A 72,089-nucleotide genomic window follows, 5' to 3' on the forward strand; every position below is an offset into this window, starting at 1 on the left:
ACTCATCAAAGACCCTGAGCCAGAATTTTGCAGTTGAGTCACTTTTGAATCCTGACTCACAGAAACAGAAGGGTCTAATAAGTGATTTTTGTTTTAAGCCATATGTTTTGGGTGGAAATTTTATGCAGAAATAAATGAGTTGAATAATAGATGATGACAATTTTTTACCCTATAACTTCTTAACATTGTCCTTCGTCTGTCATGAATGAAATAATTTGGGGCAAAATGGTAAATATTCATTAATAGCTTCAAATCAGTACAAGAAAAAGTTGCTACCATGTTCCCTTTAGGTATGCTTTTCACATACTGTCAACACAATTGGCCACATTGGTGGAAATAAATCAGACCATGGAATTAGTTTGTCACATAGAACAATAAAACAAAATAACACTAAGGCAAACTCATCAAATAATCCTACTTAGTAGCTCAATTTTCAAATCATGTAACTGAAATCTTATGGAAGCAGCTATGTGTTTAACTATGGTAACTCTTGCTGCTACGATTTCCTCCTTTAAATATATTTGGAAGCATTCATGTTCTTTATAAGGAAAAAAAATCATATGGAGACTTCAATTAGACTAAAGTACACTGCACTTCTGTAATTTTCAGTTACACTAAGAATGCTGAAATATATTGAAAAAAAATCCTACAAAATTCTTTGCAGTACTTCTCATCAAAAGATGATATATTGCTCTACTCTTTGAATTTGGACTTGGAGATATGACTTGCTTTGGTAAATATGATTCAAGGAAAAGTCAGAAAATTCTCAATTCCAATGCATTGGAACTTTCCTCTTTTTTTTTTTGAGCTTGCATTTTTGATGTTGGGAATCTTGTAGCCATCATGTGAACAAGTTCCAGTTAACCTACTGAATTATGAGAAACCACATGAAAAGAGGCCCTGTCTGTCTTAGCTACCCTGGAAGTCCTAGTGGAAGCCCCATATATTTAAACTGAGCCACTCTTAATTATCTAGCCCCAGAAGAGCTGAGCCAGGCCAGAGGAACTGCTCAGTCAATTCACAGAATTTTGAACAAATAATAAATGTCTATTGTGTTAATCCATTAAATTTAGGGTGGTTTATTATGTAACAAAAGCTGACTGGTACAAATAGAAAGTGTCTATTATATGGCTCACATGAAAATATATACTCCCTAGTTACCTTTTCAGCTATCTTGTAGTCGAGCTTAATGTTGCCAGGGAAGGTCTGTTTCCTTTTCAATGTTCATTCCTGGGAATCACTTTTAAGCAGTAATTACGGGCATGATGGCAATGCTTGATTCTCAAGTGAGCCAAGCGGCTGAACCTAAATTCACTTGACCAGCTGGGTCAGTGAAAATAAATGGCTTTCTTTGACCAGACTTGGCTTGGCTCCCTTAATAGTATCATTTTATATCCCTGGTTCAAGGACACAATTTTGCTGGGCAGGGGCACATTACTGATAAACATGCCACAAAAGAAATAGTTGGATTGTACAGCAGATGAAATTTTTTTCCACACAAGAGATTCCAAAAATTTGTTCTACTTCTGAGTTGCCCTGAAGGTCAAATCTCATTAAAGGTTAAAATAATGATTTTGCTAAGTTTGAGAAGGAAATTGCTTAAAATCTACTTTTCAGAAGTAGCACATTTGGAGCTGAATACCATATTCTTAGTCACTGTAGTCACTTGTATTGGGGGAATGAAATTGCTTAGCTGCTATTCTCCTATTCTTAAACTGGTACAAAGCAAGCTAGACCTATGTCTAATTCTCTTTGGAATACTAGGGGAAACACTTTATTTTTTCTTTGTATTTTCAATTTCAGTCAGTAGGTCTACAGAATAATCATCATCAAAGGTTTCAGGTGTCACATTTTATAAACCACCCCTTAATAGATAATCTATAAGCACTGCCTTCACAGTAACTATAATTGAGCTCACAGGTATGACACAGTTAACATCACACCTTGGTTTGAATTATCTGAGAACTTTTCATTTAAAAATTATAAAGGGCTCACAAGGTGTGTTTTCCCACACATATTTTATTCCATAGCACTTCCATACCTCCAGTTAGTAGTATTCTCTCTGACATTTTGCATGTCATATGGTGAATTTCCTCAGGGAGAGTAAATCAGATTTTTGCCTGGAGTGCAAACTGACTAATAATAACCATCACCATAAAGGAGTCTTGTGTTTGGGACCAAAAGTGCTATCTGGTTGTTATGGTAACCAGGGTTTGAAAAGGGATGTCTGGTTGTGAAGGGCAGGCACCAGCATCCCAAAATCAATTCTTTATCCAAGCTTCTCCCAACAGAATAATTTCCAGTCATTTCTAAAATGGATGCAGACTGAAGGATTGTCAGCTGGTATGAACTAATCTCACTCAGTAAAGGGGCAACATTTTCATCATAAAATATATGATTTCCCCTTTGCACCGGACTGATGTTGGCAAAGGGAGAGAAGCTAAGAGCATGGCTATCATTGAGGCCAGCAGTTCTAACCTATATCACAGAGGATGGATGTATTTAAGCGGACATCACTTCCTCTTTAAAATGTGCTCTTATCTCTCTCCATCCCTCAAATGGAAATCATGACTCATCTGGGCAACATCTGTTTATCATAAATACTCATATCATGCCTTATGGTATGACATCACTTCATTTATACTCATCAAGCTATTTCAAACACTTATTTACATATCAATCATGTCACTAGACCAGAGTCTTCAAGCACAGAGTCTTGTTCTGATTTTACTCAATTCATTTGCCATCTCTTTAGGAATTTCATCCTTTATTTCCTACATTCCCTTCCTTTGTTCCCTAACCACCCATTCCTACATGGAGATTCTTCTTCCCCTTCTCTAGGCTCACCTGTGCCTACTTATATTACAAAGTTACTAAATATTATATTGTAAGATTGTACTATGTCTATATCCCTTATTATACAATAAACTCCTTCAGGGCAGAAATACCTGAGTTAGGCGAGTTCTTCACACTATGTGAAAAATGCTCAATATATTTAAATAAAATTGTATTCAATTATCTTTATCATAGTGACATTTTAGATTACACAAAATTTGGAAAAGACATAGTATAAATTTCACCTATAAAAGACTTCATCATCATACAAATATTTTACCTAAAAGATTTTGCCTTCAGGCATTGTGTGCTTATGTTCACAATTTTACATAACTGGAAATATTAGATGCATGAAATTTTATTTATGGCTCTCTTATTTAATATTACAGCCAAACATTTCCCATGTTTTGTAATTCTTCACAATTTTTTTTCAATGCTACCTATCCTACTTGATAAAAGTATCATAATTTAATTAATACTATTCTTATTTGAGGATGTCAATTCAGCAAATACCTCTTTGCACAAGCTTATTATCTTCTTTGGATGATTTCCTTAGGAAAAAAAAGTTCCAAGAAGTATTTTTACTAGCTTAGGGGATCTGCATATTTTCACGTGTTTTAATGCATACTGCCAATTTTTACGACAAAACGATTTAAACAGACAACGAAAAACAAACCTGGACTGCTTTCTCTCCCATCCTTTGGCTTCCAGACTTTTTATATCCTAATATAATAGCTATATCAGTCCTATTTAATTTCTTTAAGTATCAAAATGTTTCATTCCACCCAAATCGACAAGCATGCACTGAGTGATGAAAATAAAGCAAGTCAATCTGCAAATCATTGAGATTGCAGACATGAATGAGACATTAGTTCTGCCCTCTAGAAGCTTTAATTCCAGTGAAAAGACAGAACTCTAAGCAAAATTCTAATCTGCTACAAAGATGCTCTGAGGGATGTGTACAGTGCTAGAGTAGTAGTGAGAAAAGTTCCACAAAGATACTCCTGGGGCTGTTGGAAAAGATTGCTCTTTATTGTAACCTGTTTATAGCCTTCATGTATGAAATATTTATACTTTAGAGATCAGTACTAGCTCATCCCTCTTCTTTCCTGGTGCATCAAATTTGTGCTCTGGTTGTAAGCAGATCATGCCAACTTGCCCTGACCACCTTGCTTAAGGCCCAAGAATTTACCTGGCAGCTCCCTAATCTCTCCCAGTCAAGGATCTCAGTGTGGATTCCTCAGCAGTCCCAATCCCTTCCACCTCCTTCTCATGCAGTAGGGAAAGAAAAGGATTGTTTCTTCATTCAGTACTTTTTTCTATTTTGTGAACTGATAGAAATAATTCCCTGAAATTTTTGATATGCTATATCATATTATTATTATTAGCTGCCATTTATTGACTAGTGAATGTATTGTCCATCCCACTGCATGCAGCACAGTCAGCCATTATACCATATATATACACATAGGCTATTTAAGGGACACAGATATTTTCTCTTAGGTCATTAATTGTTACTCTGAGCAAGCTACTTATTCCCTTCAAATCAATAGACAAGCTGGACCCACATAATAGGACAATCAGAAATCTTAATGTCATCAGCTTTAAATATAAATCCTAGTATAAAGTAGTACTGGATACAATTCACCATCTTGATTTTTTTTACTTAAACCAAATGTCTGCCTCCCTTTTAAATATACTCAAAGGATTCTAGCAAACTCAAGTTGTTTCAGGATGCCTGGAGTCCATTTGCCCAAAAGGGAAACAATCAGCAGGATCCTTATGCTTAGTTATATTTTCCCCATCAGTTTAAATACTTAGCAACAAAATTTTAGCAATATGGGCAGTGCAAAGTATCATTCTTAGTAAACCAGGGTGCAAAGGAAAAGAAATCAGCATGTTCTAACAAGACCTGCCGAAGCACGCCTTTTCTAGTATAGCCCTCATGCTGTTTTTTGTTGTTGTTTGCTTATTTGTTTTGTTTTTTGGCTCAGGCAAGTTCTAATAATACCTTCCCATTTCTTTACACTTGCTGAGGGGCCACTTCATGTGGCTCGAGATATGACAACCGCATCCTGTCCCATTTGAAAACATATTGTCAACTTCCCATACATGCAAAGGCTTGCAGGAGGGGGAATTATTCACTCACAGCTGCATGCTGAAATTAAAGTCCGTTTCATTTACTTGACCCTGGAGCCTTGTCCAAACAAGCTCACTTGAGCTTTACCCAGATGGTGGCCATTTACTTCTACCTCATTCATTACTATTCCCTTAAATCATGGCCCTGAGCCAGCTGGCGCAACAACATAGTTTTTGATGGGAAGATTGTACATCTTCATCCCTAATTTGGTAAATTTAAAAAGTAGCCATAAAAATTGCAACAATATCCATGTTGTATTTTTCCTTACAAAGAAGCAGCATCATATACTCTGATGTTTATTCAACTAGTCAGTTGTGTTAATAGCAAAAAATGTTGTCTATATGGGCAATGGCAAAAATACATGAGTTTGGTTATAGTATTTATCAGCTATTTATCAGCTCTTGGCTCCTCTATGATGAATTTATCTGGGCAGCACTGCTTCAGACAGCACATTGGAATTAGGTATGCTTCATATGTATTTATTCTTTGCTCAGGTTGAAGGTCAGCGTTTACCCAGGATATGCAGCTGGTATCAAGCCAAACTATGTAAGTTCTTTTTAAGGCCTGTCCTCCAGCAGTGTCCACTGATCAGAGTGCATAATGGGGCAGGGCGTTTTCATTTCCTAGCCACTAAGCAAATGCTATACAGTGGTTTGGTTTAAACAATGGAAATTTATTGACTCACGGTTTTGAGGCTAGCAGAAGTCCAAAATCAAGGCGTTAGCAAGGTGATATTTTCCCCAGAAGACTGTGGCATTCTGCGACTGGCTGCTGCTGATCCCTGATCCTTGATCCTTGATCCTTGGCTTTTCTGTCACATGGCAATGCACATGGCAGGATCTCCTTTTTCTTCCAGGGTCTTTTGACTTCCAGCTCTGGCCACTCCCTCCTTCTGGATTCTCTCTCCTTCTGATTTTTTTTTTTTACTAACTGGAGGAACCAAAGCTAGTGCTGAAATATGGGTTCAAATTACAATAAGTTAAGAACAGAAGTTCGTTGTGATAAAGTACTATGAAGTACCAGACAATCAACATGATATACCAGGCTGTTAATTTGAGAAAAATCACTTTGGACACAACTAAACATGATATAAGATAAAAGACTATTAATACAAAAGTCTACAGTTATTATAAAAATTATTTTTTGAATCAGCCAAGCTTCAAATTATGTTTAGAGCATCAGGAATGCATCCTGTGAAAAATATGCAGTTATCTTTTCAATTACAATTTTTATGTGTTTGTATTCTACAATAGGTTGTGATATTTGTTGACAATAATTACTTATGCCTAGCTCCTCATTGGACCTAGGTGCCTGTAATGGTATATATGGTACACAGAAGGCACTCATCAATATCTCTGGATCCAAGACTTCCTATTTGACTCTCAAAGGGCTATTGTCAAGTCTTTAATTTATACGACCATGTTATTTACAGAAAATCCATGTGAAGCTGACCACGATATATATTTAGACTTGCTTGATAAATTCAGAATTCAACAACTCTGAAATCAATCTAAACAATAAGTTAACTTTTAAAGGTACCTTTATAAGTAGAAATGCATGCTAAACTTCAGGTAGCAAAATCTTGAGGACAATGAATCAAGTTATATCTCTAAATTTACATCTCTAATTTTGAACAAATATATAATTTATTACTTGGGTGTACATTAAGAGAATTCAAGGTACTTTGGAATAAAATTTATTTCAAAAATATTGCAGGGCATTTTATTTCAAATTGCTATTATAAATGGAAAATAAAATAAACCCTGCTTTGGTTAACAAACATAAGCCATTCTCTTTATTATTTCCTAACAGCCATTCAACTGTACATAATAGAAATTATGATTTTACCAAACTGCCTGTCAAAGGCTGTAATTGTTGCAATAATTTAGATGGTAAGTATATGTTGTACTGAAAATGCAGATATCAATTCATATCAACATCTGGAACCTTAGACTCATTTACATATAATCATCATTCTGAAAGAAAACTCAGAAGATCTGGGTGGTCTATGCTTCTCATATAGATATTGTAAAAATTAGTAGCAGGAAGAGAGTGGGCAGAAAAACAATTTGTTGAACACCTATTTTTTTTTTGCCAAGCAATACCTTTATTGCTTTCTATGATTTATTTTTCTGCAAACATTAGAGGTGAGAATTAGTATTGTCAATGTTCAAATGCAATAATGCACAGGCCTGTAGGCAGATCCCTGTTGGAGTTCAAAACACCAATTTTTGTGATAAACACTGCGAACACATTATAGTACCCCAAATATCCTCAGTTACTCATGTAAATGGAAGGAAATAGTAAATAGAAGTAAAGTCTTACATTTAGCTGTGTTGCAGACCTCTCACTTAAGATTGTAATAAGTGAAACCAGCTTCTCTAAAGTGTACTGTGTTATGTCCTGCACATTTAACATACCTAAGTCCACATTTGAAAATTGCCATTACCTGAAATGCTCCACCTTTGACAATACTAATTTAAACCTTATGCTTTCAATCAAAACTTCCTCCTTCCAGTTTATGTTTTCCACTGCCTTGCTTTTCAAAGTGTGGTCCTGGTATCTTAGGAAAAAATGCAGAATTTTCGGTCCTACCCCAGCCTTCATGAATCAGAACCTGCATATCAACAGTATCCTTGGGTAATCCAAAAACATTTTAAGTTTCAGAAGCATTATTTAGTGTTTCTACTTTGATCATCTTTAATCTCATTAAGGAATTCATGAGACCTTTGAGGAGTCTTGCTTTTGGCCAAAATCCCATGTAAGATCATCTAGGCCAGACGACGTGCAATTATAAAGGCTCTATATGGAAGGCCTCATTGGGGAACTGCCCTCCACACACCGGACTTGGTGCACAGCCAGTGCATTGCAGTCTCAGAAGGAAATCTCAGTCAAGGACTCAGGAACAGACTGGCTAGCATTGTTCTTATGTACATCCATATGCCTAGGCTGGGCACCTCCATTCAGAGGCCTCTTTTTCAGCCTTCAGTCAAGACCTCCCCCAGGTTCCTCTGTTGAGTCCTCTTCATCAGGGAGCCAAGGGGACTTGAAAACATTTTTCTCCTTTCTGACAATACTCAATACTTTTCCACTCATAGCCCTTCACTTCCACCTTCTGCCAGCCCTGAATCCACATGGCTGCATCCTTTTGTTCCAGGCTGCCTCATCTGCACTGATCTGTCAGACCCTGGACTAGTGTGCCATTCCATTGAGAAAAGTAGAATAGTCTGGGACCTGGCACTTTCTCTGGGTTAGCATCTTGCTTACACTATGGCAGTGATTAAAGGCTTTCATTTTGGCGTCTTGTCTTGACTACTTTAAATACTTGGCAGCTCAGCTCATTCGGCTCAGCTCAACTTCTGACTATCTTCATTACATGGATGGGTCTATATTCTCCCTTTGCATCAGGTTTCTCCTTTTTCTCATCCGGCTTTGCATCTAGGGTCATTGTTATTATTAACAAAACAAAACAAGATGAAGAAAAGCCTCATCCTAGGTCAATTAAATCAAAATGCTAGGGATTGGACTTAGGTGTCATCAGTTAAAAAAAAAAAAATCTCTCCAGATATTTTGAATGTGCACACAAGTTTTCTTCTCTCTTTTGACTGCATATTTGCATCTGTCAGGCAAATTCCTAATCCTGCATCAATCCAATTATCCTTTCTCTTCACTTAATAGTGACATGTTAACCAAACTTAACTGATGGACACTATATTGCTATCTTTTTTCTTTATGTCCAGAATTCTCTACAATTAACATATATGAGTTTATAATGTAAAAATTAAATAATAAATATATAAGCTATTAAGACTGGCTATTTTAGGCGATACATGTTTAAATGATTTTTTTTTTGTCTTTAATATGATCCATGTCTTCCACAATGAATGGATGTTATTTTATCATAAGAAAAATAAACTTTTAAAAATCATAACATAGAAGATTTTGAAGTATTATGCATAGATGCTTATGTTAATTTTTAAAGGATACATATTTGATGACTTCAAATATTTTAAAAAGTGAAATTAAGAACTGAAAGGAAATACCTAAAAATACTAAATAACTATATTAAGGAAACATAAGTACAATTATATCATTTCATAACCATATTAGTTTTCTACTGTTGTGTAACAAATCACTCCAAACCTACCAACTTGAAACAACACTCATTTATGACCTCGCAGTTTCCTAATGGTCTAAAATACAGACACAACTTAACTTTTTCCTCTGTTCAGGGTCTCACAAGACTCCAGTCAAGTTGTTATCTAGGTTGCCTTTCTTTCAAGAGTGCAAGCCCTCTCCCCAGGTCATGTGGTTACTGGCAGAATTCATTTAAATTATAGAACTAAAGTCCCTATTTTCTTGTGATTATTATTGAGTGGCCACTCTCATCTCCTAGAGGCCACTCTTATTATCAAATCACAGCCTTTTCCATGAGCTTTTCTCAAGTTGACACCTTACTCCTTGAAAGGCAGGAGAAGAATATCTTCAAGAAAGAACCAATTTTTCTTTAAAGGGCTTTTCACCTGATTAAGTCAGGCCCACCAACTTAGGACACCCTCCACTTTTATTAACTTTGATTAATCAAATTGATATCTGCAAAGTACCTTCATCTTTGACATGTAAGTAACCTAATCATAGGAATGATAACCCATCATATTAACAGGTTCTGTACAAATTCAAAAGAATGGGATTATGCAAGACATGTATACTGGCAGGGTCTGGAATCTTGGAGGCCATCTCAGAATTCTACCAACCACAGTGTTTACCACATTTTCCACCATCTAAAACTCTTCAAAAATTAAGATAAGCAAATTTAATTTTAATAGTGCATTTCCAAATATAAAATATTTAATGCTAAATAGACTTTCCCTCTCTATCTCTCTATATATATGTGTTTATGACTGTGTATGTGTATTTTTATACCTTATTATCTCTTTTAAAGACATTAAGTGGGTGTGCCCAGAAAGAAAAGGACTGTTATATGAGCATAACTTATTTCATTTTCCATTTCCATTTTAAACTATAGGTCCAACTAAAAATAGGCTATATATTTAATCAATATCTTTTAAAATGTGGTCAAATCCACAGCTACTTTTTCTTTTTAGCTTTTTTAGGTATGCATGTATTTTGCATGGCTTTACTTAAAGTATTAGTGCAAGTTGTGCTGCATTGTCCATTGAGGTACCACAAATACTTCCACTACCATGGCAACAACCCCAGAAGAGCTGTTACCATCTCTTTGCAAGTCCAGGAGCTATTACAATGGCAATGAAGTGTCTCATGTAGTTCCACAGACATAGGAACAGCCCCACGGGGATCATAACTTTGTCAGTGTGGGTGCCTGAGTCCTTATGGTGTCAGTGGAAATGCTATTTTAATGTCAATGGAATGGCCCCACACATGTTCTACTGCCATCATAAAAATAAAGGGAATGAAACACAAAAAGCATGTTGTTATCAGAAAAGAAATCTAAATTAAACCCTCAAAGTTGAACAAGGCACACCAGTGACTGACAGTTCATCCTCAACCATTCATCACTTGCCGTCTCTTAGAATGTAATAAGCGCTGTAGAGTTTCCTGGCAGAAAGTCCAAAGCATGGCTGCTTTAAAACAATTCCAGGGCTTAAAAGGCAGTCCCAGAAGTTTACAAAAAACAAAAAAGCTCACTTTGACAAACACAACCAGCTCCTCTGACATTGCCATATTCCCCACCACCAAGAAAATGTATGATTTCTCTCTCATACTGACCGACTCTTCTGTTACCCTGTGATTTCTTGATTTTTCCCAGTGATATGCTTTTTTTCTTTTCTATTGATTCTCATTCACTTGCATGCTAAATCTTTGGAGGATCAAAAGAGATCCTTTATAACAGACGTAGGGACTTAGTATTTCTCCTCTATACTAGAGGCTCAGCCTACATATGGAATATTGTGCCAATTATGAGAAATGTTTTGGTTTGTTTGAGAAGGAAATATTTTTCTAAGGATGCACCATGCTTCTATATGCATATATCACAGAGTTCTGCTCTCTCTCCCCTTTGTACCTGTCCATCTTTACTCCTGGCAGTAAGGAGATATTTGAGCCCAACAAGACAAAAAAATTATGCTGTGAGAGGCTATCATTATACAGGAAAGAGGGGTTCCTTCTTGTGCTGCAGTATACAGAATACAGAGGGCAACAGATTTAAATAAAATGTGTGTCCTTTCTCACTTGGTGGTGGCATGGCAAAGCAAGAATCCTGCATGAAAGTGGGCAGAAAATTAAAAGTTAAGGAGCCCAGGGAAGGGATATCTTTTGGCAATCATGTAAGACCAACTTAGTATGATCTGGAAGGCAACCAGAAGGGAAGAGAATTTTTCCCTAGATTTAACATACATTCATAAACATTCTTTTTTAGAAATGTAGATAGTAATGTTTGTATATGTCACCCAAAGAGCATTATAAATTCAGGGTTGTTGAATTGGGGGGGGGGGCATGGAGAGGGGTAAGGAGCTGGAAAACTCCCTAAATTATATATATATATATATATATATATATTTTAAAGATTGATTTATTTATTTACTTATTTATTTCTCTCCCCTTCCCCCCACCCCCACCCCCACCCTAGTTGTCTGTTCTCTGTGTCTATTTGCTGTGTCTTCTTTGTCTGCTTCTGTTGTTGTCAGTGGCAAGGGAATCTGTGTTTCTTTTAGTTGCATCATCTTGTTGTGTCGGCTCTCCGTGTGGGCAGCGCCATTCCTGGGCAGGCTTCATTTTCTTTCACACTGGGCAGCTCTCCTTACGGGATGCACTCCTTGCACCTGGGGATCCCCTACGCAGGGGACACCTCTGTGTGGCACGGCACTCCTTGCGCACATCAGTACTGCTCATGGGCCAGCTCCACACGGGTCAGGGAGGCCCGGGGTTTGAACCACAGACCTCCCATGTGGTAGACAGATGCCCTAACCACTGGGCCAAGTCCGCCGCCCCTAAATTATATTTGATGAATGATTTTGAGGATCAAATGCAATGTTAATTCAGGTGATTCAAAATTTCAAGTTATTTCAAGGTTTCATGCTAATATTAAATCAGAAAGTATATGTTTTTATAATATACACATCTGTTCAATGTATATTGATAAAGTTAGCAAAATAAATCACTTTTCAATGCCCCCTATATTAATTTAGAAATTATATCTCTATGGCTTTATTTTAAATATTCTTTAGTGATATACATAATTTGAATGTTGAAATATAATGATATTTCTTGTATCACTTAATTTGGGGCCCTAATTAATTGTGGAGTCAGGTCTCTAATTGCTAAAACACTTAGTGTGCTATGCATCAAACATTAACAAATTGTTGACTAACCAGCTGGGTTGCACCTGCAATTATGTGTTTGCAGATATAACTAATTGCCAAAATTTCACCCCTAAAGAAGCCAACATTTGGTTCTCTGCCCAAACTAATAAAGAATTCTGATGGCTAATAGGGCACAATGTCACATAAGCTTCACTTCCATTTATAGGATATTAACCCTTCTAATATTCAAATTTCTATTTAACGGCTTGATAAATATTAATACATTGTGGTTGTGTTGTAAACATCATCTGTTGATGTTAATATGGACTATTCTTTTCTGGGCACAAGTATTCTAAGTGTGTTGCCAGATTTCGATGGTCAAAGCACATCTCGCCTGCCTCATACTTTTAGAAATCCTGAAGATAAAATAAAACAGCAGGACAGAGAAGTTTAAATCTTCAAACTTGCTGAAAAGTGCCTAGCAGCAGTATCCCAACTCTCAAACCGCTGAAACCATATAAAGAGGAAATTGACAAGTGGGGCAAAAATGTCACATAGAGGCCATTTTTAGAACATTTAAGATCTACCAACAACTTAACTTTGGGGACTTATTTAGGTTTATGCAGCCTTTATTATAAATTACTTTTTTTCCAACTTAAGAAAGAAAAATGAGAAAAGTACATTTAATAGAGCATTGTCTGCATTTCAACACGCTCAGCACTTTTTCTGGCCTTTTGGAAGTAATTTTTTCTCAAAGCTGACCATTTTTCTCTTTTAGATTGAAAGAAAAGAAAAAAATGGAATGCTCATAGATACATGTTTGTGTGTATGTATATATATATATATATATGCAGACAAAGATATATAAGATATATAAACTGAATTATATAGATCTTAATTTAGAGGAAAAATTAGATACTTTCCAGCAGCATAAAGTGTCCATAAACCATAACCTCTGAGGCTTTTATTCAAATTTGTGATAGACCACTGGCTATTTGAATACCAACTGGTGTTTTCATTATTTGTTATTATTATCTGAGTATTGTTTCAGTAGAAATAAATAGACTTTATTTTCATGTATTAAAATTTACCTAACACATGCTTATTGCCTGGAAGTTTAATCAATGGGGAAAATGTGCAAATCATTAACAACTGATCAAAATAGGTATCAGAAGAAATTTGTCTACCAGTAGCACAAATATGTAACCATAACTTAAAGGAAAGCTAGGAGTAAATTAGACAAAGATCATATGGATTTAAGAGGCCAGGTATAATAAGGTTTGAATTAAGGGCAATGATATCAAGTAAGAACAACTGAGTAACATGGGAAGAATAGAAAGGAATAAATATCATTAAGTATTCATCGTATTTCAGGCACTGTGCTAAGAAATTTACCTACATTTTCCAATTTGATTTAAGTAACAATAACCTAGTAAAGGAAATTTCATGATACCTATTTAACAGAAATAGAACTGAGGCTCAGAGGCATTATATATAGTTAGTTCAAGTCTACACATTTAATAATATGTCAGAGCCAGGGATTTGAATCCAGACACCAAAAGTCAAGCTTACACTCAATAAGCTGCTATATAGATTCCATAATTTTATTGCAAGTGAGTCCATTAATTTTTATGTGCATTATTTTATTTTGTCTTTTTATGTTTATTGTTATAACTGGTTACATATATATATATATATGTAAATGGACATATAAATCTTAACCTGCCTATGTTTTAATGTTGTTATAAAGACTAAGTGAAACCATGTATATTAGTGTATGTGTATAGTTATGCCCTTATCTATATATTTATATCTGTATGTATGTAATTGTATCTTTATCAACTTGTATATCTCTACTTTGTTAGTTCAAAAATAATAACTCTCTTAGTCACAGAGACAGTAACTGTCCTACATGGGAGCAAACCCAGATATTTCCCTTTGGGATATACATGAGAATATGCTAGACAAAGAGAAGGTCTTGATAATCAAACAAAAAGTGTGAAAATCCAAACTCCACGACCAACTTGGTCTATAAGGTATCCACCTTCTGAACCTGAGTATCTAACCTTCTGAACCTCAGTTTCTTGATTTTGTGAAGTAGTAATAATTTGTTTATTCAATAAATATTTATTAAGCACTTATTATACTGTATGTTGGTGTTCTAGGTGCATAGGATATTTACTGAAGAAAACTCAGAATACCTTTCCTTGTGCAGTTCCCATACAAATAGGAGAAACAGACAATAAATAATAAGTCTAATAGATAGTTAACTATTTCCTCTTTTAGAAGGTGATAAGTAACGTAGAAAAAAAAGTTGTGCTCATTCAATGCATGTGATGAATCAACACACAGCAGCCATCCATTCACCTGCTAGATCCTTTCCTTCCTTCTCAGTAAGCCTTGAGACTCCTTCCATTTCCCTAGTGGCAAGATAGGGGTAAATACTTCGCAGAAATGTTCAGCTCTTTCAAAGCTTCAAATCCCTAAATCCTCAAAACTACTATTTTTACTTTTTTAAACTCGAGTTGTCCCAAGAAATAATCAAATCAAGTCCCTCAATTTTAGTTCTACAGATGTGAATAGTAAAGGAAGAAGTAAAAGAACAGAAATCTAACAAGAAATCCCTGCTGAAATCTCCTTTGTGCCAGAATAGCAAAACTTTGAGAGACAAAGATCAACACAAGAATATTCATAATTATTCCAAAGTGGTATAATATACCATATGCCCTTCTATAACCAGGCACAACAGGACACTGCCTAAAGAACTTTTTGTAGTGCATCCTATTGGGTGTAGGTATTGAACTGGAAGGCATATGGTGCAATTCAACCCTCCCCGTGAACTTCAGGGTTTTATTGTTTCCTGTAGCATTATTTCATTATCATTTTTGATTTGAATATGCAAAATGCTTTTCAGTAACAGTCCAAACTTCACTGAGAAGCCCACAAAGAGGAGTAACTTCTGTTTGCCTTGACAAAAGGCTGTGCAGGCTCCTTTCAGCCAGGTAACTGGCTTGGAGTCAGAAGGTCCACAGCACCTGGAGGGTGATGTGGTACTGCTGTGTAGCCAATGGGCCTTGGAGGCACTGTACTTCATTACCTGTCCTGGCTCAGGGGTTCATGTGCTCCTCTGGGGCATGGAGGCTCTCTCAAACCCCATTGTGATTCAGATTAGCTTGATAACATACTCACCTTTCTATTCACTCATTTAACAAATATTAGCTGAATATCAGCTCTGGGCCAAACACAGAACTAGACTCAGGGAATAAACAAAGTGTAATATACCTTCTCAGAGGTTCAGAGATTAAAATTGGATAGGAAGGAGAGTCATGATAGATAATTTAATGTGGTGGAATACAGAAAGAATTGTGCAAAAAAAAAAAAAACGCTGGAGAAACACAAATAAATGACTAACAGGGTATGAATGCAAGGTATGAATGGAATAGAAGCATTTGAAATTAGGGCTACTGAGAGAACATGGACTACAAATAAAAAGTTTACTGGGTAGAAAATAGAAACGTATTCAAGGCACATGAAATATAGCTGTGAAGACAAATAGTGTGAGAGTGCCTACTGTGCTAAGTCCTTGGATATTTAATTTGTAGGTAAAAGTTATTTAGTAGCTAAATGATAAAGTATAGCTGGAGATGGTAGTGAGGTAGGACAGTAGTAGGCTGGGCAAGATTGTGAATGTCCTTGTTATGATGAAGAGCTTAGACCTTAGTAGCATTGGAGGGACTACGTATTCATACATTTACAAACACGTACACATTTACATAGTTTTTAAGTTTAATTTTACACACATATATGCTAAATTTATGAAAGCAATTGTAAGACTCGATCAAGACCAAGGTTCTCTATTAAAGTATAGATAAATAATTGAAGAAACTTCAACTGTTTATTGGAAATGAGTACCTCAGCAAGCCATCATCTTATTCCCTCTTGAAAATGGTGTCCTTGATTCTTCATTGAAACACAAACAAATATTTATAGTCATCTTATTGCAATTTAACATGACTTATCTCTATGTAGGCAGAATGTTTAGCACCACTAACTGATAAGCAGAGTGAAATGAAAGGAATAGATGGGGCAAAGACTGGCTCATTTGTCTGAAGAGTTATAATGAATGGGATAGAGAATGACATCAGTTCCCACTTTGTTCCCAAGAAGCTGGGTGATGGTGTCAGATTTAGAGCAAAACTAAAAATTTGGCTTGGGGTGTAGAGATCTGGGTAAAAATTTTGAGGAGATGGTGCAGAAACAAACTATATAGCATATCAGATTGTTTTTCCAACACCAATGAGATTTTCCCAGGCACTGCAGATGTAGTCTATTGGAGGGAAAATCACTCATCAACATTTCTCAGACACATCATGCTGTTGCTGATATTCTGCCCTCACTGGGAATGATACCCTCTTTTAATTTTTGAAATATATATATACCTTAGAATGTTGAGATTGAGGTCTTCCTTGAGAAATTTGAACTCCCATTTTATTTTCTTTTCTGAAGTTTCATTAATTTCCTCATCTTTCCCATTCCATATCTTAGAAGACAAAAGCTTGTGTTTAGAAATAAAGGGTCTTCAGTATATGTCTAGACTTAAGATAAGCCCACATTTTAAAACGTCCTCACAGTGGTCACGATCTGCCGCACACCTCTGGTAACTCCTGCTAGGACTAACTGACCCAAGTAGGATAAGAATAAGAATCGGGAGGAAGGAAAGTAAGGAATCACTGAATGTGGGCCTGCGGATAACATGTAGAGTAATTAGAGGAGAGTTCATAGTTACTGAAATCACAGTATAAGGCAGAAAATGGTCTTTGCAATATCCTATGCAGAATATGAAAGGGAAAGAAAAGTAGTTTAACTTTCTTGAAAAGTGAAGACTGATGCCAATGCCAAGGATAATTTTCTAGACTGATTCATAATGTTAGGACATAATTTTTTTCGGAAGGTACTGGGGATTGAACCCAGGACCTCATATATGGAAAGCAAGTGCTCAAACCACTGAGCTACACCCACTCCCTGGATTATAATATTTTAATCTGAGATCTTCCTCCCCAAATAAGCTGGAGATACTTTGCTCAGGTGGCCAGAGTGTACATGATCAGATAAGGGTACTCCCTGGTGACTTTTTAGTTTTTCTTCACCTCTCCACAGTTATCTTTACCCTGGTTCTTAAAAAGAGAACAGAGTACAAAACAAGAAAAAAGGAGGAAAAAAAAAAAAATAGAGCAATGTGATTTCTGAATAACTGCCCCATCCTTTGACTTTCCCTGACTTAGACAAAACCTGAACATTTCCAGGGCCCCTTTCTGTCTGAGAGGAAGACATGCCTTGGACGAAATGCTGTTCTATCTAATGTGAGACTGATAATAGGATGGCTACTATCCCTGCCAGTATGCAACAGACCAGATGGCTCCCAAAATCATTCTCGTATATTCATACTCAGTCGCTTCATGTTGCACCAATTTTAAATGCTTTCTTTGTCTTGCTCCTATGGTATTAACTATTGAATACTGATCTTGATAGTAATTTAGTAGCCACTTGTGCTAAGCATAAGGTGAGTCATTATACATTCCTGTGAATATACTTTATCACTCTTTCTCTCAACAGCCTTGCAAGGTAAGGATTATCATCTCCTTTTTAGGGAAGAAGAAATTTAGATTTTCAAAGATGAAACATTTTGCTGAGGAATGACCACTTGCAAGAATTTGATTAAGAATTTGAATCAAGGATCAGAGTAAATTTATTTTCTATAGTGCTCTTCAGTATACTAAGCTAAAGCAAAAATTTTCTAAATCCTATTCAAGATCTCTTTGCTAATGTTTCAACGTCAGGACCTGATCCTCAGATAGCTACAAAGGAGATGTGGCAGGTATACTAGGGCAGACTTCTTGCACAGCTGCTCCACTGGCATTGATGTAGGTTTTATTGGAGTAATTTTACCTTTGAAATTCCATCTTTCTTTTCTGAATGCCCAAGCACTTTCCCTGAAGCACTGAAGGATTTGAATTATGCAAGGGAATATAAGAAGTTCAAAGAAGGAGTCAGTTATTATCATCCAGGTAAGGTTTCTAAAAAGTTAATTTGATTTAAAATACACATTTTTCTAGAGACCCTTATTTCAAGTTCACATTAAGGTACATTCTACTCTTGTCACTGTTGTCATCATCATGATTATCCTATTGTCATCATGATTATCCTACAGTTTCCATAATTGAATAAAGTTCAGTATGACCTTTGTATTTTTACTGGGAACCCAGAAGTCAATGATTCTAGATTACACTGACATAGAGAAATACATACTACACATGCCCACTGAACACACACAGATATATATAAATGATATATATTATCATCGTTATCAGTATCCTCCATTCATGCATGGCATATTGAGGGAGTGATTCTCAAGTTGCTCAATTTATTCATCTAGTGATTTCCTAAACTGCAGATTCCCCACCTCCATTACAATAACTCAGAATTTCTAAAAGTAAGACCCTGAAATGCGGACTTCAATTCTTCTGCGTGAATCTGATAACACTAAGATTATAGGGACCATATTCATATTTTAGGATTACTCCAAACTCTTTGTGCAAATAAGCACAGTCAAAATTAGATAAAATTGAAGTGAATTTTATAAGGGAAAGCAGATGGGATCAAGTTTCAAATCTCCTAAGTAGAAGCCCAATACCCTTTCCATTCATTCATTTGCCAGTAAATTGACTTGTAGAAAGGTCACATAGTGGAGAACCATGGTGCTGGATAGAATTTATTTACAGAGATGTGAGGGGGTCAGTGAGTTGCATTTGGTCTGATACAAAGCACATTGCTTAGTCTCTGCCCGGTACTGGGAAGACTCTTTGCCCAACTAATATGCACCATTGACACTCCTATTTTCTTCCAATTCGTCAGCCCCTTCTTATTTCTGCTTCTTTCTCTATCTAAACATAGCCTGCTATGTCAAGCTCACTCTCTACCAAACCTTCAGTTCTGTCAAGCTGGTGTCCTATTATAGAGCTTTCATAGATCAAACCAAATTTCAGTCTCTTCCACATGTACCCCTGGTATCTTTAATTATACGTAAGAATACCTGACCCACATGTCGTCTCCCTCCACTAGAAATTTATGGTATTAATCTTAAAGAGTCAAATATTCTTCCCTTTTTCCTCAAACAACTCAAGTAGAAACTTCTCATAAATTTTTCTGAAGAAGTTGGGAAATTATTAACTCTACATCTTTTCTTTTTCTCATTTACCAGTATGATATTCCTTCAAGCTATGCATTCCTTCAGTTTACAGTTTCGATAATTGAATAAAGTTCAGTATGACCTTTGTATCTTTACTGGGAACCCAGAAGTCAGTGCTTCTAGATTACACTGACACAGAGAAATACATACACACATGAACACACACAGATACATACAAACACATATCTATATATAGGGAATAGCACTTGTCCTTCTACCTCTATTTATGCCTATGTGACGTAGTACGATGTCGGGTGGCACAAAAACACTTTAGGTGGATATATATCTGAGTTTAGTTCTGAGCCAAACTAGCAGTTTTCCCTTGTGAAAACCATTAAACACACACACTAGCACAAATGTATTCCAAAATTATTGATGCGAGATTATGCAGTATTTGAAGGTTACATAGCTAGTAAGCACTGGGTATGGTTGGAATTCAAACCCAGTTCTCATACACTGAAGCATATGGTTTTTATACCATACAACCATACAAACCTGCCAAAGCCTATTCAAAATCAAGAAGAGATTGAGAAAAGCAAAGGACCCCTTTTAGAGTGAGAATGTTTTAGAATTGATAGGAATTCTGTGAGACATCATTTTTTTTAGCAGCACAGCCCGCTTTGCATATGTCAGTGTCCTCAGGGCATTTGCTTAGGCTACACATGAAAAAGAGGAGCATGAACACAAATTTTGATGATTGGATTTTCTGGTCATTTCACATTAAACATATGCTATTTTGTTAATGGAGAAGTAGTTATCCTAAAAGAAAGAAAGAAATACTTTCCTGGTTGAAACTGGGCATAGTCTCTGTAATGAGGATTGACTGGCTAGAGGACACAGCAGTATTTGACTACAGTTTTCTTGAAGATATCTTATTCAATCATCCATTTAGTTTATACTGCATGGTAGTTGTTATCATTTATATTATCTCAATTAACTTCCTTAATAAATTCAACAAAAGAGAAAGAAGATCAGTAAGGGAAGGAAACAAGAAGTGGAGGGAAAGTTAGACCATATATAAATTTCCTTTTATTATGATACTGTGTGGCAGAAAAACCAAGGCAATCCAAAATTTAATTTCAAATAGATGACTTAGTTAGGAAAACTTACAGTTTCACCCAACTTCCTGTAGCTTTGCAAAAGGATATTTAGTGGCCTCTGTTAGGCAAACTCAGAAAGACATGGGCATTCCAGGTAGCGGTAATTGGTCTGTGCTTAAAAGCAACAGTAAATGGTAAACACATGAGAAACAAGAGGCCCTGCTGAGTGACCTTGCAGAGGAAGGCAACGACTGCCTTCCGCACCAGGCTAGGGGCAATCACTGCGTTATCTGGGACTGGGAGTACCGGGATTTTGGAATAATCAGACTTCGGAGGACATTTTCACAGAGGGTAACCCGTAGGTGCCAATCTCTCACTCACTCATTATGGCACCAGGTACTTTTGATTATGTGAGAACAGGTGAGATCTACCTTGAGGCATATCAGGACTCCAGCTGGAGGTATTAAGATTCTTGACAAGGTAAAGCTGTGTATTAAGAGATTTGCCACTTAGGAGCCTCTTAACAACTGAGAATCCACAGCTACTCCTGCCCTCTCTTATTTCATCTGAGACATCAAATGACACCGCTCTTATCAATTTGGCTGCAAAGTCATTAATGTTGTGTTTGAAATGGGGGAAAAAAGGCAAATTTTCTTAGCTTTTGAGATGTCAAGTGAATTTCACAGAACCCTGAAAGAAAAAGTTCACATTTTCTCTTAAGATTTAAGAAGATGTGAGAAGGATGACTGTCTGGTTTGCATTGTTCAATGACTGTTATAATTATAGAAACTCTCCTCTGTGTCATGGTCTTGAATCAATCAAAGTAGTCAAGAATTTTTCTTAAAGTCCCCACTGCAATAAAAGTCAAAAAGCAATTCTCTACAAGACCACAAACAAAAAGTATAATTCATATAAACAGTACATAATCAGATTGATATTAACCCATATTTAACCAAATTTAGTCAAATCTAAATACCATAATAAAAATGATCATGATCATGACAACAATACAATCTATGTTATACTTTTAATATGACACTGTGCTAAAGTCATTGGATGCTTTATCTTAACCCTTGCAGCCCTCTTAAGGTATGTACTACAATCATACCTACTGCTTGAATGATGAAATTGAGGTTTAGAGAGAGTAAGTAATTTTCCTGTGGTTGGGCAGTTATTAACAGGCAAGTCTGAAAATAGAACCAAGCCTCATCTGTCAGATTTCATACCCTGTTTTCTTAAACATTTTGCTTTTTATTATTTAATGCCTTTTTGTGAAGTCAAAAATATATTTTCTGAGCATACAATGTGAAATCTGTTCTCTCTAGTTTCTTTGGAGGAATATTACCATTGCTTTGCACGATGTCATCCTTACCTTATGACACAGAGAAGTTTGATTTTAAATAATTGGAGTTTAAGAATTCCTGTGACATGCCCTCTTTTGTCCCTTTATTTGGCTCAAATTCAGAAATTCAAAAAGAAGTTAAAATCTATATTCCAGGGTTTTAACTTTTTTTAAAACATACTCATTACCTTTAATTCTTATTCTCATTTTTTGGAAATGAACAGTTGTTGGAGTCACAGATGAGGCATTTCAGATATTTCTGATTACAATATTTCCCCTTTAACATTCTGTACTTAAAGAAGAGTGGAAGAAAGAGATTACATGTTGGTACTGTAATTGGGTAACTGGAAAAAAGGGAAGAAACAGGTTTTTTTTTTTAAAGTTCTTAAATCCCAAACTACCACTTTACATCTTTCAGGTAATTTTGGAATGAGGCTGTAGATATATTAAATGGTCACCATCTTACAAGCTATTCCTATACATTCAACCACTAAGGAAACTCAGTAAATGCTGAATGGAATGAGAAGTATGTTGCCAATTTAGAGGAACAGAAAAATGATACAGAAACTTTGTAAAATAACATAAGAAAATCTTCATGGAGTTATATATTGGCAGCAAAAGCAAAACAAAACAAAAAACAAGCAACCAAGCTCAGCTCACCCTGGACTATTTATGGCTCAGTCGACAGACATTGCTGGGAATTCCCACCTCTGATGGAGAATGCGATGAGGCTGCATTGTTGAGTGATTGCCTCTGCACACAGACACTTTTAGACTGCTGTCTAGGGCCCAGATGTCAAAAAGGGCTGATCGGGTTAGAAATCCATTGTGTGGTGTACTATAAATTCTACCTCCTGTTAGTAAAAGAGAAAAGATTCTCTTTTTCTGCAAGGTATAGGAGGATTTCAATAAGTAAATAAGATTATAAAGTAAATACCATCATTTTTAAAAAAGCACAGCAGCAATTGTCAATGAGGAAAACTCAGCCAGAAAAATCATAAAGCTAATTAAAATTGTGTCAGGGGATAGACTAATTAGAACACCATTGTACAGAGATGTGTCATTGTGTCATTCTAGAGAGGGGGAAGAAGAAAGCATTGAAATCCTAAAAAAAATTTTTTTAAGTTAAATGAAATAGAGAATTTCATACAATAGCGGAAAAGCAAATTAATTACTGCTTCACTTAACAATGACAGAGAGCATAATAGAAATAAGAACCTCTAGAGACATGTTCAAAGAAAAAAAAATAACTCATTTTCAACTAGCAGTTGTTTGTCTCATCTTGATGTCCAATTACTTTGCCAAAGTGGCTCCTTATTCTCTCCGAACACCTGAAGGAAGTCGCTTAAAGATCCTAGATTATATGAGAGAAAAAAGCAAGTGAGATCATGAAAAATCATGAAAACAAGTGAAATCCTGACAGTGGGTAAACCTTTAAAGGTCTCCTTCCTTAAAATTATGAAGTTCATTTGCATGAGGTACTGACAAGCCTCACTGTGAGGAGAGAAACACAAGAAACATCACAGCCCTTTAATTTCTGAAATACATTTTTTTGTACACAAGCTACTGGTCATGTCTTTGCAAATTTCTCAAGCTGCATCCCCATAAAAACAACAAAATTGGGCACTGTCAGCAGAAAAGGAGCATTTTGAATACATCAGTCAGAAAACAAGCACATTTGAAAACCAGACTAAAGAAAAGGTCAAACGGGAGGTTCTAGAAACACGCTAAAAGCTCTCACATGAATGTCTGTATCTATCTATTTGGAAACTGATATACTGCTGACTACCATAAACTTGCATTTCTCGTGATTCATGTTCATTTCATCTCCCATAACAAAACTTAATTAAATATTTCTACATCTGGCTTCTCAATATGCTTTTGAAACTTTCCAAATGATTCCCTTAAGCTTTGAGAAGTCCTGAAAAAAATGCATTTATGAGAACAAAGAACTCTGCTACAAGTCACTATGGTTAATTACAGTAAAACAATCTTTGTAATTGATATCATGTATAAAGTTAATTGTCTCATTAACCTTAGCCATTGTAATCTAGTTTTATTATAAATGAGAATCAAAAGAAGGACCAAAAATGAAATATAAACAATGACATCAAAATGATGTATATTCTTACACTGTGATCTTTAATATCTTTAAGATTAAGGCATGTCACCTCAGGTTAATATTTAATAAATGTTATGATGTAAAGATTGATAGAAAACTGGTCTTATCATATTAGTTTGCTCCTTATAATAGTTTAGCACATCCCAGATTCACATCTGTATTTTTCTCTTAGCCATTTCTCTCTGAAGTAACAGAAAATTAAATTACTTGAAATGGAGGAAACAAGCCTTCCAATATGCAACAGACATCTTCAGGCAAGAAGACTGTGCAAAGTTTTGTGGCAAGGACACAGTTCAATTTAAGAACATTCTGACTTAGTGGCTGAAACATGTGACACAGTGGTAGGCTTTGGCCAGTATTAAGGAAATAGCATCGTGTATAAACAAAGGTCCATTCATTGTTCTACCAAAATTGAAAATCTGATATCTATGGGCTTGAAGATGATATAAGAATCCAAATTCACGAGATATTAAAGTTGCCTGGAAGAAGTGGATTTTTAGTTAGGCATAGTTTGGCTCTGATATTGCTAGCTAAATGGTCTGCTTAAGTCTTGTCTCAGTTGGGATTGATTAGCCTAGATGTTTTGCATCAAAATAAAATAATATCTAAAATTAAAATGACAACATGGGCTACCATTAATTGTATATTAACTATGCTTGATACATAGTTTATTTACTTTTCTATTCCTAAAACTATTCATGGTACCCTCTTAGGAAATTGATTATCCCCACGTTTTTCAGAAGACACTGAGACTGAAGTGCCCCACGTGGCTTGTTCTCTTTTCATGTAGAAAAACATCCTAGCCATCTTCATTGTTCTGGCTACATAGAAAAAGAAAGTAACCATAATATGATACCCAGGTGTGTAATTTTTTAGCCCTTAACGCTGAAAATATGTGACTCCACACCCATTATAATTAATGTTATGAATTATAATTAATGCAATGAATTCTTCCCAATAAAATGGGTACCTAGTTGCCTTAGCAGAGGAAGGACATGTGTAAAAGGCAAATTCAGGAATGGTGAAAAGGAAATAGGAACCCAAAGAATTTTATTTTCTATGAAACAGAATAGGAATTTGGATGCTAATTTTCTTTAGGTTTTGGTTTATTTTTATTTAGTTTGGTAGATCTTTGCCATACACTTGCATTAGAAATAATAGTTTGGAAGAGTTAAATAGAAGAGGATTGTTATTAATAATCATAATATTTCGCATATTCTTCTTCAAGGCAATTCCACACCCCTTACACAACATTATCAAAAAATAATTTTCAAGAAATAATTGAAAATAAACCCCAATCCAGCTCACAATTAAAAGTGAATATTTTTCTGTATTATTTCTCAATAACTAAATGCTCTAATATTTTTCTAAAGAAACAAGAATGTGTGCTGATTAGGAATCTAATTTTTAGAGAAAAGGTGTATCATAGGTTGAATGGGATACTCCAATTTAGACGGGCTCTTCTTCTGAATCCTTACTCTTGTGGGCATGAACCCATTGTGAATAAACCTCTTGAGGATGATAATTTTTGCTAAAGTGTGACCTAATTGCAAGATGGTGGGTCTTAATCCAGATTCCTGGAGAAAGAAGCCAGAAATCAGTTGGAACCAAAAAGAAAGAAGAGGATGTTGCCAAGCCTTCTAGTCTCTAAACCATGGGCCAATAAATTCCTGTTGTTAAGGCAAAAACCATTCTGTGGTATTTGCCATAGTAGCCTCATAACTAAAGCAAGATGCAAGGCCTAACTACCAAAACAAAGCCTCAGAGAAAGAGTGAGAAAAATTTAAGAGACTAAGGGGGGTGGAATACAGAACCTTCTAGAACGCAGGTACTTGGTGAACGACGGCACAATTCCTATGAAGATATATTGTAAAGTATGGCAATTATTCTCTGGGCTACAAAAGAAGTGGAAGGAAAATTCTCTGCTCTCGTTCACTCATATGATTTGATACTCTCTTCTACTCTTTTGACTATTTTCTTCTTCTCTTACTCCCATTAATCTGTCTTTTGCAACCTGACAATGTTCCTTTTACTATCTTTAGATATTAAATTACAAAATTCTGCACTTATTTTATCTAACTGGTGAATGCTGAACACTTACAAGACATAGTCTAGAATACGAATCGATAAAGAAAAAATTAGGTGCCAAAAGGTCTAGACCACAGCTGAATCCTTTGTGAAGAATTCCATATTTCTTTCACAGGATTTGTACCCCTACATGTTTCTAAAACATGAAGCATTTCTCGGGAACCCAGTACTTATTCTTTCCAGGTATGAGTTTGTGCCTGGTTGTTTGTATAATCTGTTTACAATTTCAATTTAAGAAAAAAAACAGTCTTGGAAAATATATGGTAGTTGTCCTTCTAACCAATTTTACTGAGTCTGCTTATTGTTCTATCTTTCTTTCTATATTGGGATATTTTTAGCACAACTTAAATCTTTTGAGAGTAGCTTACAGTAAAAAGGTTCAATTAAGGGTTCAACAATTCAATTCCTTGGATATCACAAACAAAGAGAACTGTTCCCCTGAAAGCTGGGACTTCAATAAAGAATTCAAAAACTGAGTTAGTGTTTCCAGTTATCACTTACAAACGATACACGGTAAACTTTTTCTTAATGCATCGGGAAGTATGTGAGCTCATTTTCTGAGTATGTGTGTGTGTATCTTTACTCCCTGAATAACAGTTTAATCTCCTTATTAATAATTTCCTCTCCAATATTATGTTGATTAGCATGTATCTTTGGATTTCTGTAGCCCTAATTCTGATCCTAACTCAATAGATATTTCAGCTGTAAGATATCATTGTCTAAATGCAGACCCTGGTTCTTTTCTTTTCTTCGTGAGCAAATACAAAACCAGACAAAGAACAGGCAGGTGCCTATCTCTGAGTCAATCAGTGTTTGACAGGGAGCCGTTGTACAAACATTAAAATCAAGGCCTACTGTTTCAAGAATTATTATGGGCATGGTCACATCTCAGGGAAGCATAGTCTGGGTAGGACCAGTTTTCTACATGTCTTCTGAGTGCTCTTGCATGGTGTTTATACATTCAGGCAATCAGCAACGATTTATTCGGAATACCAAAGACCCTATAGAGGTTTAGAATTATTCACTCTACACTTACTTAGGTACTTACTAAATATTTCCTACTGTGAAAGGGTTTTCCTTAGAGCTGTGTTGAAAGGTTATTAAATAAATCAATAATTTACAAAAAAAGTATCATAATTAACTTTAAATTATTCCAAATAATCTGTATGAATAAATGAAAAGAGAAAAATTTTTTTAAAGATTAGTGGGGAAACTAGCATATATTCACACAATGAGAATATACACAATATAATTAAAATTTTGCAAATATTCAAGTGAATTTGTTTATCAATATTATTATTCTCACCAAAAATAGACTATAAATGGCAATTAAATTTGTAAATATGACTCAAATGACCAAAGAGGGATAACATGGATTTAGTAAAAGCTTATAATAAAGACATGAGATCAGTAATTATTTATTGTGCACACTTAGTTCATATTCAATATAGGTCTATGTTTGGTTACTTATTCCTTCAGTCTTTTATGATCAGTGAGAGTAAACGCAGGAAGACACCCATCATGGGGAACTTTTTAGACAAGATTTTATAGTTCATGTATACTTAAATTAAGTCACTTAGAAGGTTTCTAGGCATATTAATTTTAGTTTTGAAAATATCAGTTTTGTAAAATATCTGCAACATTTAGTTAACATTAAAGATACATTATCTTGCCAAAGTTATTACATACACACACATAAACATACGTTGCTATGACCATGCCACAAATTCTCTATTGTACTAAATAAGAAGGAATAGAAAATATGTCATTTTATACCAGAACTCTATTATAAACTCTTACCCTGAAATTTATTTGAAACCTATCCTTCCAAGTAATGAACATGATAATTATTTCAGGAATCCAGCTTTTTTTCCCTCAGTAATTATCTTTAGAAAGACTAACACTTAAAATAAATGGATAGTATCAGCTACATAAATGCTTACAGTATATTATTATACTTTAAAATTTTATTCATAGCAGTTTTTGTACAACCCAGTTGCTTATAATTTGCTGTAATTGCTCCTCAAATAGAGCATTAAGTTTTATGGCTTCATATTTTCCTTGACTAAAAGTCTTTATTACCATAACAATGCATAGAAAATGGAAATATTGATACCCATAACCTCTAAGTAATGTTTGCTTATTATTTAATGTCGGAATATGCAGCTTAATTCTACCAGAATCTGAAAGTGCCAAAGAGATTTTTTTCTCCCCCTAACATATTATTTCTGTCCTAACAATCTTAGGACCCTTAAAGAATAGAAACATTCTATTTTATTATGCATTTTTGAGTGGAACAAGGCAGGGGTCTCTATTAATGCCTGAAATAAAGAGAACAGTGTTCTAATTTAAACCTTGGTTTCTTATTTTTCCATAGAATGATGCCCTTTGTAGGAGCATAGAAATTTATAGTCAAGTCCAGATCTATTAGGATCAAGACATAAAAGAAAAAAATCGTTTTTAGTGCAGAGGGAAATAACCTTTTACAATATTAATAAAGGCTCTCTATACTTACTATATTTCTTTGACCTATAATGTCAGAAATATAGATTACTCTCTTAAATCATGCACTTTCTAGCTTCATACCAAATTTGTGCCACTCAGCTTTATCACAAATGTGTCCAGATTTTTACAACATCTGGCACATTTATGGCAATTAGTTCTGGGCAGGCTGTAATGCCGCCAGTCTCAATCGCTCAGTCCAAGAACATACACAAATTATGATTAGCAATGATTTATTCAATGATGAAGTAATTCATCTTAGTCAGTTAAAGCCTAAAACTATAAGAGTTGACAGTTGTGATTTGTGCTATGGTTTTCTTTGATAGCATCAAGTTCTTTCTAAGTGTTAATCGAAATGGATACAAAAATGAAAGCAGTTTAGTATACTATGCCATACTAAAGCATTCATAGAAATGCATTTCTTTATGCCCATGAGGTAAAAATGATGAAATTGTGCCAACAAAATCAATCTTTTTAAAAAAAAGATGGGTAAAGTACAGTGTTGTGAACATTCTGAGAGATCATGTAAATTTTAATTAATTCTGTTTTATCACCAACTGGCTAAAAGCCTTCTGTCATTAATAAAGAATGTCTTATATGAAAACCTCATGAAAAAATTGACATATAAGTAACAATTGGGATATTTGGAAAAGCTGAACTATGATTCATGGTTTTTCTTTACCCTCTGTATATTGGAATATCTTTTTCCTTCCTCTAGTCCTATCTACATTTTATTTATGCTTTAAGTTCTGAAAAGTGCCTTCCTTAAAAAATTCCTCATGAATTTCTGCCCTGAGCTCACAGTCTGCAAATGGTTGTGTTTATCTTGGTCCAAGTAATGCTGCTTCGCTTTTTGTTAATACTGGCAAATTACAAATTAACTGTCCATATCCTACATATTCTGTAATCTCCACAGTACTGGGTAAAGTACTAGATACCAAGTAGGTGCTTAAAAAATTTTTACTGCTCTGTACTATAAAGGGCATGAGTGGTATGATTCATTTAGGCACATTTTTAGAAGAGTAAGTCTCTTCTGATGATGCTACAATAATAGAATGTATGGTATGATCGCAATCGTGAGGAACTATGCAGAAGCACAGCTATCCATCAAAGATCGGTACTCTGTTTCACCACGCATCAAGGTAAGAGCATGGTTCTAGTTGTCCCCAGTGGAATGAAAGCAGAAGTGTCGTGAATCACTTTTAGGTCACAGGAGAAGAAGATGTGTGGTCTTCATTCTATCTTTCCAGTTTAGAGGACCCATCCTTAGACTCAAGGCATTAGAACATGTCTGAGCTATAAGAAAACAGGAGCCCTTAACCATGAATCACCTATTGACTTTGTGAGTTCTGGACTAATATTTTTAATATCTAGATAAGAAATTAGATATTATTAAAATTGAATAATATGATGAACACTAATCTATTAGAAGATGGAAGACACTGGATTTAAATCCAGTCCCATCATTTTTAGAAGACATAGTCAAATATATTTAAGACAAATCAACACTTAAATGATCTAGATTATCAAGTCAATGCATTTTCTACAGTATTAATCTGGATAAATATGATGTTTCTCCATTTTACCTCATTTATACAGATGTGAAATCAAATTGTTCTTGTAATAATGGAAAAACTATGTTATTCTTCCTTCTGCAAGCACACTTTTTTAAAGCCACCATCAGATTATTCTGCCAGCAGTAGGATAACATTATCCTTTGTGGTATTTCTTTGAGCTCCATCTGTGTAAGGCCAACCAAGGAAAACTCATAAATGAATCAGTTCCCTTATGTTAACTGAAAGCAATAAATAGAAGGATCATTTCAGTCTGAGTTTTTCTGCTAACCTCATAGGCCACATATGATTGACATGTCCAAATACCACAATTACATAAGGACCACAGGTAATTGAGTCATTATAGACTTTGGCTGTTCATATCTACTCCTGTAGCATCTGTCCCTTTCTCCTTGCCACCTGCCACACACACACACACATATAAGAAATCCACCCTCTCCTTTACTCCTTATTTCTGGTAATATGCAAAGACATTTCCAGATACTGAAAACATGGGTGTCATCCTCTCCTCCCCCAATCTTGTCAATCTAATCCAATCATAGTCCTCAAATGTGACACACACACAATCTGGCATCCCTTAATATAAAAGTTTTATTAGCTGTTACCAGTTCTATTATTGCCACCTTCTCCATTCAGATGTATTCAAATCCATCCACAATAATACCTTCTGTGGAGTACTCTTAAAATATGTGGCTACAAAAATATCTTGCTAATAATGAGTTGCTCTCATGACTTCTCTCTCATTAAACTAAGCTCCTACACGTTTCAGCTCCCATTTCTTAACTATCTTTGTGCCTTCTATGCTTAGAATATTTCTTAGTAGTGCCTGGATATATATTTCAAAGGTAAGGCTGCAATTCTTTTTATCAGAACTTGTCTTTAACTTTCAGGCCATACTACCATAGCCAATCTTATTAAGTTAACAAACTTACCACCTCCCTAAGAGAGGTTAATGATCTTCACCTGCAACCTTTGATGTTGTTTTCAGTCAACCAGAGTCTATTTAAAAGGTCTTCTGGCAAAGGCAGAACTTCACTATTTTTAAGGTCATATTTCTGCCAGTGCTTTTCAGTTTATCTCTTTTTATAGTTCACTTGCCTTTTGACAAACTACATTGCTTTCTAATCTAGCAGCTTGTATTACTTACACCGTTTTGCCCATAAGTTGTCTTAACCTATTTCTACAGTTCCTATTTTCTCATTCTTTCCTTATTTCTAAACTGTGGGAAGTAAACATCTTTAGCTCTCCTTCTTTCTAGACTCCCTCGGTCCTCAGGTACTATGATGGCTCTACCATTAGCTATTATTCCCTGATGTTATCTTTTGATTTTTATATGGTGGCAGATGACCTTACAAGAGACCACACAGCTCCTGTCACCTGACATTGTGGAACTTGATGGATAAAGACTGACTCTTACTCTGCTTATATCAGGTGGAGTTTTATAGGTAAACAGAAGCCTGTTACAATTCTAGAAGTTGCCAGTGCTGAAAATTACAGGGTGTTTGAAATTGGAGTCAATGAATTAGAGTTTCCCACTGAAGTTGAGAAAGCTCAAGGTCATGGCCAGGATTGTTATGACAAATACCACACATTGGGTTGGCTGGCTTAAAATTTACTAACTCATGTGTTTAGAACCCAGAAGTCCCAAATCTAGGCACCACTAAGGCTATATATTTTTTCAGGGTCTGTAGCATTTTGGTGATGACCTGCCACACTCCTTGGGGTTCCTTGACTTCTAACTCTGCCTCCATCACATGGTGACATCCTTGGTCTCCTCCTGGGGTCTTCTCTGCCTTCTGGCTTCTGTGTCTTCTGACTTCTCATTTCTATTAACTACCTGCATCCAAATTTCCTCTCTTTATAAGGCCTCCAGTAATATAGATTAAGGCTCATTCTGATTGAATTTGTCCACATTTTAATTGATAACGTCTTTGAACGGTCCTCACAAAAGGGTTCACTCCCACTGGAATGCAGAGGTAAAGATTAAGAACATGTCTTTTGTTGGGATACATGATTCGATATACCACTGCAATAAACCATTTTTAAAAATCACACTTATATTCAAGGGCACGTTAGAAAGAGGCACACATTACAAATTTCAAGGCCAGAGGTTATAAGGAGTTAAGAATTCTTTGAGTTAACTTAATGTAGAAGAGTCAGGGATGCTGTGATACAGGAAGAACTGAGAGATGAATAACTTTATCTTCCGTTTGCCTCTCACAGAATTCTGTAAACATAAAATTGAAAAAAGAGTTCTTCTTTAGGGTGGTAAGAAGATTCAGAACCAGAAAGTTCAGTACATTAATGGGAGCTAGGAGAAAAATTCAATTAATAAGATCCACAAAATTTCCCAGAGGAGCTTTCTCCTCGCCAGTATTTTTTTTTTTTCTGTCTCACATATTTTGGTAGTTCTCCACCATCTGTAGCATTTTGAAGCTAACTCCAGGTACCTGCTTTCATACATTTGGCTCTCAGGTACATGGATACTGAGAACAAGGAAGATGATGTTTCCATCATGACAATGAAGCAGCCTGCCATGTTTCTACCATAGGAAAGGCCGTTCTCCTTTTATATGGGATTCCTTTTGGAGTATTTCTTTTCTCAATAAGGAAATCTTATGCACAATTTTGGATAGTCAATTTCAAGAAGAGCACCACGGCGCAAACATACTTTCCACTTAAGATTGCTCACAGATTTCAATCCCAGTTGAAAAGACCTTTCTTCCTGGTTTTGTACAGCACTGAATATACTGTCAATAAGTCATAAAAATTTCTGCAACTTTCTTCCCTTTCTATTCTTCTGCCATGCATTACATGTCAACATAGTCAGTGAATGAGACAAGTTAGACATATTACATCAAGAGACAAAATTCTCTAGGGCTGATGTGATCCTTAGGGCAAGGCACTCAATACTCTGACAGATGCCTTTCTTATATTAGACTTTTTCTGAGTGCCACATTCTCTGTAGCCATTCAGGAGCAAAAGGAATGGGATAAAATTGATTTTTGGACTGGTATCAAATATAAATAACAATTAACTCTCCTGTCAGCTTCTAGCAGGCGAGCAAGATTTCAGAATGTCTGTACATCAAGGAAGAATAAAGACATCCTCTTTTGGACTGAATGATGTAAGAGAGCTGCACATCAAAATCAAAAAGATAAAAAACATCTAATGTAGCTTATGGACTATAGTTAACAGTAATATTGTAACATTTTTGCATCAATGTCAATGAAGGTACTATCCATATATCATCAATGCTAAGGATCAACAGTAGGGTGGTATAAGAGGGTGAAGGATTTTTCTTTTAGGAGTAATGAAAATGTTCTAAAATTGACTGAGGTGATGACAGAACAATTCTGTGATGATACTGAAAGCCACTAAATATATACCTTGGATGAATTATACAAAACATGGGACTATGTAACACAGTGAATCCCATGGTAGATGATGGACTGTGGTTACCCATACAAAGATGACAACATTCTTTCTTGAAGTATAACAAATGTACAATACTGTTACATAGTATTAATATAGGGTGGTCTATGGGAAAAATGCACCTAATGTAAGCTTTGAGCTATAGTTAGTAGTAATATTTTTATGTTCTTCATCAATTGTAACAAATATTTCACAAAGCAAGTTGGTGGTGGAGTGAAGTATGGGGATCCTGCATGTTATACATGATTGTTTTGTAAATGCACAACCTCCCTAATTAAAAATAAGTAAATAAATAATAAGCAAATAAATACATAAAATGATATTTCTAAATTTCACTGAAAGTCTCCACCCCTACATGAGATGGACCTTTAATTCTAATAACAGGTTAGGACCTATTTACAAAAGAAAGTTCTCTTTAGGGTCCAAATTCTTTGGTAGGCATGGAAGATATGCCCCATTGAAAGCTACCTTGGTAGCCTCATCTCTAGCTAAGGATTTCAGACATCATATATTCTAGAAAAGTGGTTAATTGTGTTCTGATCTTCCTATACAATTCCTGCCTTTCCTCAAACTCCTGTCTTTTCTCAAACTTTTCCTTTATTTTGGGATACCCTAGTCAGTATTTTACAGTTGAATACTTTATCATCAAATTTAGGTTCAACTGCAAGTGAAAAAAAAATGACCTAAATAATATTAAAGCTTATATTTCTTTCCTTCATAATTGAAATCCAAAGGTAAAGAGTCCAGGACTGGTAAGTTGTACCCATAGATATTAGAGACCCAGGTTTCTTCTCACTTGTGGCCATGATATCTTCAATATATGTCTTCCATCTCACACTATTGTTCATTATGGCTGCTGTAGCTCCTGGCACCAGAACTGGAGCAAGGGAAGGAATGTACCTTCACTTTGAGGACACTTCCCAGAACTTGCACATAGCACTTTGATTCATTTTATCATAACTTAGTTATATCATCACAAATAAGGTATAATAAAAATAATCATCTTGGTGACCAATTGACCAGCTAACATGATAGTTGGAATATTGAGAACATATTAGGGGGAAGCAGACTTGGCCCAGTGGATAGGGCATCCGTCTACCACATGGGAGGTCCGTGGTTCAAACCCCGGCCCTCCATGACCCGTGTGGAGCTGGCCCATGCCCAGTGCTGATGCGCACAAGGAGTGCCGTGCCATGCAGGAGTGTCCCCCGCATAAGGGAGCCCCACGCACAAGGAGTGCACCCCATAAGGTGAGCCGCCAAGCTTAAAAAGGAAGTGCAGCCTGCCCAGGAATGGTGCCGCACACGTGGAGAGCTGACACAGCTAGATGACACAACAAAAAAGAGACACATTCCCATGCCGCTGACAACAACAGAAGTGGACAAAAGAAGAACACGCAGCAAATGACAACTGGGGGGAGGATGGAGGGGAGAGGAATAAATAAAATAAATCTTAAAAAAGAAGAGAGAGCATATTAGGGAATTGGAATTGGGTAACAACTAGACTCTGTCTCAAACATGTCATTAACATTTACTTACACATCAAAACCCACTGTGTCAGTCATGGTTCTCCAGAGAAACAACCAATAGGATGTATGTGTATGTATGCCTGTGTTATATTAGATTTGTTATGAGGAACTGGTTCATGTGATTGTGGGGTTTGGTAAGTGTGAAATTTGTAGGGCAGGCCAGCAGGTTGAAAACTCAAGCAAAAGTTGATTTTATATTCTTGAGGCAGAATTTCTTCTTTTTTGGGAAACAAGTTGTTTGCTTTTCAGGCATTCAACTCATTGGATGAGGTTCACTGCATTTTCAAGGGCAATCTCTTTCACTTAAAGCCAACTGATTGTAGATGTTAATCAGATCTACAAAATACATTGACAGCATCACCTAGACTAGTGCTTGACCAAACAACTGGAGACCATAGCCTAGTTTAGTCAACACATAAAATTAACTATTATAAATATCATAAACATGACATCTGTCAACAGGTTTTCCTGGTTCCTGAAACAAAATTAATGAGTCCTTTACCCATGTAAACATGTTAAAATAACATTTTGGCAAAATGCAAGATGCATTTTCAGTTAAACCTGAATTATTCAGAAAAAGAGAAGTTTGAACTATCAAGGAGATGAATGTTTTGTTTGGATGTCAGATAAATGGCCTTGCTCTAGGACACACACACACACATGCACACACCAAACACAAATATACTAGAGTTCAGTTTGTTCACCTAAAAAAAATGAGTAATTACTTCCCTGGCCTGGAGAGGTTTAAAATGAGATAACATATGAGAAAAAAAGTTTTTTTAATACATAGAGTGCTTTAATTATCCTTCTTAAGTGATAGTCAAGTGGAGAATGGGCACTACTCCAACTTTATGAGTCTTTTAGGTTCTAAATTAACAAAATTTAAAAAAAGCTCTATTATTTCACATATAGTTTTAAAAGACTAGTATTATATGATATTAAGTTTCCCTTGAAGATCTAGTCATTTATGCAAGACTTTTTAAGTCTCTAGTATGTGCTGGACACTAATTTGATCCCTAGGCTACAGCAGATAATATGAAATATAGAATGCTTCAACTTAAGGTGCTTGGAAATAAATGGAGAGTAAATATTCAAATTATGATGTAACTGAAGATATAATTACACTTTGAAGGAAAAGTACACAGTCTTATGAGAATGTGTAAAAATGGAAGCTGTAACACTGCAGTGGGGTATAGCAAATGATGGCATTCAGAGGGTGTGATGTTTAAGTAGAAATCTGAAAGCTCAGAAGGGAATGACTATGCAAAAAGGACATCGGTAGGAGAACAGAGAACATGAACAATTTCCAGTTAGAGGCAACAGCCTGTGTTAAGACCTTGAAATGATGCTGACTTTCAAGGATTTTGGCATGCTTACTGAACTTACCCCAGCCCCAGTTTATAAATAAAAATAATAATCCATGTATAAATTTTTTCATGCAGAATAAAGTGTAAAAAATTCTTTTTTTTTTCCTTGAAAAACTGTTTATTATTCCATGAAGCAAAGACTCTCCCATTCGTGATAAAATAATGGTTTCATCATGAACACTGGTTAATATTTCTTCCTTAAAAAGTAATATAGCAAAATTTCCAAGATATGCTGAATTTGCACTTAATGTTTAGTGTTCCCTCTTTCCCCAATAGAAGGTATTTTATATACTGAAATATTTTCCCTCATTTTTTGTATTATCACAATGTAACAGATATAGACTTAGATCACATTATTAAATGAACCTGGAACCTTGTACATGGGAAGGACGTATTCAAACCACTGAGCACATCCACTCCCCTAAGAGATGTTTTTTAAACAGTGAAATGCTACCCCAAAAATTATTCTGTTTATCTAATTTAAGTAATGAATTTCTAGTTGACTCATACTTGCTGCATGGTTTCCAAGCCTCCTGCTTCTCTCCTTTGAAGCAGAGTAAATGTTTTTCTTTGACCTTGCTGAATAGTTCCATCTCTTTGTGTTTAACAGAAAGGAAAACAAAAAATTCAAGTTTGGGAGGAAAGATAATAGAAACTACTAATTTCAGAAATATACATGGAGGCTATATTATTGGTGTTATCGGAGGAGAAACGGTCCTTAAGATTTAAATAATCTTGTTCCTCTTGTTTATTTGAAAATGTTGTGGAAGGAAGGAATATGTTTCCAAATATCACACCACCTGATCAAATACCTATTTTCTGTATTTCCCCTTTGTCTTGTGGCATTCGCATGTGATGGAGCACAGATATCTCTGTGACCTCTGCCCAGGAACCACATTTTATTGAAATCCAATTAGCATGATAGACTTCATATCACTCTGAGGAAAGCATTTGGTCACCACTGGGTATTAAAGTTGTTTGTAGACCACACATGGACAATATGTCGTTCCCAGAGACCTTTGGCTCTCTGACTGTGACTGCTTCTAAATTTAACGAGCCAGGCAGACAGAAAACTCAAAGTGCCACAACTTTCAATTCAAAGGAAAACCTGATCTTTCTAAACACTTTCAATAATATGGCATGTTATTTAGAATCAGCCATTATAATGGCCACCTACTATGCAGAAGGTGAACTCTTACATGCTTTCACATGGTTTGTCTGATATAATATTGCTAATGAGTTATGTGATGGATGAAATCAAACACGATTATCCCCATTCTGCAGCTAAGGAAACAGATATTGACAGAGATTAAACAACTTTCATAAGCTATATAGCTGAGAAATACAGAGCCAGAATTTCATTATAAATTTAACTTAATCCACATGCAAAATTTGTTCTTTTATAACCAACTCCCCCTGCCCTTTGCCACCCTTCCTTCATGTTCCCACACTCACATACATTATTCTCTAAATTATATAAACATGGGTGAGGTGATGTAATGGAATATTACTTCTGCCACAACCAACCTCGTTAAAGCCATGGTCCTGCTTAGATCAATATAAAGACAAGAGAAACTGACTTGCAGAATCATGGATTATACTTTTAATTGATATTCTTCTACTTGAAGCATATCTCCATCCTAAATCTCAGAATGCAAGCTTTGCATACTATCTTCAGTCTCTTCCTAATTCAAGATCCACCCATAACCATATTAAAGGATGAGAGATCTGAGCCGAAGAGTCAAAAGGGGAGGTTTTAGGTGTCTGTTCCTTGGGAATTGCTATTAAAATATTTACCTTTTCCAGAATTCTTGGCATATGCAGATCTACGATGTTGAGTAAAATAAATTGTCTTCCTACATTGGTATAATTGGGAGTGATCTCTTTTCCAAGAAATGACAAGAACTTTCCAAAGAATTAAAAACAAAACTGAGAACTTCCTGAAAATATGGAACATACCCTATAAAAGTTGCAATTTAAGCAATAATTAAAGACAGCAAATGCACCTTTGGGAAAAGGATATAAAGTATTTAAACTGGCAAAATGAAAAGAGGAAAATATTAACTCATACAACTGAATAGTCAGAGGTAGACAAGATTAGGATGGGGTCACCTGAATAAACATAATGGAAAGTTGGTAGCAAAATTAAGAGTTGTGCACTGCTGAGACAGTGTTCTGAGTGAGGAAGCACCACCAAAGTAATTGCGTGCTATTTATGGGAAAGTAAACTGAAGACCTTTAAGATGGGGACTGGAAACAATATCAAATGCCCAAGCCAGGAGCACACTTATCTGACTGTGTTTGAATCTCACAGGCAATTTCTTTAATACTTTGCCTTAAACCTGTGCTACTCTGAGTGTGCTCTACAGACTAGCAGCATCTGCATCTCTGGGGCATTGTTTGAAGTATATAATTATCATAATCTACATTTTAACAAGATCTCTGGGTGAGTCATATACCCCTTAAAACTTAAGATACATTGAACTAAAATTTTTCTAATAAATTGAACAAACCTGTTAACCCATCAAGCATTTCCTCCCTTACTTAATCATAACTGCCTACTTACTCAAACAAAACCCTAGGGATAACTCCCAGCTCCCCATGCCTATCTTTTACAACTATGGAACCAATTCATCCCATCTAATCTGAAATAGCTTCGAACTGACCTTCCTCTATCACCTCGATCCTTGTTCCACTGTCCTTGTCTTCACTTAGGTCCTCATTGTTTCAGAACTGAACTCTTGCATCAGCATCCCAATCGGTTTCCCTGACTCCTACGTCTTCTCAGAGAGATTGATCTAAAACATATTACATCATGCCCTCCTCTGGATAGAAACTTACATGATTCTCTATTAACTGACCACAGGGAACACTTCCTAATGGAGTAAAGGTGAACTTCCATGATCCCACTGCATTTCTCAAAATGCCTCTCTATGTTGCCTTTGTTGTAACATTCTTGACTGCTTATTGCTCCCTCCATGTCTTTCTCTTTCACAGATTAGGGTCTTTTCACGTGCTTTTCTGTCCACCAACTTGGTTTTCTGCCTTACCTTGGATTGGCTCAAAGCATACCCTGAGATATGACCTTGGGTGCAGATAGTTTATTTTGGAGGTGGACACAATAAATAGAAGTAAGAGAGAACAAAGCGAGACAGCAAATGGAAAAATAAAATATAAACAACAACAATGGATGAGGTAGTTTATGAACTGGTTTGTTCTAGTTTACTTACCAGGAAATAGACATTTATCCATTAACTCCATCCCCCATTGTTTGCAAGCTGCCGTGAAAGACATTAACTTCATTACTTATGCTGCTCCTAGGCATGACTAAGCAAACTTTCACAACTAGAAGAAAGGAAAGCGGAGATGAGACTCCATGGCAGGTGTGTATTGTGGAACATGGGCAGCAGGGCACTGTGTGTTCACCCTCAGTGGTGCCAAACCCAGATGGGCAAAGGCAATTTTGTCTGGTGCATCAAAATGTCTTCTGCACAATCCCCAAACTCTGAAGAATTCTGTTATTTACATTTCCTAAGTATCCCTGCTTAAAAAATACTGTTATGATCACAATCTGCAATATAATCACTGAATAGCTCCCCTTCCTACAATTCAATGCATTAGAGATTAAAACAATTCACCATGCATTATGTGGTTATGTTTTAGAGTTTATACCAGGTTATAGCCCTGAAGAAAGGCACAATATTATTTAGATTTCAGAAAAGGAAGTCATAACATATATGCTATGAAGAGTGTCTTAAAATCAGCGGAGCTTATTAAATCATAAAGATTGTATGGAATTAAAAAGGATTTAGTTGAATTTTAGAGCTTCTGGTCCTGTGTTCTACCCTCTCGTTTTACTAAGGAGGAGATTGCAGTTCAGAGAAATTAAGCCACTTATCAAATAACACAGTTAGTCAGGGGCAGAGCCTGGACTAGCACTGAGACTCCTAATGCTCAGCCCAGTGCCATTTTTACTGTGCTATAGGATTTCTTTATACCTGGGCAATGACAGCCAGTTCTGATCCAACTTCAGTCAGATATGTTTACTCTATTCTCACAGGTTGTTGGAAGTTGACCTAAGCACCTGCAGTTTGTAATTGTCAGAATAAGAATACCCTTTTCCACACCCAAATGCCAGAGCATGGGGTCTCAGCATATTTAATGCAGTGGTTACCATGGCACCATGTAATTTAATTACCACTCTTTGTTGAATATTTTTAAATGAAATTGTTAAAAGATCAACAGCACATTCAACACTGCATGGCTATAGAGATTGTAAGTAGCTTTTTAGCTCAAAATTTTCTGTTCCTGTAGGGAATTGGTTATTTTTTATGACTTTAAATTTAATTATGGTATTGGATGTATAAGTATGTTCCTCTAAATCAGGCGTTCTTAATTTTTTTGTTCTACCGACCCCTTTGCCATTCAAGTGAAGACCATGGACCCCTTACTAAGTTCATATTATACTATGTATTATTTAATAAATATATCACACCCACACCAACATGTCCCAACAAGAATAATGTATTTTTAAACTTCAATTCCAGCTCACAGACCCTTGTTAATTACCCCTGCTCTAAATATTACTATCCTTCAAAAAGTAAGTATGTCAGAAACATTTTACTTTTTCATTTATACCTCTGACCAGTTATCTCACAAAGCTCAGGTAAAATTTCACCTCCATATCTAGAAAATCTGACAGAGATGGTAAGAAAGTCCATGGAGTTTCACAACTTGATATTGGAGTTATAGGAGATGGCAGCACATGGATCAAACCATATATACATAAACATTGATGTACCCATGAAGTGCCACATTTGATGCCAGGCAGTTGCGATACAAACAGGAAGAAGTAAGTAACCTTGAAAACCTGATTATTCAAACCTTGGCTGGTACCAGTAGCGTCTGATATCAGCATCATCTGGGAGCTTGCTAGAAATGCAAAATCACAGATTCCAGACCTACAGAATTAGAATATGCATTTTAACAAGCACCCATGCATTTTAACAAGCACCCATGCATTTTAACAAGCTCCCCTGGTGATTCTTTATGCACATTAAAGTTTGAGAAGCCCTGCTCTAAAAAATTCACATTTATATAATGAACAAAAATCTTTTTTTAAAAGAACTGCAAATAAATGTGGCAAGTGTTGTGTTTTAGTTTCCTTGTAGCTCAAGCAAATCCCATGCCCTCCGTTGGCTTAAGCAATGGGGATTTATTGGCTCTTGGTTTGGAGGTTGGAAGAAATCCAAAATCTAGTCTTCATCAAGGCAATGCTTTCTCCCAGAAGAGTGACATGCTGGGACTGTCTGCCAGTGTCTGGCCCTTGGCTTTTCTGTCACATGGTAATGCACATGGTAGCCTCTCCTGACTTTCCCCTTCTCTTCCATATTCCATTGATGTTAGGCTCAGGCTGTTCCCTCTGTGTTTTTCTCTTTTATCTTCCTCCCCTATAAGATCACAGTAATAGGAATAAGACCCATTCTAAGTCAGTTGGGCCATATACTAACTGAAGTAACCTCATCCAAAAGTTCTATTTAAAATAGCTTTACACTCACATATATGATTAAAGTTTAAGAACATTTTTCTGGGCTACATAGCTCCAAATCACCAAATGCTGTGATACGATAAGCAATGGGATATGATTGGAGTTGGGAAAGTGAAAGGTGTGTAGAAGGCAAGGAACAAGGAATCATATGCTGGGGCACTAAGGGAAATATTATCTAATAATAATGCTTGCTTAGACTCTTATATAAGGTTGAGTAGGAGTTCGCTAGGAAGATAGTAGAAAAGGAATTGTTGATGTTACACAGAGGGATAACAGCAAAGGCCTAGTTAGAGGCATAAGAGAGAAAGTGTTCTAGTGACTGGAGTTGGTTCAGATTGGCTGAAGCATAGAGCTTACAGCGATCATGGTAGACAATCAAGTTCTTTGACAGGATTTAGATTATTATCTGCATATTTTAACCACATATTTCTGTACTTAAACTAAGAATTATATTAAATTAGCATAGTATAAATTATTTGTACCATGTTTATCAAGAGGATTGACCATAATATGACCTAAAGGAAAATTTCTTTGGCTTAAATACTGGTCATTTCATGTCCCTTTTATTTATATTTTCTTTGTTTTTAATGGTAAGCATTTGTTGATACATTTTACATGCTGTAATGTAAGCTTGATGAATTTAAGGACTTATCTACCTTCAATGTTGTAGCCTTTATGCATAAATCAGTGACTAATTCTTTAGGAAGTGCTCAGTAAATATTATATGTAAGTAGTAGGAATTGATTTCACACATTATTTTTTTTGTTTTTGTTTTTTTGTAAAATGGTATCAATTTAATTGTCCAGCAGTTCTGCATGACAGATCCCTTACACTTCTCTGAGGGCTTAAGGAGACAGTTACTGACTTGCAACTACACTAAATAATTATTCCGATAGTAATTCCTATAACTTTTGTAGTTGGTATTACACTTGTACGCCCAGTTATATGTTGTATTACAATGTTTTCTGTGGAGGACCTTTCTTCATGGACATCCTAAAGCCTCGGAAAGAAGGAACCAGGATTCACACATCTGCCTGTTCCAGAGGGTCTGACAGAGATGGTAAGAAAGTCCATGGAGTTTTACGCCTTGATATTGGAGTTATAGGATAGGATGGCAGCATGGAGTTATAGGATAGATGGCACACCACACGACTGAAACCGACTGCAAACGCTGAGTCTGTGTTGTACATCTTTCCTTTCAAGTATTTTAAAGAGGTTATAATGAGATTGATAAACACCCAGATTTTCCCTAGATTAGGGTCTACCACATCTCTGGAAAAGAAAAGCCCACATCTATATGTAAAATGCCTGGAGACAGTTTCACACGGGAGTACTAAACAGCACAGAACGTACATACCGCGAGGACCCTCGATTTTCCTTATTGGATTTTCAATAAGCAAAATCATTTGTTGCTATGTCAGCTGCTGGAGAAGTTAGCTTAAAATGATTGCACTCCTCTAAAGCAACGCGTATTCTGAGGAATGGGCACAAGAAAAAAGCAGATTCTTCTCGGAATCCAAGCCGTCCACACGCCTTCAAAAGAAGTACTTGCCTCTGTAAAGTGGCTTCAGGCAAGCATCCTGCAAAGCATGTCTTGAACCACAGGTCATAACGAAGTTTGGACACCGCAGAGCATGTCTTCAGGTGATTCAGCAGTGTGTCATCTTCCAGATTCAAGTACTGTTCAAAAGTCTTTGGCAGCTGGGGTAAAGAATCCCGGTACTTATTCTTTAATTGGTTCACAAAGCTTCAGAAGATCCAGTAGCAGTCAACATTATCTCCCACCATCTCTGCCATGGCTTTTGCAATGGCCAGAAATACTTCATCTTCTGGCTGCAGTGGAAAAGAGGGACTTGGAGACAACTTCCCAGACTCCAACTGACACATACGGAGATAGATTTCAACCTGAGGGGTGGCCTCGCTGATGAAGGGAACGACTTTCAGAGCATGGAGGGTATCAGAGTACTGATCCTTGCGGTCCATCATCACCAGGGCATGGGACTCGTGGTGCGGAGGCAGGATTCCGAGGAGCACCTCCCACACCAAGGCGCGGTACATGGATGGGAGAGGAGACCTCTGACTAAAAGTACAAAGTTTCTCAGTATCCAATCGATCATCTTTTAGGAGCATTTCTAATGATTTCTTCAACTCCACGAAACCCCATTTTCTCATAATATACTGAATGAAAATTTCTCTGAGAGTCCTCAGTCACGTTGCATTTCTTTGAGGAGAGTAGAGAGAAAAAATGAACCTGGGGGAGGCTAAGGGGTCCGGGAGAGCATCGGAAACGAGGCCGGCAGGTGGGGGCCGAGGGGGCAGCACAGGGTGAGGCGAGAGTGTGCGGGGCGGGTCCTGCGGGACCGGCGAGGTCTGAAGGGGGACCAGGGAGGGAGGGGACAGAGAGGAGGGGGTGGCGGGGGAGGGACTCCAGCGCTCTGCCAGCGCGGCCCCACACATACTTTGACTACCACTTGGGAAACTTCAAATGAGTTCATGTGCCCCTCTATGTAATTTTAATATATGTAAGAGATAACAGTAAATGCAAATTATCAGAGAAATAAAAAAGGAAACATTTATGATCAGAAAGTTGCTCAGTTTCACTAGAATTTAGAGCTAGAAGTATGCGTGACAGGACTTCCATGCGAGACAACTCAGGACCTATGCCTATACCAAGGACTGGTCAGTCAAAATCCAGAGAGTGATAAAGTACGAAGATCCTAAATCCATTGTCCTTCCCTATTTCCATTATGCACACAAAGATTGCTAAACTCTCAAGTGTCTTCAGATATCTTGTCCTCTTTTGGTTGATATTTCTTGTTCTCTCCTGGTATGATGGATGTGAGTATAAACTATCTTAGCAACTCTTTAGTGTGAAAAAAAGAAGCTTGGAGAAATCACTGAATTCCATGGCATGCACAGGTGCTAGACTAACATCTTCTCAAAGGGAAACCTCTCCATGAAGTGGACTTCCTACTCTCCACTGTTAGATTCATTAAAAGCAGCTGCAAGCCAAATTGCTAAAAGCTGCCCACAAGAGTTCCAGATGTTTGAGTCCTGTTTATGGAAGTGAGGCAAGCCCTCTGCTTTAGTATTGTGCGGGTTCTGGTGAGAATATCCATACCTGTTCTCCCAAACAATGTGATCTCCCATGCCAAATTCAACAGAGTTCTCCCATGCTAAGTTCACTCCCTAATATACCTGGGCTATATGAATGGCCCCCTTACCAATGAATTACTGCCCTTGCCAGATATAAAAAAAGGGTCATTACCTGGGACATATTCTGGACCAGGAAATAGACTCCTTCAAAAATCATAGAATCACAATGTTTCTCTTTCTCTCTGGTAAACAAGGACCCAAGAGCCTTAAAAATGATTATGAAGTGTTTTTAGAACTATGTCTTCGTTTGAGGTGATTCAGAAAGGAACCCTAAAACAGAAGGGCCTCAATGTAAGTGATTCCGATTTGGAAGTGATTCCAAGATAAAATAGCAGCAGTGTAGGAAAATGAGATGGTAAAGGAAGGAGGCTCAAAACCAGTTTGTTATTAAGCAAGCTATCATTCTTAGTAACCGGAGCTTAATCCTATTGCAAAATTCTAGGAAAGAATACTGATCCTTGCCTCAGCATTGTCTCATGGAACAAAGGTGGAGAGATATTTATCCACCAAATCCTATTAGTTATTGGTTGAAGACTGGGCTTTGATAATACCCAGCACTTCCATCCAGCATGTGCATAGTGAGTAGCCCCCATAGCCGAGTGAAGCCTTCAGGAAAGAAATTGCATGTTCTAGGAAATTGCAGCATTAAATTAAATGAGTGTGTTAATGACATATGAGCAGGTTAAAACTGTCTACTACAATCACCAAATAGCATGTAATCTTTGCCCATTTTTTACATGAGTGATACTATTTTTTAATTTATTCTTTGTAAAAAGGGGGGTATTTTCTTCAACCAGTTTTATGTATACCATGGGAAATTCAAATCTACCAACTTAATAGACACAAAACTAAAAAAGAAAAAGAAAAAAAAAAGACCATTCACCATATACCTCTTCAAAGAAAAAACAAGAAAAATGTTTTTTAAAGGTCATTCTGCCTCTGCATTTGACTAGATATTGCTGGCATCATTCTTGCTAAAAACAGTGAACAAATGCCAATTAATTCCTAGTGGAGTCCTCATTTCATTTGTGAAAGCATCATAAGAATGGTATCAAGGATAAGAAATCCCAATTATTTATACTTCCCCATGCTTTGGTTCTAACCAAAGGAGGACAGAGATGCTAGGTGAAAATTTTTAAGCTATCAATTTTGTCAGTGGAAATCTATAATGAAGAACATGATCCATGCATGAAGAAAAGATGGTACTTCCTACTCCTTCTTCTCTGATCCTCCTCCATGCAACCCCAACATAACTAAATAAAAGCAGTCTTTCTGAGAAGCCAAACTTAACTTTTAAGTTATTGATAGGTAGGGAAGCTCAACAAGAGAGTACAGAAACTACAGGACCTGGCATGGCTTCATACCGCATGGAAACTAGAAACCGAAGAGTAGCCATGACAACTTTGCAAATTGTTCAAAAGAACCAGAGACAAAGAGTGCCTCATTTGAGAAGGGACCTTCAACCAATTCCCAAGCCAGCACAGAAAATATGAGTAATTAATATTTTGCCCTCACCTACCTAACCTACTTATGCATCTCTTCTGCCTTTGAGAGAAACAAGTTAGAAAAAAAATAGGCAAATTTCCTCTCAGTAACAACTTTAGAATGGAAATGAAAAGAAAAACAACTTATTTATAAAAATGTTTGCCTCCATAGAAGAGGGAGCATGGAGAAAGGGGGTATAAAGAGATTTTATGTACATCTCACAGAAAGGGTCCAACTCTCTAGTGAAAGGTTGACTAGACTATCTTTAAGGTCTTCACATTCATTTTCATTGAACTTGGAAGGGCACAAGAGTTGGTACCTGAATATATGACTTTATCCCTCCTGCAAAGCCTTGTGACCTTGAGCAATTTGTTTTATCTCTCTAATCTTATTTTGAGATTCAATGAATAGATTATTAAAGTCTTGTTATATGACCTAATGACATTCAAACTGGGTTCCACAGAATCCTAGGGTTTACTAGAAGTGTCCCAGAATTCACTGAAAAAGGAGGGACAAAGGTCAAGTATCTGGGTCCTCAAGTTTCCAAGTCTTTCTCTATCCAAAGTAACTCCACTTGTACTCCAATTTATTGTTGGGATTACAGTCTAGATTCAAAAGCAATAGCAACAAAAGTTATAAGAAAGCATTTTATCTCAAAAATGTTTAAAAATCATGAGGATAATGCATAATAAACCTACTCAATAATCTCTTTATCATTTTACAAATGCTATTTATAATTCACAGGATCCTAAAATAGGGTGTCATGAACATAAAACAACCCATTGTTCAAACTTAATGACATTTTTTTAAAATGCAGTAACGCTATAAAGTTACTTGGGATTCTGCTTCCTTGCATTCAATCATAAACATTTCTTTGAAAATAAATTCTCTAATGTCCATGTATAATAAACTCAGAGTTTTTAATGTTAACAGAGTAAATGTAAAATGGAAACAGAAGACTTTCAACACCATATTCTTTTTTATGAAAGCAGGTAATTTTAGCCTTAGAGAATATACCTAGAGAAAAAAATTACTTAGAGAATGTTGGCAAGCCAAATGTTAAAGTTGGTAGTATATTTAGAAATTATTTGGTCTTTTATTTAATTTTTATCATAAACCAAAATAAATATCAAGATTAACAAAGTTCATTTATGTATATTTTCACTTATTCAGCAAATATTTAATAACACTCATAATGTTTTATCCACATTGGTGCATATACAGAAATAAGATGAATACCAAACAGTGCCCCCTTGATACTTCATATTTACCCAAAGGAACTCTGTAGACTTCTTTGTTTTAAGGTCTTTTGTTCTTAATACAATAGAGAAAACTGTAGAAAATAGAAGAAGCAGAAGTAGAAGAAACAATGAAGAGGAGGAAGATGGGGGAAGAGAAGTGAAAAATTGTTTCAAATCCTGGAATATCCAAACTCTATAACCATAATATTTAGATTACAGTCCTTGATTCACTATCTGTGATTGTTCCATGAAGACTGGCATTTTCCTAATTTTCAATTATTAGCCTAAGGAAAAGCTCAGACGTAAAACACACAAATCACTTGTGTTCCTATATACTAGTAATGAACAATTCAAAGAGGAAATTAAGAAAATTCCTTTACAATGGCATATAAAAGAATAAAATATCTAAGATTAAATGTAACCAAGGATATAAAAGACTTGTACACTAAAACAACAACAACAAAAGCTAATTGCTGAAAGAAATTAAAGAAGACCTAAATAAATGGGAAGACATTCCATGTTCATGGAGTGTAATGGTTAGTATTGTTAGATGTTAATATTATCCATAACAAGCAATAGAGTCAATGTATAACCAACAGAAGTCCAGCAACCTCTTTTGCCAAAATGCAAATTGAATCCTTAAATTCATATGGAAATGCAAGAAGACTCAAATAGACAAAAAAAAAAAAAAAAGGAAAAAGAAGAACAAATAATGAAGGACTCACATTTTCCAATTTCAAATTGTACTGGAAAGCTTCAGTAATCAAAATACTCTGGTACTGGCATTAAAAGATAGAACAGAATCTTATCTATCTTTTTATGAAGGAGATAGAAATGGAACAGAATTTAAATTCCTGAAATAGACTCCCAACATCGATGGACAGTTGATTTTTGACAATAGTGTTAAGTCCATGCAAGTGGGGAAAGAATAGTCTCTAGCAAATTGTGCAGGGGGAACTGGATATCCACATGCAAAAGAACGACCTCGCACCATATACAAAAAGTCAATTCAAAATCAATTGATGACCTAAATATGAAGTGAATCTACCAAACTCCTGGAAGATAACACAGAGACAAATCTTCATGACCTGGGATTTGGCAATATATTCTTATATATGACAATAAAAGTATAAGAAACAAAATAAGCTATAGATAAATTTGGCTTCATTAAAATTAAAAACTTTTGTGCATCAAAAGAATATACCAAGAAAGTGAAAAGACAAAGTACAGAATGAGGAAAATAGTTGGAATCCATAAATCAGATAACAGTTTAATAAACAGAATATATAAAGAGCTCTTACAGTGCAACAACAAAGAGCAAAGAACACAAATGGAAAATGGGCAAATATTTGAATAGGAATTTCTTCAAAGATATACAAGTGGACAAATGAGCACATAAATAGATGTCCAACATCCTTTAGTCACTAGGTAAATGCAAATCAGAATCAAGATGAGAAGGTCCCTGTCCATTTCAACATAATGGGCGTGAGATGTTTCAGGATTCTGTCACCACACTGCCAAGGTTGGAAAGGGTATTTTCTTTTTTCCTATTCCTACAGGATTTAAAAGGCCAGTGGATGAAATATAAGTCAGTGGTTTTGGACTCCTAATGTGTAAAAATATAATTTGTGACAAGAATTAAATAAAGGTGGGATGATGCAGGATGTATAGGAATATATTTTGTGTATACTATTGAAATCAAGTTGGTACAAAAGCAAACACAATTGTTATATATTTACACTGCTAAATTTAAGTCCCATAATAAAAACAAAGAAAATATTGGAGAATATGCAAGCTCATAGAGACAGAAATTAGAATACAGGTTGTTAGGGACAGAGAACAGGGCTAATAGGTAGTTAATGCATAATGGGTGTAAGGTTAATTTTTGTTTTTAAATAAATTTATACAATGTTAATTGAGTTTCCTATCACTACCACCACTTTTCCAGAAGATACGTATATTTGATTTTGCATGCAAATGGAATCTACTATGAGATACCACTCATTCTGTACAACATGAATAAAATTGAAAAGACTTCCATGCCAAGTGTTGATGTGGATATGGAAAAACTAGCACTCTCATACATTAATTTTAGAAGTGGAAATTGCTACAATTCCTTTGAAAAGGTGGCAGTAGTTAATATTATATAGTTATATATGACATTGTCACATTTTGCATGTGTAAAAATTGATTTTAACAACATTATACATAATAAGGAAAAACACAATGGAATAGATAGATGGTGATATATTTATAAAAGGGAACCTGCACAACAAAGGGAAGGGATGAACTACCACTATATGTGACAACACAGATGCTACTCTCAGACATAAGGTTGAACAAAAGAAGCCAAACACAAATTTTCATTTATATACATTCAAACTAATCTGCTTAAAATTATTCTGTGGTGATAATGGTCTGATTGGTGGTTAAATTTTGGAGGACAACTGACTGTGTGGAAACAAGAAGAAGCCTCCTGGAGTAATGGAAATGTCCTTTATATTATTCTAGGTGGTAATTACATATGCAAATGTTCATCAAGCTGGAAATTTTAAGGTTCATGGACTTCACTAAATGTATTTAATCCATTCATTAGAAAATAAGAAACAGTAGCTCACCATTTGTTAGGGAGATTCATTCATTCATTCATTCATTCATTCATTCATTCAAATTCAAGTATTCAAAAAGACTTAGGATGATGCTAATTACTGGCCACACAACATGAACAAAAGAGATATCATCAATGATTTCATGGAGCAATTGAAAGGGGAATTTAAAGTAGTGCATTTAAGGGCTATTCAGTGTTGTAATGCTACCCTTCTACATGGGCTGCTGAACCCAGTTCTGGTTTCCATTCAGAACACATTTACTGAGTGCCTTATCAGTGCCAGGCACCACACTGGGTGCTGAGAATTCAGAAGCAGGTAAGAATGACATGCTTCCTTACTTCAGGAAATTGTCAGTTCACTTTCAACTGATATTCACATTGTATCTCCATTTGATTAAACAAAGATGGTGCTAGTTTTATCTGCCATATTTTAAAAACTGTAGAAACAAGGATATATATACCAAAATCAATACTTTCAATTATTATGCTATGAACATCTCTTCTCTTTTGTCTGTGCATAGATGCCAACAGCATAGAATTCTTATAGAATCTAATGGAGAAAATATATCTTCCAGGCCAAAGAAAATATAACTTCATTTTATGAATTTACTAAACTGGTTTGATGAACAAATACAGAAGGAACTCTGCTTAACTTTTAGTAATAAGATCTTTGTTCTGAGTTGAAATATTATTTAAAATGTTTAAGAACGTATGTTAATTATAATTAATTCATAATTGAAACATAAGAAATGAATTAGAAAAATTTGGTATCTCTGCATTTCTTCTTAAAGTATGCATCCCAGTGTTGCGTTTATGGTGGTTAATCTCTCAGAGAAGAAAGCTTTCAAATTAGTTGTAACATTTCTTTTAAAAAAATGAGGTTATAGGAAATAAATTCTTTCTATAAATTCCTCTCAATACTCTACTGCATGCCATCAACACCTAGAAGACCCTCAAAGCTGTCAAGAACTGCCAAGTGATAAAAGAGAAAATGATGAAAAGAAATGGAACCTTGGAGCTGACCGCCTAAAAGCCAAAAATCCTCCTGGGATTTCTGAATACAAAAGAAAGGTTTCTGTACTTCCCAAAGAACACCGGATCACATTAACTTATTCAAGTATGAGGTCAGATCTCAGTGTTTAGGTTTAAAGCTGTACTGTATGCTCCTTGATAAGGGAAAAAATTGACAAATCACACCTTTGAATAAATTCATTTTAATCCCTTTCTTCCTTTTGATGTAATAAAAATAGTCTTGTCATGTAGCTAGGATTGCATTTAATGGTTGTCATTTATTGAAATGGAAAAAATGATATCTGAGTATAATGCCTTCAAATATGGCTAATAGCATTTTTACATATGGAGAAAAATACTTTTATTTTACATGAATAAGACCATTGCTTCATGATGATGATTATTGAAAATTCAGCAGCTTCTCTTATTACAAGGTAATGATAAGAACAGCCCCTTCTCTTCTCTGTCATTTATGTTAAAAAATGGTAATCCAAGCAAATATATATTCCTAATGTTTGCTGTAACCCTATTAGTACTCAGAAGAATTCTTATCAAAAATCTTGCCTAATTATTATCACTTTTCCTGATTTTAATATCATTTTAAATAATAAAGATATCTTCAGTCTGTTATATTTTTAAATGACCTAGTAAATGCTGGTTTTTTTTTTTCCTTTTAAAGGATTTTTAAGCACATAACTTGTCACTTCTGTACTAATTTGCTGTAACACTCATTGATAAGTGGACATTAATTAATGCTAAATTACAATGGAATTTTCATGGAATTACAGGTGACATCCGCATCAGAACCAAATGAGTTCATCATGATTAAACTTATTACCATTTCTAATTAACCTTGAGTGCCCCTGATGTTAACTGCACACCCAGGCAAGTGTATATGCAGTCAGCAGCTTCTGTTGAAAACAAGTCTTGCCATTACACAGCCATTAAAAATTTTTCAAGGAAATGGTACAGGCCACACTATTTACTGGGTATGCAAAGGATCATAGAATGAAAATATTAGCCATAATCTGGAGACTTTGACCAACAAAATTGTTGTTCTCAAAAAAGAAAGCTAGAGAGAAGCCTTCAGAAATTGAATTCACTTTGAGTGTCATGATCAGGTGGTATGGGGATTTATTTTATTCTCTATCATCAAATTAAGAAGGTACTGCTATAAGGATACCATCAAAAATTTAAAATATCAACACTCACATTCCCTATTTCAGTCTCCATAATATATTCTACTATCTATATATTCAGTAAAAGTGAGGGCAAATTAATCATGGTGTAAAGGAAAGAAAGAAAGCTTTAAATAGAAATATTTGTGGTTCATAATTCAGCTTTACCATTCATTGGCCACGTTTGTGAATTTGAGTTTGTTAGTCTACAAATATTTCTAAAGCACAAGGGTAAATGAATAGATTGAAGACAATGTCATCCAAAGTATATTCCAATGGAGCTAATTGTATGAGGCACAAACAAGCCAAGAGTCACACTGGGGACCATAAGAACTTTGATATAGAAAACAGTATTGACACCTGTAAAATGAGGAACTGGATTAGGTTTCTTGCTCTAACATTCTAGAACACTTTTATCTATTTTTCCTTAAGAATTAGAGATTCTTACAGTGTTTAGTAAAGTTATGGAATTATATCATTGCTAAAGATACCATGATTACTGTGCAGAAGTGAGTAGCTACAGATCTACTTAAAATGAATATAAATAGATAGATATAGAGGTATATAGATACATAGCTAGATATAATGAAAAGGTGCCATTATTAATAGAATGTAAGATTTATAAGGGGAGTGACTTTATTTTTTTCACAGCTCTTTCCACGGTTCTAAAAAAAATGCCTGTCTCTTAAAGGCATGATTTTAATGATTTGTCAAGTAAATGAAGATGAGGATGGTGGCTCTTTCTGAGTAATTTATTCCATATGCTGTTTTCTTTCTGCCCATAAAATATTTTAAAGAATATACTTAAGATATGGTACTGATTGCATAGTTGAAAATATTCTCAAGTAAGAAATTAGTTTTAGTTTTAACTTGCTTGTTTCAATCATTAGAAAAAAATAAGATTCACATAAATGTTTGGCGGATGAGGGACATAGCATCTGTCAATTACCCATGAGGGTAAGCAGCTTTGGTAAATTATTAGACCTCAAATCCTCCCACTTGGCTCTCCTGACCTAATGGGTTGTCTATAAAAAGAGAAGTCTATAACAGGTCTTATATTTACTATCCAATGTATGAAGAGAGATGCCTCAACCTAGAAATTTCGAAAATGTTATTCTGTGTTTCCTCCTAATCTTTCTTCTACTCTCATTCCTCTGTTTATCAGTAAATTTGTTGAATTAGTTATTCAAACCTGAGTTATCACAGACTGCCTACTTTCCCTTATTCAAATCTAATGTGAACCAAAGAACTTTTTGCAATAACTCAAAAATAACTATCTCAAAATCCCATCCTACCTACCACGCCCCTAAAAAACCATTCTCATTTGACACTCAATCTTAATTTTTAAATTACTCAAATGCTTTAAAAAATACACTTCCACCTGTCCTATAATATTTGTTGAAGAATCTGAATCTCTCATTACCCTATGTGTTATTAATTTTATCAATTCTGGCTCTACTTTCAAGTTTTTTAAAATTTCCAAGCTCCTTTTAGTGTCTCTGTATATACAGTTCCCTTTTCCTGAATGTTCTTTCCCAGATCTTTGCATGGTTACCTCTCTCTCATTCATCACATCATACTTTTTTTAGTGTCTTATAATTTTTATTGTCTTTTTTAAAGATACATAGATCACAGATAATGTTATATTAAAAAATGTAAGAGGTTCCAATATACCCAATACCCACCCCCACCCCCCACTCCTCCCACATCAACAGCCTCTTTCATCAGTGTGGCACATTCATTGCATTTGATGAATACATTTTGGAGCACTGCTACACAGCATGGGTTATAGTTTACACTGTAGTTTACACTCTCCCCCAGTCCATTTAGTGGGTTATGGCAGAATATATAATGTCCTGCATCTGTCCCTGCAATATCATTCAGGACTACTCCAAGTCCTGGAAATGCCCCCAGATCACACCTCTTCTTCCTTCTCCCTGCTCTCAGCAACTCCCACGGCCACTGTCTCTACATCAATGACACAATTTCTTCCACTACTTGAATCACAATTGTTCTATAATAGAATACCAATAAGCCCACTCTAATACATATTTTATTGCTCCATCTTGTGGATCCTGGGATGGCAATGTTCATTCCACCTCTAAAACGAGAGGGGACTTAGAGATCCCAGAGACAGCCAAAGTAGATACATCATACTTTTAAAGTTAAGTCTTCAGAGATTTCTTCCTGCATACCAATCAAAGGAGCCTTGCCTTGACTCACCCCGCTTCCTTGCTTTCCCTTCCTTGCTTTCAATCACAGCACCCTGTTTATTTTCTTAGAGGCCTTTATTGCAATCTATATTAAATTAGTTCATTTGCTTCCTCTTCAATTTCCCACCTTCCCTACTACAATAGGGACTCTGTGATGGGGAGGGATCAGAGCAGCCAAGTCTACCTGTCTATTCTCAGACTAGCACAGCACCAGACATTATAGACACTCCAATATTTGTTGAATGAGGTGACAGAGGTTTGATTGGCAAATGGGAAAACAGTACTGTGTATTTAGACCTGGGAAAGAATTTTGCTTAACTGTATCTGCCCCTCAGGCTCTCTTAAATGTTGTTAGACCACAGGCCTTATGCCTGGAACCTACATATACCCTCTCCCATGAACTGAAGATTTCCAGGGGTGCATAGAAAAATTGACCTGATAAAGACACCTGGTTCCAGATTGAGCTGCAAGAGCAGATTCCAGTGTACAGCAGGAAGCGAAAGAGGGCAATCACAACTAGATCCTAATCCTGAAAGCACTCTTTTCCTAACCATGAAAATGTGTTGAGCTCAGAGCTTTGTATGAAGCACAACCAACAGACTAACCCAGCCCATGTACCTCAGGATCCACCACCACCTTTTTTTCCAAGATCTGGACAATGACTGAGCATGATAGTGGCACCAGAGCAGGATCATCACAGCAACAGGTGGGGTTCTTCCAAAGAACAACTTTGGCCAGAAGAATCCCCATTGTTTTAGCTAAAGCTTTGTGCTATAGCTTGAAACTATCCCTACACTGTCCTCTTTTTCACAAAAGTGCATACCAGACTAAAGGCTCTCTGCTTTCTCCAACACATCAATCCCATTTTAGCAAGTGTTTCTTTAGAGACTCAAGTTAATATACCAAATCAATAATTAACAACATTCAGAAAATATCTTAAGATCTGAGAAATGAGTATAACGTCTATTTCCCAGATGAATAACTAGTAATGGGAAAGTGGAAAACAAGTTGAAAATATAGGGAAAAGGAAGGCAAAAGTGACTAAAAATGTTCATTTCTTTAAAAGAATATGTGGCCAGGATAGTAATGATTTCATCTTACTGACAACTATTAAATTCTACTACACTATATTGCCTGGAATAACATGGGACTTGTCATTACCAAAACCCTCTTCTAGATAAATTGTCAACTCACATTAGGAGCAAATATTTGACTTTCTTCATCATATTCGAGCTATATTCATATGCCAATCAAAAAGCAGAATATTTTACATTTCTCCTGTGTATCCAATATTATTAAAACTTAGTGACTCTGTAAATTGAGTGGTACCAATATTTAGAAGAGTGGATATTATTATTAGATTTTAAAGAGAGTTAACTCATATGGTATTGAAAGAAGACAATTTTATTGCTATCATTTACATTTGCCTTTATCTGTTACAGTTTCCAATACTTCACAGGCAAGGCTAAGTACTACATAGAAAGTTCCATTTTCTTGTGAAAAATTGCCTTGAGGGATATATTAAACTTTTGAATTCAGATTACTCTATCCTCTAACTTTCTTTGCAAACATTTCAATATTGAAGACTTCTTATTTTTCATGCACTCCAACGCAATGATTATTAGAAAGGATTCCTTGTTTCATGGAGCTGGCTTCACCATTAGGATACAGGCTTGAGATGTATTTGGCCTCATACATTTCAATTTAAGTCCAACATCCCTTTAACACACTCACCTGGAGCATAGATTCTGAATCCTTTCTAACCCATTGCTCTATTAAATGTGAATTTTTATTGAGTTTACTTTTACTTTCCTTTGCTATGGTCTCCGGGAATAATGTTTATGGTTAATATTAATATATCCTACCATACAAGCTGTTAAAAAAAAGCAATAGAATATCCTAATTATAATATCAAAAAACACACAAAAGAACATTATTATAATTTTTAAAAATGGAGATGCTTGAGCATGAGCAGAATAAAGTAATTGGGTGCTCACCTCTAAAAGCAGAAGAATCATGAGTGCATCAACTACAAAGATAGACCCATACAGTGGTATTGCTTTGGTGACTCAAATAGCATTAGAAGCATTACTATAAGAAACAATGTTCTAAACAGTGTGCAACTATTGGTCAACTTCAAAACAAAGTACAATATTCCCTCAATAGACAGTAGTTATCTTTCTCAATAATTTAGTACATACTAAACCCATGCAAAAATAATTTATGTATAAAGCTGTTACATTCTAGACTCCGATGTTTATAAAGTTTTCCCGAAATGGATGATCAGTGGGATATTCACAAGTTGTGCTGTCATTGAACAATTATTATTTTGTGTAGGGCTGCTCAACTTAAATAAGAGTGGAGAATGATAATCATTGTGATAGGAAGAATGTCTCCATATATTTCTAAACCACTATCCAGAATATTGGTCTCTCCCTCTTAGGAATTGTTCTCTTGTATTTGAATTTAGTCTTAATTTCCAAGCCTGAGTTAAATCCCCAGCCTTCTCTGAGATAACTTGAGACAGACTAAGTGTGATATACATTGTGGATGGACAGATGAATTATCTTTGATTGATTATTTGTATCACTTTAAAACAATACAAAATTATATTCTATAGGTATTAATAAATCTACACAGAATTATACAGAACTTAGAAATCCCCAGCTAGCCAAATATTATTCAGACACATTTTATCAGTTCAGATTATGGAAAAGCCTCTTCCTCTTTGTCTCTACCCTTTACCTCTTTTCTTCTTTTCCTCTTACTTACTTTCTATCCTTAGGAATAGAGGCCTGGAGACATCCCACCTGGTTTTCTGATAGAATCTCCAAAATAGATATTTTAGCAAACCAATGATTTGCAAAAAATACAAACGAAGCTTTCATCTCAAATTCTTCATGCAGAGCATGACCAACTACCCCTTTCTCTTAGGCATTGTCTTTCCTCTCATAATAATTTATATGTGGACTTATTTTTATGTCAATCCCCTGATTAGATTATTAACAATTTTACACCACAGGGTCAGGAGAACACATGAACTTTCAGCCAGTCTCATTTTGTAATAGAGTCTGTACCTCTTCAAACTATTGAAATTGGATAAAAGGATTGGATTTTCATCATTGGACAAATTAAATTTTAATTGTCTGTTAAAACACAAATGTCAAAAGCAAACCTTAAAGGCATGGTTGCAGTCCTCACATACATCATGTTTTAGTCCCATTTGCATGCAAATTAATTCTTTTCTTCATTTAAAAAATATATTTTTACAATGTATGTTAAAGCTTTATTTCAAAACATTATGCGGTGATAAATTACAAGAAAAAAATATATATATAGGCGGCAAAGACAAATCATTAACTTCTGACTTCAAAACTGAAGCTTCTTTCATGTTTATATGAGTTTAGCATCAGATAATCACCCCCAGTAAATTCATTCCTTTTAAATTTTATAGTATATAAAATCATACACTGAATTAATCATATTTCATATCTTTATTTTATTTTTTATCTTGGCGATATTAGCCTTTTACCATATATTAGTAGTATGTTTCTAATGTACCTTACCTCCATGCCTACTAAATTGTCCTTATTTTAGAAATGACAATAAGCTTTTGTTAACAATGAATTGTGTTCTGTTAGCTACTGTTTGGAAAGACAGTGAAAAAGAAAACATATTCTTAAAATCCTAGCAATGCTGATTTGAACATAATTATTTAGTTTCATTCAGTTATCATTCAAATATGGCATTTAATTGTCAAACTTATGGAACTATGAAAGTGGAAATTTATAATGATGCAGGCTTAATTTCATTAATATAATGCATAAAGCACATATTACACAGAGACAGACGTCAAATTAAAAACTCTCAGACTCTAATTAGCTTTAGAAATCTCTTATGTCTAATTGATATGGCTGTCATAATTAATTTAAATAGTGATTTCAACCTTGCTATGATACAGAAAAATATCTAATTCATTAATAATCTTTAAAGGGAAGTCACATAATTAATGCACATATCTATATGTATGCCTAGATTGGATAGATACTAAGCTGGTAGATAGGCATGTACCCTTTAAGCCAATATAGCCAATAGATCACATAATAAATATATTTCTAAAAACTTGATATCTTTGTCATTGTCATTATCATTATATTAAAAATTCCTGTAATTAGCCCAAATTTTAAAAATTCACAGCACATTCAGAACATTTATTTTCATCACTAGCTCTGAATCCCTTATACCAAAATTATGCAAGTGAAATATTTGACTGATTGGAGAATCTTTCATATAATTCTAGCTTTAACAGATATTTTATCAGAAAGATAGATTTGTTTGATTGGTTGAGAAAGATATAGCGTTAGTATAAGATGAACTGCTTGGCTCAAGAAAAATATAAATCTAGGTATTGGCTTTGATTATGAAGAATAATTAGTGATGAAAAGAAATAAAGTATTTGTTTTAATTTTTAAAGATGACAACACTTATTCCATTAGATTGATCATCTAGCTACCACAGTGATTGTGAGAATGCCCTTTGGCTTCATAATGACTCACTGTCCCTCAATGACCTAAAATCTTGAGAAAGTGCATTTTAAGAAAAAAATACATGTCTACATTAAATACTATGTGAAGGTATTCATTTATACTCAAAAAAACCTATGATAAAGAAACTCAGAAGTAGATATTTTATATCCTGACTAATGAAAACATTAAGGAAGATAAATATTATGATCTCACTAGATAACTTTCTTAGAGTTTGGCTATATGGTGGTGAAGAAATGTATAATTCTGAATGAGAGACAGATAGGAACAGAATGGCAAAAAACAAGAACAAATTATCTTTGGAATGAGGAAATCTAGGCTTAGAATCCTGATCCCACCATTTATTTGTTGTGTGAACTTCTGAAATCAAGTAAACCTCTTTGTTTTCAACACACTTATCTATATAAAATGATTATATATTATATATAAATATATGGTGGGATGATAATGAGGAATAAATAAAACAAAATGAGTAGCATATCTAGATGTAGCATCTTGCTGGTTTAAGATAAATCTAATTTTATATATCTTTATGAAAATATTACTATATTCTCATTAGACCAGTTACCTCTAAAGTAGGATATGTGCATGCCCTAAACATGACTTATAAGCAATTCATTTGGATTTATTAGTAAATTCATAAATATCCTAATCACATTTACTTCTCTCTTTTACATAAAGATATTTTATAATGTACATTACAAGCAAATTAGAGTATGAATATAATTTATAAACATATTTGAAGGAAGTTGCAATTTTTATAAAACATATTGTTCATTCTGCATTAGAACTTCAAGTATAAGAATGTAGCCTGCCCAGGAGTGGTACCACACACATGGAGATCTGACACGCCAAGATGACACAACAAAAAGAGACACAGATTCCCAGTGCTGCTGGCAAGAATACAAGCGGACACAGAAGAACACACAGCAAATGGACACAGAGAGCAGACAACAGGGGGAGGGGGCAGGAGGAAGAGAAGCAAAATTATTAGAAATAAATAATCCTTAAAGAAAAGCATCTCTCTCTCTCACTCTACTGTCTGTCTCTTTCTCTTTGTGTGTATTTCTCTTTCCACAGCAAAACTGCATGCTGTACATTGTAGATATTCATTTACTGTCAATTGAGTAATACTAAATTAAAATTTAATTCAATCATTGGGTAGCACCCAATAAATTCAGATGTTTTTCTAAAACATAGATTAAACATTTTTCAAAAACCAAAGTACAAAGGAAAATACAAAGGGACTCATCATTATTACATTATTTTCTTTGGTACGTTAGTATCTGCTGTTAAGTTCCCCATCAAAGAGAAGGAGGAATACATCTCAACTTGACTGAGTCATTAAGTTTGCCCCTACTGTCAGGCTTTGGCTAAGTTGTAGAGACAGACTCTTCGCATCCTACCTAGAAGATTCCTTCCTTTCTTACAATGTACATCCAGAGTCTTCATATTCATTTTTAACTCCCACCCTCTTCTAAATACTCTCACAGGCATGATTCTATTTTATGTCGAGCCGCTTGCCTGACTCTAAGCCACATCTTGTCATAAGGATTTTGAAGGAGTGAACTTCTTCCCAGGCCTCACAGAGGTTTCCATTAAATAGTAGCTCTTCCAACTTCTAGATCTAAACCCTCTATCCTCTGGCTGCCCTTCCAGATACATTCTCTGACTTGTTATTTTGCTCTCTTCTTCTGAAGGTTGTCCTTTATGGGCTACTTCATCCAGGCTCCCCTACCCATTGACTGAGTCCTATCAATGGGACCTGCAGGTAAAAGACAGGAAGCAAAGAAGAGGTAAGGCTGGGCATCTATTCCCTCTCTCTCTCCTTGCTGGACCTTTTTGTTGACAGTGGCCATGTTCCCCCACATAGAGCCACAGCTCCTATTGATGAGAACCATTCCCACAGCTACAATTCTGAGTGGCACTAGCACTGCTCCCTCAATGCCCTATGAATCTAGTGAAGAGGAAATACAGGCTCTTGTTTGTCTTCATTCTCCTTTGCAGTTTCTTCTGCATTTATATCATCCTTTCAATAAGCTCTTTTTTAATACTCCTGTGAGTGTGGCATCTGTTTACTATCACACCCTGACAAACACAAATGTGCCATCCATCCACATCTCTGCCTAGAACGCATCCCACATCCTTTGATCAGAAAACTAAATCCCCTTGGATGTATCTACCAACGAACCAAACTTAGAACTCCATTTTGACTAAATTTAGAACTCTAAACTACAAATATAAGCAAATGTGTTTAATTATATTGTTTTATGTAGGGTTATAAATATAGATATAAATATGGATAATAGTGAAGCTGCATTTAATTTTTTTCTGGCTATGATAGAAAGTACTACATTTATTAATTGATTGATTAAATTTATGGAGAGTAAATATTGAGAAAGAAGGAAAGAGAGGTTTAAATCTATTACACATATATGTGAAAGTCTATTACTTTGTAACAGTATTTGAAAAAAATTATTTGGGCAATTATTAGCAGATACAGTACCATGAATTTTCTTATAAATTCTCTGAATAAAATTAACTCATTTTTCTAATAGTGCCTTTTTGTGCTGTTTTTGTTCTATTTATGTAAGTTAGAGTTCCATTATTACATTTCCTCCAGAGGAACATACTGCCTATTTGCATATATGTGGAACAGATTCCACAGAGTAAACTTCTGTCTTCTATGCAGGTTTTTAAGTACTTCACTACATGCATGTTAACTTTTTTTTCAAATGCCCCCATGATATATTGACTTTCTAATCCTTGGAACCCATGACTATTACCTTATATGGCAAAAGATATGATTAACTTAAGAATCATTAGAGACTGAGTTTCATTTGAATTAACTGGATGGGCCCTAAATGCAATCACATGCATCCCTATGAGAGGCAGAGAAGAAGGTTGTATAAAGATAGAAGCAAAGAATAGAGTGATGCAGCCACAGGCAAGGAGCACCTACAGCCATCAGAAACCAAAAGAAGCAAGGAAAACATACTCCCCTAGGAACTCCAGAGGGAGTGTGTTCATACCAACACTTGATTTCAGACTTCTGACTTCTAGAAATGTGAGGGAATAAATCTGTTTTTTTTTTGTTGTTGTTGTTTTAAAGATTTTTTTTTTAATTTATTTCTCTCCCTTTCTCCCCCCGTTGTCTGCTCTCTGTGTCCATTTGCTGCATGTTCTTCTTTGTCCACTTCTGTTGTCAGCGGCACGGGAATCTGTTTCTTTTTGTTGCATCATCTTGTGTGTCAGCTCTCCGTGTGTGCAGCACCATTCCTGGGCAGGCTGCACTTTCTTTCGCACTGGGAGGCTCTCCTTATGGGGCACACTCCTTGCGCGTGGGGCTCCCCTACGTGGGGACACCCCTGCATGGCACGACACTCCTTGCAAGCATCAGCACTGTGCATGGGCTAGCTCCACACGGGTCAAGGAGGCCCAGGGTTTGAACTGCGGACCTCCCATGTGGTAGGTGAACACCCTATCCACTGGGCCAAGTCCACTTCCCAAATCTCTGTTGTTTTAAACAACGAGTTTATGGTAATTTGTTATGGCAGCCTCAAGAAACTAATAGAATATAGTAAAACATAAGCCTTAGTCAGCTTTACTCCTTAACAGCACATGATCTTTGTATTAGCCAGTAGGGGTGCTGATGCAAAGTACCAGAACTCTGTTCACTTTCATAAAGGGTATTTATTTGGGGTGAAAGCTTATAGTTACAGGACCCTAAAGAGTCCACCTCAAAATTACTTCCTTACCAAACTCTGTTGCCATGTGATGAAGCAAAATGGTGGGAAATCTGTGAGGGTTCAGTCTTCCTTCTTCTTCTCAATGCTCCATGGTCCCAGTTTCTGATCTCAGCTGTAGGCTGGCATAAGGCTCATCTCTCTCCCCAGTGCTCATTTCTTTCTGGGCTCAGCTGCTCTGTTATCTTCACTAGGTCAGCTATAGAATATGTGGCTCATCTCTCTTCCTAGGGCTTCTGCTGTGTTTAACGGGCTGTCTCTCTTTCTGAAGGTTCCTCCTCTCTGAGTCACACTTTAATGAAGTGGTTGAATCAAAACCCTAATCTTAACATAATTTAATCAGACATCTCAGCTGAATCTAATACAATCAAAGGGGATCACTCCCAGAGGAACAGACCAGTTCATAAACATAATATCTCTTTTTGGAATTCATAAATAATCCCAAACTGTGACGATCTTGATTAAGTAATTTCTTATTTCCTTAGTTTCCACATTTATAAGATCAATGAAAAATAATTACTACCACATGGAATTGTTATGATGGTTCAAAACAAATAAGATAACATATTAAAGAACATAAGCATATAACAGGAATAAAATAAGGAAAATATTAAGTTATAATTAAATTTAAACAATAGGACAAGAAAACCCTTTCCATTTATTCTTCACTGATGCAATAGTAGAACAAACCACTGACTCACATGTAATCATGTACAGTGGGTTATTTATCTATTTAAACTAACAACTACATGGGGTAATTGTTCCATTAGGTGTTTTTACAAGTCAGCTGATAGAACTGCCAAATTTGGTATTTCTCTTGAAGGGATTCCTAAGCTGAAAGAAAGAAAGAAAAAGCCAGGAATATTACTATTCCAATGGCATAGTGAAATAAACTCTCTAACAGAAGGAGATTCATTTCAAGGAAAATATCATATGGCATAATGTGGACTGTGGCCTCCCAAATTATTAAAAACACAATAGTTAAATTGCAGAAGATATTATGCTAATTTTATCAAAGAAAACAAACAGACCTGTTATCTAGGCTATTTCACATCTAATCCCTTCACGCACACACACACATACACACATATATACATGCCTTCCTTTCTCCCACCTGCTTCTCCTAACCCCCTGAGCCCCACCAGGTCTTGAAGACTGTACTAGTAAACACAGGTAAACATGCACTTTGAAAGGGAAACAGGAATTTGCTAGTTATGGAATATCTTCCCCATAAAAATGGATTCCATCTATCCTAAGGAAGAAAATTGTGGTGAAAATTGGAAGACCCAAGATATGAACCCTGAAGATCACAGTATAAATATGACTGGTCATCAAGATTTGTTCACCAAACACCCAATGCCTATCATATTCTCAGTTGCTCACCTCCACTGTAGAAGCTAACTATTCATGTTAAAACTAAATATTCACTTTACAGCATTCCTTAAAGTTAAGAATTCCTCATGATATATGCTGACACTGCCGCCTAGTTCCTTGCTTTCTCTTCCAAATGTGAATGCAATGGCTGGGGCTGGGAAGTTGTCTTGTAACTAATGTGATGCAAAACTTACAGCAAGGCAAAAACTGGTATTTCATCAAGATTCCTGCCTTGACATCATAAGCTTTTGGACCAAAAATAGCTAGTTGAAATAGTCAGCCACCACATATCAGTTTTATCATTCCTGCAGCTGAATGAATTCCCAGCTGATATATTGTGCAAACCAAGAACTTGAGGGAATCTTCTTTGGAAGAGAGAACTTGACCATCATTTAAGAAGTAGCTGTGCTATACAAGATAAATGCAGAGTTCTAATTCTGTTGAAAGCACTTATAGCCATGGTTGGTAAAAAAATAAGTTTGATGGATAAATAGAAAATAAAGTATGCAAATGAGCTATTGTTTTAAGAGGTAAGAGTCAAAACTTATTTTGGGTTTTCTAGTAGTCAACCTTCTGGTTCTCAACTTAATCCTTAAAGACTTAACTCTCCATTAAAGAAGAAAAAATATCATTTTCAAAAATTTGCTATTTCTATTCTGAAAATTACCAATATTAGTGAAAAGCAGAAAATGGTTTTAAAATTCTTGATTTGCTATTATATGATATTATCATGGCATTTTCTACAAATTTTTAAGCAATGCTTAACTCCTTATCATATACTAATATTGCCAAAAAGCCAGGTATGCACACGCACATAGATGAAACAAAAAGGAGAAAATCATTTCCACATTTCTGTATAGAAACTATTTTATCATATTTCTAGAAGATAAAACCTTTAATTTTATTTTTTGGAAAGTTTGTAATAACCAAGGAAATACTTAAAAAAAAATAAAGAAAAATTGTGTGTTTGTATATGTGTATGTGCAGTGTGTGATTATAGTTCTGCAATTTGACCTTACTTAAAAAAAAAAACTTTTTCATTTTTTTCCAAAGAATTAGCAATTGCATGCAAATTCCCATTTTGAAAGTGGCCTTCGAATGGTGAATTTGATAATTGTATGAAAATGAAGAGTTTTAATAAGCTGTGGAAATATAATAAACTGTCATAGAGGACTAATTATCACTTAAGCAATTTTCAATAGCTGTCGTCTTTTCATACTGAGAATACAAACCCTAAACAACCAAAGAAAAAAGGAAAAACAATCAACTTCTACAGGAGCATGTAAAAGAGCTATTTACTGCCTTGCTAGGAGTAATAAAGGAACCAAGTGTGAACAGTCATTCATCATGCAAATAAATGGAGTCATTTGTTAGATTTATATTTAATGGAACTGAAAAGACAGTCAAGAATCATTTCATTAATATTTAGAACCAAGGTTTTTTTCTCCCTTATTTTAAAAAATTCTTTACAAAGTGAGGTTTACTCATTTCTAAAACATCTTCTGGTCATTCAAGTTCCCTTAGGAACACCGTGATTCCTATTGCATTTACATTTTGTTTTGAATTTCTTATAACACCCCTAGCTTCTGTTTATTGGAAAATACATCCTTTAGAAATGTCAGACTGTTTGTAAATGTGTAATATGATTATATGATTATAAGATATATTCAGAGAACTGAGGACTTAAATCTACTTTTCAAAGATGGCAAAAGCATATTCCTGAATATCTCAGCTTTACTAGAAGAGATAGAATATAAAATCTTTCCTCATCTCACATATTCTCAAATTCAACGGATGATCTGTCAAACCTATGAGATATTATCCATGAAAATTTCCTAAAATTGGCTAGCCCAAGTCCTGGATCCCAGCCCCAGTCTGCTTACACTCTTTCCTCGAGAAGCCGTAAGTAAGAATTCTGCATCCAGTCTATGACATGAAAAGACTGGAAGATCTTTACTTCCCTGGTACACTAAAAAAATCCAGAAAATTTAAAAATCAAACACATCTAATGTTCTATTGAAAAATGCATAAGCAAAAATATTTTGATACTCTAATTTCCAGAGAAAGGAGATGCTGAGTTGGTTTAGCCAGGTGGAAGAGAAAGTTTTTCAAAGACCTTGGAAGGTCTTTCGAAGAACTTGGGCACAGCAAGAAGCCAGATGAGTCTGGCAGAAATGAATAGGAGTGTGAAAGACACTCTACATTTGGGGTCAAATATATTTTGCTTAGCATGGCAACTCTATCCAAACCTCTTCCCCAATAAGCAAGAGAGTGAAGACCTAACTTGAAAAACAGGAAGAACTCATGCATTCCTGCCCATTTTCACAGTGCTTGGCATCAGAATTTCTACTTAAGACTAATGGAAAAATGAAACACACATCTAATACCTTCCTGGCTAAAGGCTCAAACACTGATAAAAATCAAAGTGATTTGCCCTTGGCAGAAACAAGGAAGGACTTAGGGAATTGAGCTAACCAGAGGTGAGTTCAATCTATTCAAAATTACAGCTCAGATCCAAATTAACTCAACAGTTAGTGAAATTTCATTTCAGGCTCCAGACAAAGGAAGACACTCACAACATTCTAGGAAAACCAAAACCAAAATAAAATTACATTATACTTCATTTCTCCACTACTTTCTATATGCAATGTCTAGTATAAATTAAAAAAAAAACAACTAAGAGAAATAAAAGAAGAAAGAAAATGTTGTCCTCAATTAAGAAAATGAGAGTTAGCAGAAGCAAAGTCTTCTGATTTCAAACTAAAATCCAAAGGTTTTCCTTAGATCCATCAGAAAACTGAGGTGATAGTGCATACCACCATCTTAAAATCTGGAGAGAAAGGTATGTCCAGAGAGATATAGCAACCAAGATCTGCTTACTTGGAGAAGAAGCCACTGGGGTTATAAACTGTTACCATTAAATTGTAGTTTTGACACACTGCTGTAAGTTGTGCATAGACTTCCATGAGAATGAGAAATTCTTTGGGACTTCAGATTTAAGGGACCCCCAGACTTTTGTGGGTTTACTCTTCAGGAACTTGACCAAATTCTCAGTGAGTATCTGAGTAAGATACTTTCTCGGTTCTGGCAAGAGGAGTAGAAGAGTAAACAATGTGAAACACTTCCTGGGCCTTCTCCATAATGAAGGCCTACTTTCCATGAGAAAGGAATTTTCCAGTGCACAATTCAAAAGCATTAGCTCAGGTAGGGAAAGGGAGTTCTTTCCACTCTAATCCTCTCCAGACCTCCTGTGGCATATATTCAGCAAATAGGTGTGGGAGAAGGAGTTAAAAATCTATGCCACTGAAGAAAATACTTGTGAAGTTGACAATCCCAAGACACAGGACCAATAAAAGACATATTTAGTCAGAATAGTACAGCAAGCTTCCTCCCTCACACCTTACCATCACACCAGCTGGGCTCCATATGATAACAGTGGATTACAATTGAAAGGACTCCAAGACGTAGACTACTTCTGAAGAGGAATACATAGGGAAGTCACAAGTCAAGAAGGAAGAAATAAGCAAAAAACCCTAGAGGAATTTGAAGTCTATGGTAGCTACAGCTACAACATTAAAGACAGCCCAACTACTGGCCAGACGAACATAAATTCTCATACTAAAAACCTATTTATCTCAGTTCATATTTCCTGATACACTATGCCCAGCATTCCACAAGAAATTGCAAGGCATGCCAAAAGGCAAGAAGAAACTCACTCTGAAGAAACAAATTGAGCATCAGAGTATTGCACTAATGTAAAATATCAATAATAAGGAAACCTGTGGTGGGGGATAGATAAGGGAACTCTGTACTTTCTGCATTATTTTTCTCTAGACCTTCAATTGCATAAATAAATAAATAAATAAATAAATAAATAAATAAATAAATAAATAAATAAATAAATCTATCTTACATCTGACACAGATATTGGAATTAATAAATGAGGGATTTAAAGTAACTGTTTAATATGTTCTTATGGGAAAAGTAGACAGCATGTAAGAAAAAAGAGGAGATTTAAGCAGAGAGGTGCAAACTCTAAAAATAAAAGGAAAAATCAAATGGAAATATTGGAAATAAAAAACATTGTAACATAAAGGGAACAAGGTCTTCTATGAACTTATCAGTAGATTCAACACAGTTGTACAAAAGATCACTGAAATTGAAAATGGGTTAATAGAAACTTCCCAAACTGAATTGCAAATAGAAAAAGGAATGAAACAAACAAACAAAATCTTTATTGAAACTTTCAAGGTGTGAGATTTTTTAAAAAGGGTGTAACATACTCAAAATTATAATACTGAAGGAGAAGCAAGTAGGAAAAGATGGAATATTTGAAGTAAAAATAGCTAAGGACTTATGAAATTTAATGACAAACACCCACAAATTCAGGAAGCCAAAGAATATTAAGCAGGATAAATTTAGACATTACAAGCAAGCCAAAAACCAGACCAAACAACCAAAACAAAAAACTCTAGGCATATTATATTCAAATTGCAGAAAACCTGTGACAAAGAGAAAAATCTTGAAAAAAAAAGCTAGCCATAGAAAAAGACATCAAAGGAAGACCAATAATGACAAAGATATGGGTTGACATGAGGACATTCAAACAACTATTAAAAAGATATTATGTAAGAAAAGACAGGAAGATGTAAATATGGGATCTATATGCAGAATCTTAATGGAGAAATTGAGCCAATATTTTTAAAAATCTAAAGATAATATCAAATATAAAAGACATTGGATAGATTAACAGCAGATTGCACAAAACAGTAGAAAGGATTAATGAACTTGAAGATAGGAGAAGTGAAAAAAAATTTAAATACTGAGAAAAATGAAAAAAACATACTTATAGAAAAATTCTAAGCATAATAATTTACTTTTGATCAGAACCTCAGAGGGCAGAAGAGAGAACATAAAACAGAAGAAATAACGACTGCTTTACTTTTCTGATTTTGATAAAAAGCTACAATCAACAACTAAAGAGCTCAGTGAACTTCAAGCAGAAAAAAGCATATTAAAAAAATGTAATCCTCACTGGATGGACTGGGGAAGAGTGTGAACTACAATGTAAACTATGGTTTGTGTGGTATGGCAGCACTCCAGGCTGTATTCACCAAATGCAATGAATGTGCCTTACTGATGAAAGGGGATATTGATGTTGGAGGAGTGGGGATGGGGGTGGGGAGTGGGGTCTATGGGAACCTCTTATTTTTTTTTAACATAATGTTTTGTGTGATCTATTTATATTTTTAAAAAAACAATAATAGAATAAAATAAAGTAAAAAAAGAATATAATCACAAATTTATGGTGGTAGAATGACATGTAGGAATGCTGTATATTGTCATGCATGTTCATTTTGTAAGTTCACAATTTTCACTCTACACTTGTTATTGTATGTTCATGTATGAATGATATATATCAATAAATTTTAAATGGAAAGAAAAAAGAATATGAACAGATGGGCAGATCATAGGTAAACCTCCAGAAAACAACGAAGAATATATAAAAGCCATCAAGTATTGTGGCGCACATCACATAATAGAATATTGATAAGAATTACAAGTTACTTCTCATCAGAAACAATACATACCAGAAGCCTAAGGGAAATATTTTTAAAGAATTATTTTAAAAGAAAAGGACTTACAAATGAGAATTACACCCAAGGAAAAATATCTCAAAAACGAAGGCGTAAGAAAGACATTTTCAGATTTAATGAAAACAAAGGTAGACATAAGATCATTTAGAAAGAATTAAAGGGAACTGAGGACAAATTAACAATTACATATTACATCTAAGTGTAATTTCTGGAGGTTGTCTTTTGAGAAAAGTGGTCAGGATGCAAGAAATCTCAGACAGGTAAGAGCATGGGGCATAAACTAAGAATTTCTCAAAAGAGTTGGGAGGTTTAATAAAATTTTTTAAGCAAATTGCGTAACATGGCATTTGGCACATTTTATCCAATAGATAATTGGTAGTTACATTTCTTAGCAATTTTTCTTCTCTTCCTTCCTTCTTTCTCATCTCTTTTCCATATCCTTTTCCCTCTGCCTTCCTCACCATTCTTCCCTGTCCCTCTCCTCTTCTCTTTCTCTCTTAACTTCCTTCACCATCCACTTCCTGTATTTTCTTATCCCTCTTCCTTCTCTCTTCTCCCTCTATCATTTTCCTTCATTTGTCTTCCTCTCTTGCGGCTTTATAACCTCCCTCTCTCCTCCCTCTTATCATTTCTGCCATACTGAAGAGTAATATTAGTCTAGATTACATCTGTCCCATTCTCCTTCTTCTAGTTAGTATCTGGAGAATAGAGTCAGAAAACATGAAGACACAAATGTTTACATTTTTAGTTAGACCTCCTTCACATAGTAGGAACTTCCTCATATCACTAGACATATAATGTTAACTTTAAATATATAATTGAAAAAAATAAGGATTTATGGCATAGTTTCCTTAAATCAGTCTATAAACTGCTTAAATCAGGATTATTCATGGTACTTACAAAAAATGCATTTTCTTAAAACCTCTCAAGTCCTCTGGGAATAGACCTGGGAAACAAGGTGATTTTCTTTTGCTCCCCCCCACCCCCCCAGGAGATCATAGTACTTTGTGACATTGGACAGACATAAGTAAAAAAAAATATATATATATATAAAATGTCATCAAAACTTCTAGTAGCAGAGAGATCATCCTAAAAGTTTGGATATGTTTAACAGACACCTTGCTATATTAGAAGGGAACTATGGAAAATTAATTTTAAGGCAACTAGATAAGACTTTCAGTAATAAATATTTTAATTGAATATTGAAGCTATATCTTTGTTATAGAACAAAGACAGTTTTATAATAATTGCAACATTTAAGGTTAGAAGTTCCAAAAAAACCATTTTACCATAATGGTAAGAATTGGCGAAGAAAAAAACAAAACTATCTTTATTTGCAGAATATATGATTGTATACTTGAAGACATTAGAGAATCAATGAGAAAAACTCAAATGGTAAAAGAAAATGTTATCGGGGAGAATAGAAATAATGTTGAGAAATAATGGGCTTCCTATACACAAAAAGTAACCATTTGGAGGATATAATGCCAGAGAATATCCCATTCAAAATAACAAGAAAGAAGAATAAATATTTAAGATGTTTAAGAATAAACTTAAAAAGAAATGCATAAAATCTGTGAAAGAAATACTTTGAAGCACTCACAAGATACAGAAATATATAAAAGGACATAACCTGTGCTTGGACAGGCACTATTACAAAGATGTTAGTGCTAAATGACTTCATAAATTAGAGTGATCCCAATAAAATAACCAACAACAATACATTATTTGTTGTATAAAAAACAACAAATGGATAACAACCACATTGCAAAGTGTGGTGAAGAAAAAACTGCTTTAATTGACATGGGAAAATATATTTTGACTATGTTCTGTAAGACAAAAACAAACAAAAAACAACAAAACTATACACTTTGTTTTAGTTAGTAAATTT

General features: G+C 35.4%; 1 protein-coding gene across 1 annotated transcript; it reads right to left on the minus strand.

Annotated features, from left to right (window-relative positions):
* Positions 1-43,434: 43,434 nt before the first annotated feature.
* On the minus strand, positions 43,435-55,687 carry LOC101420148 (TBC1 domain family member 7-like). The gene is given in 4 exon segments (XM_012522179.2): positions 43,435-43,746; positions 43,867-44,191; positions 44,193-44,266; positions 55,556-55,687. Coding segments are annotated over 4 exon segments (843 nt in total).
* Positions 55,688-72,089: the final 16,402 nt, after the last annotated feature.

This window comes from Dasypus novemcinctus, chromosome 18 (genome assembly GCF_030445035.2).
Source record: "Dasypus novemcinctus isolate mDasNov1 chromosome 18, mDasNov1.1.hap2, whole genome shotgun sequence".
NCBI lineage: Eukaryota > Metazoa > Chordata > Mammalia > Cingulata > Dasypodidae > Dasypus > Dasypus novemcinctus.